This window comes from Orcinus orca, chromosome 19, assembly GCF_937001465.1.
Source record: "Orcinus orca chromosome 19, mOrcOrc1.1, whole genome shotgun sequence".
Classification (NCBI taxonomy): Eukaryota; Metazoa; Chordata; class Mammalia; order Artiodactyla; family Delphinidae; genus Orcinus; species Orcinus orca.
In genome coordinates this window covers 51,917,284-51,988,549 of record NC_064577.1, presented here as the reverse complement: position 1 = coordinate 51,988,549, position 71,266 = coordinate 51,917,284, and the positions used below count along the sequence as shown (strand labels likewise).

General features: G+C 46.7%; 2 protein-coding genes across 3 annotated transcripts; one reads left to right on the top strand and one right to left on the bottom strand.

Moving 5' to 3' along the window:
* Positions 1-12,627: 12,627 nt before the first annotated feature.
* On the bottom strand, positions 12,628-14,270 carry LOC101270382 (heterogeneous nuclear ribonucleoproteins A2/B1-like). Of its 2 annotated transcripts, XM_033431731.2 has the most exons (2): positions 13,498-14,269; positions 12,628-13,377 (listed from the first exon to the last, which is right to left on the bottom strand). In XM_033431731.2, the coding sequence occupies exons 1-2, from the start codon at positions 14,216-14,218 to the stop codon at positions 13,178-13,180; spliced, it is 921 nt and encodes a 306-aa protein (XP_033287622.1). In that variant the 5' UTR covers positions 14,219-14,269; the 3' UTR covers positions 12,628-13,177. The 2 variants fall into 2 exon arrangements, with proteins under 2 accessions (XP_033287622.1, XP_033287621.1); XM_033431730.2 differs by having other exon boundaries at positions 12,628-14,270.
* A 26,007-nt stretch (positions 14,271-40,277) lies between these two features.
* Positions 40,278-47,413, top strand: DYNLL2 (dynein light chain LC8-type 2). The gene is made up of 3 exons (XM_004271778.4): positions 40,278-40,422; positions 43,171-43,309; positions 45,400-47,413. The coding sequence occupies exons 2-3, from the start codon at positions 43,178-43,180 to the stop codon at positions 45,535-45,537; spliced, it is 270 nt and encodes an 89-aa protein (XP_004271826.1). The 5' UTR covers positions 40,278-40,422; positions 43,171-43,177; the 3' UTR covers positions 45,538-47,413.
* Positions 47,414-71,266: the final 23,853 nt, after the last annotated feature.

Here is a 71,266-nt window from a genome sequence, read left to right as displayed (position 1 = left end):
TCCTGGCTCCTCCTGCACCAGAGTCAGCTCACAATTCTCCATCCTTCCTGTCGCAGGAGAGCCGGCGGACACTCAGGGCATCCTCAGAACAGGCCGGTGGTGTCCCACCAGCTGCAGACCGTGCTCGGGGCGAACTTGGGTACCGGTTACCCCAGCTCGATCCTATAGAGGCAGGCAGCTCCTGGCCGGACACTCCCCTCAGGTCCCTTAGTGAGAGTGGAGGCTGCTCTCTCATTGGCTTCTCTCTCCCCAGTAGTCAGTCTGAGGAGTGGGTTCATTTATGAATGGCATCACTGTTTCTAGGTTTCTTAGGACAGCAATTTAACACATCAGTATTTTTTTAAATTGAAGTGTTGATTTACAATATTGTGTTAGTTTCAGGTGTACAGCAAAGTGATTCAGTTATACATACATATCTATCTTTTTTCAGATCGTTTTCCCTTATAGGTTATTACAAAATATTGAATATAGTTCCCAATCAGTATATTTTTTGAACAACTGTTACATTAAACAAGCACAACTCATGGGAAGTAATTATAAAGAAACTTAAGTTTTCTCTCTTGTTAAGCCTTTGAATTCGGTAGGGCTGCTGCGTCTACTGCACCTGAATAAAAATTCAGGCAGGCCCTGTGACTTCCTTGATCTTTCTTAGGAGGCTGTATTCACCTTAAGCCTGAATATAGACACAACTCAGTGTCTAAAATGTTCATATAATCATTAAAATTCCAAATATGATGTAAAATTAAGGCTTTTCCCCTCTCCTTCAGCTCAGACCGAACACTCACAGTCGACAACACGTCTGTCTCTCCTCTTCCATCCTTTTAACTGTGGTTTTTGATGCTTACAGTGTTGGAGTGGGAACAAGCAGGAAAGTCCCCCTTGACTGGTGCAGGGGTGGGAATCTGGCGTTGGTGTTTTCTGGGCTTGCAGGTGTTTAAAGCTGACTTTTGTGGATACTTTATATCCCCTCCTTAGTTCAGGCTGCTATAGCAAAATACCATAGACTGGGTGGTTTATAAAAACAGAATTTTATTTCTCACAGTTCTGGAGGTTGTAGTCTGAGATCTGGTGGCCAGCATGGGTGGGCTCTAGTGAGAGCTCTCTTCTGGCTTGCGGAATGCTGAACGGTCTCATTGTATCCTCCCGTGGCAGAAAGAGAGCAAGATAGCTCTTTGGCCTCTTCTTCTACAGACACTAAATCCCATTCAGAAGAGCTCCACCCTCATGACTAATTACCGCCCAGAGGTCCCACCTCCTAACACCATCACGTTGGGGTTAGGATTTCTACATATGAATTTGGGGGGGACACAGACATTCAGCCCATAACATATGCAGTCCTTTAGCCTGGGGGATGTACTTTCCTCAGGCTCATCCTTTACTCCTTCCTCCATCCCTAGGAATCCGGCCATACCTCCAGCTTGTCCTGGCTGAGTTCTCTTTGCCCCTCTAGGCTGTCCTCTTGGATAGGATCTTTGACTATCCTAGGCAGCCCTCTCTCTCTCCCACTCACAGCTCTCACCTTTGTCCCAACAACTCGGCTTGCGGGATCTCAGTTCCCCAAGCAGGGATTGAACCCAGACCACGTCAGTGAAAGTGCCGAATCCTAACCACCAGACCACAGGGGAACTCCCCTGGTTTCTCAGTCTGGACACCTCTGAGATAGGGGGTGGAGTGGAACTCATAACACAGCTTTCTCCAAAGAAATTCTCATCTAAAATCTTACTCTCAACTCTTTTGCCACTTACTTTGTAAATCCTGGCGTAGCACTTCACTTTGGAATTTGGTATTTATTGTGATTCAGCGGAAACTTCTATTTTAATATCTGCTTTCATTTGATTTAGGATACATCTTGAACAAAAATGCTTCTATTATCTGAATGCTGAGTGTTGATATGACATTTACCTCTATTTTTTAGCATAACATACTGTCTACCATTTGGATGTATTTTCGACACCCTGTCTTTATAGATCCAAATCTGGATTGTAGTGAGAGAGGAGGCTCTAATTAAAAAGAGAGAGAGGCAGCATTTCAAGTAAACTCTGTAAGGCCGTGGGGGCATCCTTGTGTGGTATTCTAACTCCGGAGGGGAGTTGCTGTCCCTCCCTGCTTTCCAGCATCTGCAGGGTGTGGTGTGAGGTTGTGGAGCAGTGACAAGGGCAGACTTCTTCAACGGCAGACTGGGGCATCGCTGGGGACTCCCTGCAGGAAGAGGCAAGAGTCAAAGAAATTGGGAAACTTGGGCAATACATGACCTTGAGCAATTTACTTCTCTGAGCCTTGGTTTCCACATCTGTAGAATGAGAGCAGGAATCCCTATGTTCCTCGCAGCTGAGAGCCTATGAAGTGCTTTCTAATTTGAGAAATGGGTCATGAGGGTCAGGAAGAGGGACTGGTCAGTAGACACACTATTTAGTCCCCCATCTTGGACTGTGTGGACCTTGACATCAGGGTCCGTGTCATGTTGTTCTTCTTCTGTCCCAATGTGAGTACAGTTTATTGGATGGAATGATGGTGCTGTCGGCCTGTGTCTCTTTGGAACGTTTGTGGTGTGGATTTACTTTGCGGAGCGGCCTATTTATTTCACACGTGCTCTCCATCAGCCTTAACCCGCAGAAAGTGAGCGAAGGACCAGTGCTTCTTCAACTTCATCACATCCCAGAAAACCCAAGCCAAAGCTCTTTAGCGATTTATGTGATTACTTCGGTTCATTTTCCAAGGGACTGAACCCAGTTCTCTTTGCTTCTACTTTTGCTGTGATGCCAATTCTCATTTCTAAAAGAGTTTTCTTGCTTTCTTCCTGATTCTTTCCATAAAGTTGATTTCATCTTCACTCGTCTCTGGGCTTTTGGTGTACCCTGTGAACCATATTCACTCGCTCAGACAGGGGTGTGGAGGAAGCCAGACCAGGAAACCCAACCACCTCCAGCTAATGCCTTTCTTTTTGTGATTACTACAATTGTTGCCTAGTGGAACAGGGAGCCGTTAGCTGGGTTTTCGCCCCCCTCTATTAGTATTACCCTGTAATTTAATCCCAATTAGACTCTCAGAAACATGGGCATAGGAAACAAGTAGGCAAAGGAGGTAGATGGCCGAAAGTAACAGCAGTCAGGGCTTTTCATCAGACACGCTGTTTTCCAAAGGTGCTGGGCCAAGGAAGAGCGAGGTCGGAGCTTGGAACAAAGTAACTGGGTAAATGATTAAAAGGACTTGAGTTTTACTTTCTGGCCTTGAGGTTGGGGTCTGTGAACATTGATCTCATGGGCTGGGCTGAGCCAATTGGTTTAACAGCAGTAGGGACTGAAAGAGGTCTTGAGAGATGACTCCCTGTCTGCTTCACCTTCTCTCCTTGGGATCTATGGGAGGAAGGTCTCAGAGGAGGTTTGTTTTTTTTTTTTTTAATCTCACCTGGTTTCCTCCCTTGGGTCCCTAAGCAAATCCTTATGTATATATTGGAATCAACCTCCTTTCCGAGGGACTCACCGAGGCCCAGACCTGGAGACGACCATTCCCGTTGACTATGTTTACTACTGGAAAGTGTAGATGCAGGCAGTGTATACAGCTAGGGATGGAAGTGGAGGATTGTGAGGTAGAGATGTCCTCGGGAGGAGGAGTGTCCTTAGATCCTTACAAGGGACTGTTGTCCTACTCAAGCTTCAGAATCCTAGGTTGCAGTGTAGAAGGGAGGAGTCCCAGCGTTCGAGGGCCCAAATGACAAGGAAACGATTATATCCCTCTCCTCCACGGGACTGATCCAAGAAGAGCCAAGTGTGAAAGTTCAGCCCAGCCTGGTCCTTCTTCATTCTTCAGTAACAACAGCCACTTTAGGCCAAAGTCAAGTTGTTAAGGGCAGAGATGGTTGAGAGAGCTGTGGGGATGCGGCACGCAGGAGGCGGAGCTTGGAGCAGGGCAGGGCGAGCGAGAAGCCGTGAGCCCAAGCAGCTGTAAGCAAAATCACGACACACTCCGGAAGTCTTCTACTTCCCTTTACTCTCTCTACTTCTCTTCTTCCCAATCAGGAGCCAGTTCTCCTATAAATCCACTCATGTATTTAATTACTGAGCACCCTCAAGGGTATTAGGAGAAGTTTCTGGTATTCCAGAAGGTTCTGGAAGCCCAAGGCTCCTTTCCTCCAACCAGAAGACAAGACCTAGGTGCATGGGAAGAAGGACTTCTCCCTTCTTCTGACTCTCTTGGCATCAAATTCTTCACTTCTTATAGTTACCTTGTGATCCTATGTTGGGGGTTTCCAGGACAGTTCCAGTTTTAAACATTTTATCCTATTGTCCTCATAAGTACCTGTGAGGCCACATGCCCTGAATTTGTTTTGGAAAAAAACTGTGAGTACAATCTTAGCTCAGAGTATTTCCTGTCCAGCTGAATCTATATAAACCTTGCCCTTCCCTGGCACCTAGGCATAGTGGCATTTGGAAGATTTGCTGGAATCCCAGCTAAGGAAAAGTTAGCTTGTGGTTTGGTGTAGGAGCAAAGGATAGGTGATCTCCTGTACTTTGAAGCTTGATTCTGAAGGCCCCAAAACTTACGCAAAAACCCATCCTCATAATGAAAGTGATTCAAACTTGCTTTTACCTTTAAGTCTCATATGTGGCTATGTGGCTTCAGCTTTTCAGAATTTTCTTTTCCACTAATTCCCCGATAAAAATCCGTTTAAGAGGGAACAGAATCTTTTGCTCTATAATGAGAAATGAGAGTTAACTGGCCTCTTCCACCTGGGGCACTGTTTTTCACACTAAAGGTCTCAACCCACCGTTGGGTCATGAAATCAATTTATCAAGAGAACATATCAGAATACATTACACTTGATTTGGATAAGTATTGTTTCATGAAACTTTTGTGTCTCCTGTTTTATCTACCTATATGTATGTGTGTCTTGGGTCACTATGTAAAATGTATTTTTTTTTTCCTGTGGGTCACAGGAATAAAAAGTTCAAGACTACCCTCCTAGGAGAGGTCACAGAGCTCACACTGAGACTGAAACTGCTAAGGCAGACCCTCCCCCAGAGCTGGTTCCTTAGGGAAGGAGAAAGAGTAGGCTGCAGGGGGTGGGAGTGGGGGAGGGGGGGATGGAGCCTGACCAAGGGCGTGAGGACGAAGTGCAGAAAGGAGGAAGGAGCCTGAGTAGAAGCCCACTTCCTATCCCCTCCACCACGGCAGCCACAACGCACTGAGGGCCAACAGCACACCAGGCACTCCGCTGAGTACCTTAAATGAGTTATCCCTTTCGAGTTTCACCACACCTCATAAGGAAGAAGAGTACTATTATTACTGTCCCATTTTATAGATGGGGAAGCTGCGGCTTGTCAACTACAAATTGGCACTTGCCACTGACACTTGCCATCTCCCTCTACAAGGATTAAATCATGTGCTGCTGCAGCTGCTGACTTTCAACACCCCCTGAAAGGAGTTCGGGTGGAGAGCAGAAATGAGGCACTCTGTGCTCTGGGAAAAACTGGCAGAACAGGTCTTCAGATAGATATTTTCAGGAGCTAATTTTATGAGCCCAATTCTTATATCTCCTCATATCTAGAAAAGCTAAAATCCTTCATGGTGACGTCTAAAATCCTTCATGGTGATGTCTGCTCCTCCTGAGTAGCACTAACCCACAAGAGACTAGCAGAAACCTTCTGTAAAAAAATATATGCTCGACTGCATGTACTCCCCCTTTACCAAAATCACATATATACTGAGCTTCTCCCCTGCCTCTGTGGAGCGATTTCTCAGAGCTATCTGGGATGCTGTCTCCCGGGTTGCAGTCCTCATTTTGCCCCAAATAAAACTTACCTCACGGGCTTCCCTGGTAGCACAGTGGTTAAGAATCCATCTGCCAATGCAGGGGACACGGGTTTGAGCCCTGGTCCGGAAAGATCCCACATGCCGTGGAGCAACTAAGCCCGCACACCACAACTACTGAGCCTGCGCTCTAGAGTCTGTGAGCCACAGCTACTGAGCCCGCGTGCCGCAACTACTGAAGCCCGTGCACCTTAGAGCCTGCGCTCTGCAACAAGAGAAGCCACCGCAATGAGAAGGCCACAGACTGCAACGAAGAGTAGCCCCCGCTCGCCACAACTAGAGAAAGCCTGCCCGCAGCAATGAAGACCCAACACAGCCAAACATAAGTAAATAAAATAAATAAATTTATTTTTTAAAAAAACCTTGCAACTCTCACGTTATGCATTTTTTTTTAAGTCTACAGGCTCAAGAGGTTAAATAAGCTGCCTGAGGTCACACAGCTTGTAGCTGCAGACAACTTGGTCTCACACTCAGGCGTGCCTGGTTTTTCAGCTCATGCTCTCATGCAGGCACAGTAAGGAGTTCCCCTTTGGCCTAAGAACAGGATTTGGTGTTGGCCCAGTATCAATGATCTACGTAGGCCAGCCATGGGCCTTGCCCCTGGGTGCAGGGCAGGCAGGGCCAGGAAGCAAAGGGGTCCAGGTTTCGGAGCCCAGGGCCAAAGCTGGTGGCTGCGAGGGTGGCAGCCCTCCCCCAGCCCTGTTCCTGCTTGATGTAGGCTGCAGCTTTGCCATCGCAGAATATGCAGCTAATTATAACCAAACAATGAGCAATCGCAGCCTGCTGGTGGTTTAGCTCTCATTAGAGGCCTGGCAGGCTTTTCGTCAGGACTTCCCTGCCTCTTGAAGGCAGTGGCAGGAGCTCTGGGCTCCAGCTCCCTCCCCGCTTTCTGCTCCCTCCTCTTTGAGCTAGGTGAGCTAGGTCGGTCTAATTCGGTGAGTGTTTCCTTAGCTTCTGAGGCGTGCAGGCTGTGTTCAGTGCTGCAGGGCGGGTATCTGAAGCAGAACTTTGTCCCTGCCTTCAGTGAGCTCACCATTCTCCCAGCAGTCTATTGATCAGAATCAGAAAAACCAGACCCATTTGAGCCTGGCAGAGAGCAGGGAGGTTTTGGACAGCTTTGTGTCCTCGGCTGCTTCCCTCTGAGGCCCTTTCTTGGGCATGGTGAGAATTTATTTCTGACCTTTAATAATGTGGGGTACAAAAGCGCTTGCTCTGTATAAATGATCTCGAATGGTGCTCATTTTTACAGGATGTCACAGGGAGAGGAACTCTTTCCAAATCTTGGGACATGTAAACCTGGGCCAACAAGAGAGACGCATAAAGTCACTATAAACCTTGGAACCCAGGAGAGTTTCCCAAATGCCTCTTTTTTTTTTTTGGCTGCTTGCATAGCTTGCAGGATCCTAGCTCCCCGACCAGGGATTGAACCCCTGTCCTTGGCAGTGAGGAGTCCTAACCACCAGGGAATTCCCTCAAATGCCTATTTTAAGGGCTTTGGGAAGGGTATCAGGAAATAGTCTCAGATTGTAGAGAATCTGCTTCTGAGAAAAGGTACACTGGTTACTGTTCCTGGGCCAAACTTCAGAGTCCTTCAGGTTTATCTTTTGCCTCTTCAGCCCTCTTCACCCTTCCTGACATCTAACTTCCTTCAAGTGTACTCTGGGGACCATTCTTCCTGCTTCCATATTAGGGCTTCCTTATCTGCTATCAACCAATCACATTAAGGTCTTAGTTGAAAATCTGTCAAGATGGTATCCCTCCAGGAACCATCATAAACATGAGGGATACTTGGTCTGGATCACTGAGGAATCCCTAATGCCTCCCTGGCAGAATGCCTGCTCAGAGGAGTAGAACATGGTCCATAGCTGCAGGGTGAATGAGTGAGAAGCTGGGAGGGACAAGAAAGGGCATCTGGTCTTCATTTTCCAGGTGAAGGCCTAAGGCCCAGAGGTAGAGTGACAAACTGTCTCAGTTTGCCCAGGAATGAGGGATTTCCATGACATGGGACTTTCAGTTTTAAAACCAGACAGGTGGATCACCCTATAAGGAGTGGTGATGAGTAAACCCATGTGGACAAAGTAGGAAGGAAAGAGGACTTGGTCAGATTTTGTTCAGCAGAAAGATGGGAAGCATCCAGAGGCCTGCAGGAAGGCAATTCTTAAAAGAAGAAATAGATATGGCCAATAAACACATTTAAACAGTTTGAAATTACTGGTAATATCAAAATACAAACTAAAGCAATTTTCACCTATTTGTCAAAGATTTAAAACTATATAGGGAATTCCCTGGCGGTCCAGTGGTTAGGACTCTGCGCTTTCACTGTGGAGGGCTCAGGTTCAATTCCTGGTCGGGGAACTAAGATCCTGCAAGCTGCGCAGCGTGGCCAAAAAAACCCCACACACCCACACACACTCACACACACACACACACACACACTGAGAAGCCAAGACTCATTCACTGTTGGTGGAAATATAAACTGTTTCATTTGTTCTGGAGGGCAATTTGTTAAAAAATGTTTTTAAGATATCCATGCCCTTAGACCAAGTAATTGCATTTCTTAGAATCTGGTCTTAAGGAAATAATCAGAGATATGATCAAGGTTTGAGTACTTATGTGTTCATGACAGCTTCATAACAAAGTCAGGTTGAAGACAACCTAAAATTTCTCCTTGGGAGGCCAAATGAAAAAAACAAATTCTTTTTGATTTTTATGTATTTATATTTTAATATTTATTTATTTGGTTGCTTCGGGTCTTAGTTGTGGCAGGCGGGCTCCTCAGTTGCGACTCACTAGCTCCTTAGTTGCAGCATGCATGTGGGATCTAGCTTCCGGACCAGGGATCGAACCCGGGCCCCCTGCATGGGGAGCGTGTAGTCTTAACCACTGCGACGCCAGGGAAGTCCCTCCTTTTTATTTTTAAGCAAAGCAATTCAACTCTCCTTTCGTTCTGCCCTCTACTTTCAGATTATGCCTAAAAGCCTATATTTTAGACTCAAACAATTCCTTCCAAGGAGGAATTTTGCCATTGGCCCTTTAAATATTGTTTCCAGCCACTCTTGGCTTTCACTGGTCACATAGTCTACCCCAGAACGTTTTCAGTTCTAAATAACAGAAACCAACTCATATTGTCTCAAGAAGGAGAAGAAAAGAATGGTAGCAGATATTGTTAGATGTGGGGGACCCAGGCAAAACTGACCAATGGAGCCTCAGGGAGGGTTCACTTAAGACCTTCTGAGATCGGCTCTTTCTCTCATTTAACATGACTCTGAGTCTGAGTCCCTCACCCTGGCTCTTACTAGCTGTGTGACCATAAGCAAGTTACTTAACCTCTCTGTACCTCAGTGGCTTCATCTATAACAAGGAATTATTAATACCTTACATAGCACTTATTATGAGGCAGGCTGTGGTATAATAAAATATATTTGGTCTTTGTCCTTGGTTCTGGCACAGAGCTCCTAAAACTCATGGAATTTCCGGAGTGATAGTAGTGTCTTTTGTTATCCATAATGAGCTCTTTTGGACCACACCAGAGTTTATGCTAATGAGATGACTCAGGGTGAAGCCCCTAGATAGCTTCAGGATGGAGGAGGTTGGCCGCAAGAAAGACCTAACAGGTAAATTTAGAGGATGGGAACTTTCAATCCCATCCCCCAATTTCTGGAGAAAGAGGAGGTCCCAAGACTGTTCAACATAAAAACTCTTGAACTGCAAGATTCGAAGAGCTTCTGGGTTGGTGAATAACACATGCACACGCAGGAAGGGTGAGGCATCCCAACTCCACAGGACAGAGGTTCTTGCATCAGGACCCTTCCTGACCTACCCTGTGTACCTCTTCATCCAGCTGTTCATTTGTGTTCTTTGCTCAATAAGTGTAAGTACAGTGTTATCCTGAGTTCTGTGAGTCACTCTAGCATCCATACACTTGGCATCATTCCTGCACCCTTCAATGCCTATTAGATGATCTACCTTTCCATTAATTAATCTCCTCCCACCTCAGTCACCTACTTCTGTCATCTTATCCTAGATCTTGTCACCAGCACCAACTGTGCCAAGTCCAAAAAATCTTCATTTCAAGCCGCTCTCTCTGGCCACTACCTCATATCTGTTCAATTTGTTTCCCGCTCCGAGATTCTTCCACCCCTTCAGTGACCTCTCTTCCATTCAGTGATTCTCTAGTTCATTCATTCATCCCTCTAGACCATCAGTTCTCTCCCTTCTCAGCTTAGAGTTCATGGTCCATCACAAGAAACTCACTTGCATATATCTTTGTCCTTTGTAATGACATTAAAATATGTCTGCAAGTTCTTTGACACTTGTGTTAGTCTCCTTGGGCTGCCATAACAAAATATCATAGAGTGAGTGGCTTAAACAACAGAAATTAATTTATTCACTATTTTGGAGGCTAGAAGTCTAAGATCAAAGTTCTGGTCAATTCAGTTTCTGGTAAGGGCTCTCTTCTCGGCTTGAAGCAGCAGCGAGCTGAGTCTCTTCTTTTTTCTAATCACTAAGAAAATGTTAAATCTTTTTTTTTTTCATTGTTAATTTAGTTCTAAATATATTTCTTTTTAAAAAAATTTTTATTTTATACTGGAGTATAGTTGATTAACAATGTTGTGTTAGTTTCAGGTGTACAGCAGAGTGATTTAGTTATACGTATATGTGTATCTACTCTTTTTCAAATTCTTTTCCCATTTAGGTTATTATAGAGTATTGAGCAGCTGTGTCTCTTCTTATAAAGACATAATCCTATCAGATCACAGTCCCATCTTCATGATCTCATATAACCTTAATAACTTCCTTCAAGGCCCATCTCCTAATATAGCTATACTGGAAGTTTAAAGCTTCAACATACAAATTTTGGGGTGACACAAATATTCAGTTCATAACAACACTTCTCCCTTCATAAGGTGGAGTCTAATTCCCCTCCCCTTGAACATGGGCTGAACTTGGTGACTTGCTTCTAACAAATAGAATGTGGCCAAGCAATCCATTGTGACCTGAGTCTAGGTCAGAAAAAGATAGCTTCATCTTAGTTCTCCCTCTTGGATTGCTATCTCTGTGAGAAGTCGTATGTCACGTTGTGAGGACGCACGAACACCCTGTGCAGAAGCTCACATGAAGAGGAACTGAATCCGTTTGCCAACAACCACCTCTGGTTTGCCAGTCACGTACGTGAGCCATGGTGGAAGCAGAGTCTCCAGCCCCAGTCAAGCTTTCAGATGACCGTCGCCCTGATAACATTTTGACTGCATCCTCATGACAGACCCCAGAACTGCCCAGCCATGATGCTTCCAAATTCTAAGTTCTATCTCTCAAAAACTGTGAGATAATAAATGTCTATGTTTTAAACCACTAAGTGTTGGGAACATTTTTTTAACAGCAATTGATAACTAATACAACCACCTTGACCTTCTTCCCTCCCAACCTGTGGGCCTAGCAAAGCCCCAACACTAGTCAAATCTAACTTTCATCTATCCCGCGCTTGTACTCCAGCTGCCGAAAGTGGCTGGAGGAAAACACATGACTGTGCTGAACGGTCTCCCTTTAAAATCATGGCCTTTAACCTCAGGAGGACCATATTGTTGCCCAGCAATCCTACAATCTCTCCCCAGGCAAGTCACTCTCCTACTTTTTGTGATAACTGTATCACACTCCTCCCTTCCCAGGCCTTCACACAACTATCCCTGTTTCTCACTTTCAGCCAATGATAGCATTTTTTTTCCCCACTGAGAAAATAGAAGAAATCAGAAAAAAACAAAACAAAACCTTACCATCCCACCACCAAAAATACCAACCTCCAGTATCCAGGTCCTTTTACTCTGCCTCCATCCTCTTATGATGAATGGACCATCCATGCATCTATCTGAGGCCAGGTCCCCCCCCCCCCCCCATTGTGTACTGGATCCCTTCCCTTCCTGCTTATTCAAAGGTATCACTCCAGCAATTATCTGCTCTCTCATATGCATTGTCAAATTTTCTCTCTCTAGTGCACCATATCCATTAGCATACTAAATGGGATATAACTCTCATCTTTAAAAAAAGAATCCTAGACCCTACTTTCCCCTCCAGTTACCTCACCATTTGCCTGCTAATCATTCAGAGCAAAATTTAAAAACATTATCTGGACTGTTTCTATTTCCTCACCTCCTATTCTTTGTCACACACCCTCCAATCAGGCTTGTGTCCCTATCATGACAGTAAAACCACATTTATCAAGGGACTTCTATGATGACAGATTCAATGGTCAATTCTCCATTCTTATTTGACCCATCCGCAACAGTTTAAGTCGTCTGGTCACTCACTTCTTGAAACAATTTCTCAGTTGCTTCCAAACACCTGAGTTTTCCGATCTTCCGCCTACGTCACCAGCTGTTCCTTTTCCATGTTCTTTCCTGGATTCACTTTTTCCCCCTTTCACAAGCTCTAAGATTGGAGCGTCCCTGGGCTCAGTTCTTGTCTATCCTCACCCCTCCTCTCTTTCCTGCCCTGTTCTCTTCTCTGCTCAGTCCTTCCTCCTGGGTGTCTTATCTAGCCCATGGCTTTCAGCACCATCCATAATGCTGCAGACTCCCTGTTTATATCTCTAATCCAGAGCCTCTCCCCTGAGCCCAGGATGAATAAAGGCAACGTGTGTCTTCAACTTCCTCCCCTTTTGCCATGTTTCTCCCCACCTCTGTGGTTTCACTTTCTTCTCATATTCAGTTTATTCCTACTCCAGGGTAACTGGTAGGATTAAAGCATTAACTAGTGTTCAGCAGTGCCTTGCACATAATGGAAATATTCTTCAAATGTAACTCAATGTCTCCCTTCAGGGCAATATTTTTTCCTTTAGAATTATTTTATTAAATCATAAATGTACAACAGCTTCTTAACTCTACACACGCACTTAAATTTTTTTTAAAGGAAAAACGTTACGTCTTATTACACCAGCTTTTCAAAACTTTGAGAAAAATCTTAAAAAAGGTTTCACATGTCACTTGAAACTTACAAATTTAACATTATCAAAGAAGGAATGCTTCTACACGCTTACAAAGACCACTAGAAAGAAACAACAATTAAAAAAGCTAAGAAACTGTCTCAAAGGCATTTTTTTTTTTTTACAATCCTTCCTCCACAGTAAGGTAATGTTATTAAATAATGTTAAATAATTAAACATTATTAAATTAAATAATGTTATTAAATAAATTAAATTCACAAAATGGCTCTCTGCATCTGCTCTGGTGTCTTCTGCCGTATCACTGCATATTTAGGCATGACTGAGATAAGAGTTTCCTTAACATTGTTATTTCGATAACCTGAAGCTGTTCTGTTACCTCTGGGCTCTCATCCTCTCCCATTTATACAGTGAAGCCCATGGTAAATAGGAAGATCAATATCGTCTTCTCCCTCCATACCCCCCACTTCCTCCACCTGGACCATAGTTTCCTCCACCTGGACCATAGTTTCCTTCACCATACGGTCCTCCCATGTTTCTGCTACCACCAAAGTGTCCACTCTTCATTGGACCGTAGTTAGAAGGTTGCTGGTTATAATTTCCAAAATCATTATAATTTCCACTTCCATAATTTCCTCCTCCATACTTGTCATAACCACCTCTGCAGCCCCCACCCTGGTTGCCATATCCAGGTCCTCCACCACCATATCTTCCTCTTCCTCCTCCATAACCAGGGCTACCTCCAAAATTGCCACCTCCAGGTCCTCCTCCATACCCATTATAGCCAACTCCAAATCCACGACCACTTCCATATCCATCAGATCCTCCTCTGAAGTTACTTCCTGGTCCTGGTCCAAAATTTCCACCACCACCACGAGAATCTCCAAAACCAAAGTTGCCTCCTCTTCCACTTCTAGAACTTTGGACTTCCTGCATTTCTTGTCTAGATAAAGCCTTCTTTACTTTTGCATTATGACCATTGATAGGATGGTATTTCTGCAACACAAGCTTATCCACAGGATCATGGTCATCAAAAGTAACAAACCCAAAGCCTCTTTTCTTTCCAGACTGCCTATCGGTAATTATCTCAACGGCATAAATTTTTCCATATTCCTCAAAGTAATCTCTAAGATGATGTTCCTCAGTATCTTCTTTAATTCCACATACAAACAGCTTCTTCACAGTGACATGAGCCCCTGGCTTTCCAGATTCCTCTCTTGCAACAGCACGTTTTGGCTCAACCACTTTCCCATCAATTGAATGAGGTCTTGCAGCCATGGCGGCATCCACCTCAGCCATGGATGAAAAAGTTACAAAACCAAATCCTCTAGATCTTTTGCTTGCAGGATCCCTCATTACCACACAATCTGTAAGTTTTCCCCACTGCTTGTAGTAGTTCCTCAAACTTTCTTCTGTAGTTTCAAAGCTCAAGCTACCAATAAAGAGTTTACGGAATTGCTCCTCTTCTCTCTCCATCGCGGACTCAGTCGCTTCAGCCCGATTTCCCGCAGCCGAGCGAGATGAGATCTCCGCGGACGCACACGAACCGGACTCGTCCTGGCGCTGTAGTGAGAACTGCCGCTGGTCCTGGCGCTGTAGTGAGAACTGCCGCTGGTCGAGAAACGACACCGCTAGGAGCACCTCCACTCTGGACTCGGCGCTGCTGCTGCTGCCGCTAGAACCGCTGCCGCCGCTTTTCTAGAACTTTCCCCCGACTAACGCCTCCTCCCCTACGTCAGGTCGTTGCGTAAACGGCCTAACCGCAGCCAATAGCGGGAACGCCCTACGACCTCCTTGCGCCAAGTACGTGCCCCTCCCCCTTGCGGCCAGTCCAGGGCAATATTTACATTTGGCCTAAAGGTGAAGTTATACCTCTTTACTGATGAAATTTCAGATACGGGCAGACGTGGTTTCATCCTAATCAGGCCTGGGATGGAAGTGGGGGATGTGTGTGGATTTTTTGGAGTGAGAGGCTTTTTCAGAGTAGCTCAGATCATGTTGATCGCTGACTCAGTCTTTCTGTGATATGTACTTGGCATTCTTCTATCTTTTTTGGTCTTCTTGTGGTCAGGATAAGGTAAACTGGCTGGGGAGTGCAGCAAAGTTCCACCTGAATTTTAGTGGTTCCTGTCTGGTTAGGGTAGTCCCATAGTTAGATCACGATAGTGACAAGCTGTGGATTCATTTTCCACTGAGCTTTTCAGAGAGACACTGTTCTTCAGCCACTGACTAAATCCTTAACTTGGCCAAAAATGGTAGATATTCCAGACCAAAGATGCAAGTTAGACCTTGACATTTGGCTGAATTATTATTATTATTATTTTTTCTTTCTTCCCTGTATGCGGGCCTCTCACTGTTGTGGCCTCTCCCGTTGCGGAGCACAGCCTCCGGTCACGCAGGCTCAGCGGCCATGGCTCACGGGCCCAGCCGCTCCACGGCCTGTGGGATCTTCCCGGACCGGGGCACGAACCCATGTCCCCTGCATCGGCAGGCGGACTCTCAACCACTGCGCCACCAGGGAAGCCCTGGCTGAATTATTGTTGAAAGTTTTACATGTCAGAACCTCCATAAATAAGAATGTAATGCTTCCTCCCTCCCCTCTCCACTTCACAACGATAAGGTGAGACTCCAGGAGGTAACAAGTCTGTGAAAGTCAGGGGCACTGAATCAGTCCACATCCTGTCACTCCAGGCAGTGAGGATAGCTGGATGAAGGAGCTGTTTACAGGGTTCAGACAAGTGACAAGGGTGAGGATGCCAGGGAAGGTGGTAACGAGTCCCAGGGACCAACAGCTACAGGGACTCGCTACTGCCTCCAGGCTGAAGGGGAAAGTGGGAGTAGTGACCAGAGCCCAGGGGCAGCTGCAGCTAGGAGAGGGCCTGGGATGGGAGTCAAAGCCAGCCGTCAGCCCAGCAGCGGGGGATCTGGCAGAATAAACATCCCAACCTCCTGCTTCCCATCTCTTGTCAATACCTCCCATTGGCCAAACCCAACCAGGAGCCAGACAGCCAGGGAGCCTCTAGGTATAGACCACACAGGTCGGCCTCCTGGATCTCAGAGCAGGGTCGAGAAGGCTGGAGAGTGGAGCTGGAGGAGCCAGTGGAGAATATCCTGCGGACTTGTTCCGAGTAACAACCACAGGAGTAGAAGATATGAGAAGGCAATGTTCTCCAGGTGGACGGTTCATGACCGCCACCCCCCCATCCCCAACAGCCAAAACCACTAAAGCTGATGTCCTACTTCCAGATGGGGTATGTGATGTTGATTTTATGTGTCAACTTGACTGGGCTAAGGGATGCCCAGATAGCCAGTAAAACATTATTTCTGGGTGTGTCTGTGAGGATGTTTCTGGAAGAGATTAGTATTTAGAATCAGTAGACTGAGTAAAGAAGATCTGCCCTCATCAGTGTGGGTGGGCATCATGCAGCCCAAGGAGGGCCCGAATAAAGCAAAAAGGTGGAGGAAAGTTGAATTCCCCACTCTGTTCTTGAGCTGGGATGTCCAACTTCTCCTGCCCTCAGACATAGGAATTCCTGGCTCTTGGGTCTTCGGACTCCAGGACTTATACCAGTGGCTCCCTGGATTCTCTGGCCTTTGGACTTGGACTGACAGCATCTAGCCTTCCTGGTTTTTGAGCTTGCAGACGGCAGATCATGCAAATTCTTGGCCTCCATAACCATGTGAGCCAATTCCTACAATAAATCTCATATATATATATATGTAAATCTCATATATATATATATCTCATATATATATTATATATATATGAGATATATATATATCATATATATATATGGTATATATATATATATCCTAATATATATATATATATAAGGATTTATATATATATATATATATATAAATCCTAATAAACCCTATGGGCTCTTTCCCTGGAATACATCGCACTAGAATAATTTATATGTATATGAGACTGGAAGTCTGTTTCCCCAATGATGCTTATGTGACAGGGACAAGGTTTATTGAAGTGTGTGAGTACTCTAAGAAGAGTTCTGGCTCAACTTTGATAAAGATCTTTTGGGATGTAGAACTTCGAGAATGAGTGGGAAGAGAGCCCAGAGGAAATGGAACAGGACCTAACACAAGAGATTAAATCACCCTCCATAATAAAAAGCTCCAGGGACTTCCCTGGTGGTGCAGTGTTTAAGAATCTGCCTGCCAGTGCCAGGGACACAGGTTCGAGCCCTGGTCCAGGAAGATCCCACATGCCGCGGAGCAACTAAGCCCGTGCGCCACAACTACTGAGCCTGCGCTCTAGAGCCCGCGAGCCGCAACTACTGAAGCCCGTGCGCCTAGAGCCCGTGCTCCGCAGCAGGAGAAGCCACCGCAATGAGAAGCCCGTGCACTGCAACGAAGCGTAGCCCCCACTCCGGCCGCAACCAGAGAAAGCCAGCCCACAGCAATGAAGACCCAATGCAGCCAAAAATAAATAAATAAATAAGTAAAAATCAATTAAAACAAAATAATAAAGAGATCCAAAAGAGGGGAGACATTTGGGTGCTGGAGAGAGCATGGGAGCTTTTGACATACAAAATTCTCTTGAGTAGCTAGGGATGTGACAGAATTAGGGAGGAGAAAAGGGGGCTTTAGAAAAACTTTGCAAAGTGTTTATATCTCTTCAAAAGATTTAAATAAATAATTGGATTTTTTTTTAAAAAACATCACTTTCAGTTGCTGAGCCATGTTTCTTTATATGAGCTCCAAACAGTGCCAGAGCCACATGGGACCTGAAGTTTTGGAGTTACACTAACAGACCTTCTGGATGGTTCTGGCAATAGAGGACTGGCCCAAAACCACTCCACATACCACATTCTCCATCCTCTGTGATGTAGCACAGAATCCTGGGAACTTCTGAGGACTCAGCTTCATTCCAAGCTGTCGTACCTTACACAGGATCACTGGAAAAGTGAAGGGATGACCATTTCACTCTTTTTGTAGAGAGGCCAGAGAGGATAAACACGTCGTTCATGATCATCCAAGCTTTCTAAGGAGGAAAGAGGCATAACCCCAGCTCCCTGACTCCCTGTGTGGCCCTCATTCCACTCAGCTGACTGGCTGCAGATTCCGTTGCCTTACCTTTCTAGACAGTGAAAATCCATCTCCTCTTTCCTTCCTGAGAAGACCCAGGCTTTTGCCCAGGGTCTGTGTGGGACAAAACCAGAGCCTGAGCTTTTATAAAATCATTTCTTTTGAGTCCTTCATTCCTTTCTTAAAAGCAGTTTAAATGGCAGAGGAGGCTAAGCCCAAGGGCTTGGAGGTCTGAGCACTGAGGCAAGCCATCTGTACCATGTTCTGAATTTCCCAGCCAGGCAGCACTCCAAGGACAGAGGCTCTGATCAGGATGGGATGTTTCCCAACGTGGGCTAATGAGATGTGGGGACACATTGACTGAGGGGTTCTGGAAAGAAGCTTCCACTTTCATTCATGGGAACTATCAAAAAAGCAGCTTACTCTCTCTCCCGAGAATGAATGAAGGTGCATAGAGCTTTGGTGGCTGCTGGCGACCGTGTTGCAACCTTGAAGGCTGTGAGTCTTAGGATGAAGTTGACACCGTGGAGGAGGGTGGAGAGACCAAAGGAAACAAGATAGAGCAAATGAATCAGACTTTGCATAAAGCCCAGCCACCTCAAACTTTTTTTTACTGTCACGGACTGGTAGATTCCTTTTATTGTTTAAGTCAGTCTGAGCTGTCTTCTGTTACTGCGATAAAGGTCATCCATCCTCCTGATACCTAACGGCAGCTCAGACTTTGTACTGCAGGCTCAGGAATGGAGAGGCACAGTCTGGTGTGAGATCCTGTCCTGACACAGTGATGTGTCACTGCGTCACTGGGTTTTGACCCTCTTTCTTGGGGAGGGAGGGAAGGTCAGGCAAGTTAATCTTGCAGCTCGGGGCGAGAGGGTAATGTGTTAGTCATTCAGCAAAGACGCAGCTGAAAGGAAGCCTCATGTGCTTGAACGTGACCCTCTGGAAGCTCAGAGGGCAGATCCAGGTGGGGCAGATGTTCTTTGCCTGGGGTTACTGGACTCCTAGGAAAGGCGCCAGAAAGTCCATGAAACCCTGAAACTGTATGGGAAATTTTGTGTGTGTACGTATTCACCAGGTTTTCAAAAGGAAAGTATCACTGCTCTATGTTTAAATGGTATAAAGCCCTCTAACGGCCCCCTGCCTGGGTTTCCCCTTGTTGTAAAGCAGGAGTGACTACTTCTCTTCCTTCTTACTCTCCAGGAGGGATCGTAGATGATAGATAAACCTATTAGATAGAAATTTAAAAAAAAAAACAATCAGGGACTGTGCCATGCTATTGGGAGAGGAGAGCAGGGGGCAAGTCCTGAAGAGAGAAACTCTATTCAGATGTGAAGACAGCCACGAGCTTAGGTGAAGGAGGGCAATGAAGATCAGTCCTGCCTTCTCTATAGGAAATCCAGGTACACAGATATACGTGACACGTACCCACGCAAGCCACACACCACGTGTGTGTATGTGATAACAGCATTTGCATTGTCTGATGGCTTTCAACGGGCATTTCCGTAACACTTGCCTCAGACAGATCATGGCACCTAGGTCTCACACACATGTTTCCCCCGGGGTTTAGAGAGTGCAGTGCCCAGGGTTCTTCAATAAATGGTAATGCTGCAACCCAAATTCAGGTGTTCTCTTTCCTCTCCTGGGGCTCTGTCCTCTACAGCAGTGGTTTCTAAACCTGACCGATCAGCAACAGCACCTGGATGCTACCCTACCATGTCCAATGTCTTGGGCTCGGCTCCAGCCCTAGAAACTTTGATTCAGTATGAATGGGGCAGGGCCTGTGTACCTGCATTTTTGGAAGCATCCCAGGTATATCTGAACATGACTTAGGTTTTTGGACCAATTGCTCTCTATAAAGAGCACTGTGTGTGTGCATGTGTGCATGCAGGTATGTGTGTGTATGTGTGTACACGCATGTGTCCTCTCACAAGCAGGCCTTGCAAACCTGTAAAGTAGGTAATATGTCTTGTATGCCTCTCATCTCCTCTTTCAGGGCTCTTCTACCAACCCTTCGGTCATCCTCCCCGATGTCTCACGGTTCTTTTGCTAACCCCTCATCCGATGGTAACTTAGTCCCTTTTAGGGGTTGGCACATTGTCACAGTAGACTCTTAGGGATGGATAATCACTCAAGTTCAAAAGTGGTAAATCTCTAGTGGTGGCATTTCAGGCTTTGGGACGGGCCAATGGATGTGGGAGATGTTTTAGGAGGAGAGATGTCTTATCACGCTGTGCGGTGGTTGCGTATTTGCCACGACAGCTCTCCACCACAGAACTCCCATGTGTATATCATACGCTTGCATGTATACTGTACAAATGTAGTACTCACAAAACTCTCAAAATAAAAAGCAAACACATATAACAAGCAGGTGGATTTTTAGAACATGCAACCTGTTTTAGGGAAAAAAAATTATGAAGGCATTTTCAGTGTTGAGTCTCGTCATAAGGCGTCCTCTCAGAGCTGGAAGAGAGGCATGCAGAAACACGAGTTTGTCATGGCAACGCCGACAGGGCTTCAGCAGAAGGATGCTCACAGGTGCAGCTTGGAATGGCACAGCCTCTCATGGCTTATTTACAACCCTGCACACGGAATGAATTCTCTTTCCCTGGTTCCTGGTCCCTGGAAAGTCAGCTGGCCTCCAGGGGCCTGGGGGCTTCTTACCAGAAAGGTGGCTGTGTTTTTCTGGGTGGTGGTATTCAGACCTCTGGAGCAGGGAATTGAGGGGGTCTTAGGATCAGGTTCACATCTGGGAGAAGGGCTCCTGGAGGGAGTAGAGAAAGGAAGGAGGGGAGGAAGGAGGGAAGGGAAACATACTGATTCTAAATGCTAAGCACTTCTAGTCTCAGAAGCTTCTAGCATCATCTTCATGTCTTTATCACCACCAGCTGTAACCCAGTCAGTTATGAAATGTTATTTCCATGTAACAGGGAAGGAAACAGAGTGGGAGCTTACACCTGCATCCTTGGGGAGACTAGGTGGCCGGGTGGTGTAAGGATTAAGAAGCTGACCCTGAACCCACCACTTCTGTTGATGCCAAAGCCCTCGAGCAGGGCACAAAGGCCTTCCCTTGACAGCAGAGAGAAAGCTGGGAAGGCAGTTCCTCCTGGGAGAGGCTGTGTAGCAACCATCCTTGGGTCTGTCAAGGGGTAGATGACTGACCACAGACCCTGTGCTGTGGGCACTGGGTCCCTGAAGATATGGGCTCTTTCTTCTTTTAGGCTGGGCCCCAGGAGTCCTGGCAGGAGCCAGAGAAAGCCATCAGCTGCTTTAGGGAGCCCATGGGCAGGACCTGAGAGGCTGTGGTGAGGACGGTTGGGAAAGGGAAAAGGTGGCTTCTGCCTAGAGGAAGTTTCCATTCGGTGGGGAAAGTGTTCCTTAGGGGCTCCCAATCCAATACAACAAGAGCTCTGCACACGAGGAGTCCAAGGGAGACAGAGGAAAGAAGGCACAGCCCATGCATTCCAAGGGCTCACAGTCTGGAGAGAGAGACCAGTTTCTTCCATCCTGGCCACAGCCTGTCCCACCCTGGACCGCGGCAAGAGCTGGGGTGAGATAGAGCCCCCCAGCCCTCTCCTGCACACCTGCACGGCCTCAAAGCATCCTCCTGCAGCCCTTTCTGTCAGAGCTGCCGCTCCCCACGCCCCCAAGCCCCCAGGCCTGCAGCTTTGGCCAGGCCCAGCAGCTCTGCTGGGAGGCTGGTTTGCAATCAGGGCTGCTCCGATCGGCCCACCTTTCCTTCCCCACCAGGAGCCTTGGGAGCTTGGGAGACATTCCAGCGCTGGCTCTGACATGAATTTGCTGCTCCGTGCGCCAGGCAATCAGAGCTGAGTCCTCTCCCTTTTCCCTTGGAGGTGTTGATAGTAACAGCAGAGCCGAGCTGCCAAGTTGGCAGGAGAGCAGAGCGACTGTGCACTGCGGATCGAGGGGGCGGGGAGCGGCAAGCCGGCGGAGGGCTGGGCCAGAGAGACAGTTTGTTTATCCTGAGATCGAAAGGGGTCCCTCCTGTCTGGCAGCCAGCACCTTGCACGAGGAGGGGAGACTACAGAAGAAGGTGGAGGCCCCAGGGGAGGCCTGGGACGGTGGTACGGGGTGAGCCATCTGGGAGGCTCCCAGGAGTGGGTGCTGCCACAGTCTGTGGGAGGGACCTTCTGGCTGGGCCCGAAGCCACCAGCCAGCCTGGTCCCCAGAGGGAGGATAGAGATCCACCTTTGTTTCTGCTGTGATGAAGCAGCTGTGGAGTTTCCAAACAGAAATGGACCTGGGGTGGGGAGCTGGGGAGCTGAAGCTGCTTCCCACCAAAGAGTACCTTAGGAGGGTACCCGTGCTGTCAATCAAACGGACCTGGGGCAAGTCATCTGACTTCTCTGAGCCTCAGAGCTGAGTATCTATATACTTCAGAGCTTTGTGTGAGGCTTCAACACAGCAGTAATAGCAATAACTTACCTACAGCTTACTGTACGGCAGACACTGTTTGAAGAGCTGTATGTCTGCGAATGTACTTAATCTTCCAATGACTTCATCAGGTGGGTGCTATTATTATTCCCATTTTATCAGTGAAGTAACTGAGGCCCAGAGAGGTTAAGTGACTTGCCCAAGGTCACAGAGCTGGTGAGTATCAAAGTTGGGCTTCAGCCCAGTCTTGTGTCACTTAGGCCATGTTCCCAGCCCTTACACAAAACTGCCTTCATAATGCAACGGAGTTCTCAGCGCGGTGCCTGGCACAGAGCAAGTGTTTGTAAATGTGATCTCTCACTGTGACTCCCCAAGAGCAGCTCCAGACAGGGGATCCAGGCTCCTGACACCCTCCACAGGGACTCCATGGGGCCCTAGGTCTGTCTTCCCTTCCATCTTTGGTCCGTACTACCTCGCCTATCCTAGGGGGGAAGATTCCTCCTTCGGCGTGAGAGCCGCTGGCCTTCCCTCTCCCCTCGTCCTGCCTGCCTGCCGCCTGCCCACCCGAGGCTGAGCAGAGCGGAGCGGAGCGGAGCAGAGGAATTCTCAGCTCCCTCTAGGTACCCTCAGCCTGCAAAGAAAACATAGTCTGCTGTGTCTGCTGCCAGCTCGTCTCTGGTGACAGCCATAACCCATTTGCTCAGCTCCAGCCCCAGCCTGTGTTGTGAGTAGAGCCGGGAGCTGGACCTCAGTCTCCTGCAGGAGATCCTGGGCCAATCACTTCAAGGCTCGGCCTTGGGGGCTGGTCAAAGGGAAAGGCAGACCAAAAGATTTCTTGAGGCCCTCTTGGCTCTAAGAGCTATCTATGCCTGAAGGTTGGTGTGCTGCGTTCACAGCCTGTTCCTAGGGTAGGAAGTCCATTGTGTAAACATGTTTCCCATACTTGACTGCCGTGGGGGAGGAGGGTCATTAGCGCCGCCTTGCAAATTAGTAACCAGCTTTCCAAGACAACTAAACTGTGATACCGGCCACCTCTTAGGAGATACCAGGGAATGAATCCTTTGCTACTTTCTGGGCAGCCAAATCTGCCTCCAGTCAGTCAGCTGTGACGTAGTCAAACCAGAGCCAAGAGCCTGGACTACTGACTGCTTCCCAGGCCTGAGTTCCCCCCTGGAACAATTAAACCGCAGCCATCATGGGGGAAAAGAACTGCAGAGCAGATGTCTCAAAACAACACTCTTCTGCTTATGTGCGCTGGGAAGCGTTGTGGGTACGTTCGCTACAGATTCACATCCTAACTGTTTCTTTCACGTAATGACTGCTGACAGGAGGAGACCAGGTGGGGTTGGGAAGCTGGGGCTGAAATTTTGCCATGGATAATTCAGGAGAAAATGAAATAGTCTACATTTTATACTTAGAACAGAGAAAGCAGGGATATGATGTCTGCTAGTTGGAAACCTTTAATTAAAGGAATGTTCAGTCCCCAGGGATCAGCTGGAGCACCGTGGCCAAGAATTATGAACAGAGAGGCTGTCACAACCCTATAATTCCCTTCTCTGCACTAACTGCTCCAGCAGCCCTTAGGCATCTTTAGGCCTGGGCCAGGGAGCTGGAGGGGAGACCAAGGCTCCGAAGCAGTAGACCGGTCCTGAGGTGTTGCAAGGTGCACCCAGAAGGCAGTCGCCCATCATCACACAGGGCTGACCACTGTCTTGGTTTCTGGGGTCCAAAATATCGAACTTGCTTTATTGGAGATTTGCTTCTTCCTAGGAGAAGAATATTCTTCTGTTGTAACAAAAGTCAGAGAGAGAAAGGGCTGCCTTGCAGTCAGCTTGCTGACATACATCGGTTCTGTAAAGTTACAAAGGTCTTTATCCATTGCTTCCAGAGATGCGTTTACTCTGTCCGACCCTGAGGGGCTCATATACAGTGGATGACAAAGAGTCTGGCGGGGCGCGGTATAGAGGGGAGACCCCAGAGGAGTGGGGAGCCACTCCCTTCCTCTTGCTGCTGATTCCATTTGGTGACAAGCAGTAGGTCAGGAGGACAGTAGGAAGTCAGGAGAGGTGAGAAGCAAAGAGCTGGAGCTGAAAGAGAGGGAGAGTTTACTGGGGGTGAGAGAATGAAGGTAAGAGCCCCAGGGAACAGGGAGGAGGGAGACTACGGCCAGCAGAGGGAGGGCCTCCCCGGTGGGGATGGAGGCAGAGGGCACAGGCCCCAGCCCTGACCTTCTTGGATGGGGTACGTGGCAGGCCAGCCTGGAGGCAGGGAGATGCCCACGATGGCCTGTAAGGTTTCCTTCCCTCTGGAGGCCTCTGTAGAAATCCAGAATGGGTGAGCAGAAGCGGGTTGAGGTTCGATTTTCCTGAGGAAGCCCTGAGCTGGAGACAGGACGCGTTGACTCTTTATTTATTTACGAGGCTATCGATTCGAATGCAGCTTTCCCACAGGATCCCGAGGTCGCTGGAGTTGGGAGAAGAAACCTCTCACCAGTTAGCTTCCTTTGCCCTCTAGATACCAGGCGCTCAGATAAGCTGTCCCCACACTCCCTTCATTCCTCCTCCTTTCTTCACCCCTTCTGCCCTTCACCCCTGGCACCCTGAGGGTTGGGGGCTCCAGACAGCCCCTCTAATTTCCTCTCTTTCTCAGGCCTGGCCGTTCTGGGTTCCTTCCAATTTTTAGGGCACACTCCAGCACCCCAAATCCTAACAGCAGGACATTGCTTCACTCAAGCATAGATGTTAAATTTCCAAACTGTAAAAGACCTCTGAGATCCTCCCAGCAAAAACCTTTGGTTTTCCTGAGAAGGAACAGAGGCCAAGGGGAAGTCATTTCCCCAAAGTTGCGCAAAGACAGTGGCACACCCTGGACAAGAACGAGGCCAGGCCTCCTGATTCCCCTGACGAGAACCCTTTGAGCTGTGCCACGTTGCCTCCCAGTCTGGCCCTTCAACCCAGAGGTAGGGATGCCCCTGAGCTGGGACTCACTCTCTGAGACCTTTGCCCCCTTTTGCAGTCTCCCAGCAGGGCCTCTCCTAAGTTTGTTTTGACCTGATGAATCTTTGCTCTCCATCTGCCCCACTCCGAAATAGGATTGAAAAAGTTCTATATAACCACAGAGGAAAGTGGAGTCTGCTGATAATGACTAGGAGTCTGCTCAGCTTCACCTGGCCTTAAACGCCCTGCGTTCCCACCTCCCTCCCTACTGGCCATCTTTCATGAGGCCTCTCCCAGCCTTTGTAACCCAACATCAGACTTCAGGTGGGCCGAGATGCCCTCGTCTACTCAGCCTTGTGAAAGAAGATGGCTCTTCTCCCTCAGCCTTGATTCCAGAGCTCAGTCTGCCAGACAGGCAGAAATAAGCCTTTCTAGGTGGGTAGAATACAGGAGACAGGCCAACACTGCACCAGGCCCCAGGGGCTGCCTCCTCATCTTTGGACGCCCTGAAGTTTGGCCCAACTGAACATAGCTCTAAAGATGAGCACCCATTGTAAAGCAATTATACCCCAATAAAGATGTTAAAAAAAAAAAAAAAAAAAGATGAGCTCCAGGGCTTCCCTGGTGGCACAGTGGTTAAGAATCTGCCTGCCAGTGCAGGGGACATGGGTTTGAGCCCTGGTCCGGGAAGCAACTAAGCCCATGTGCCACAACTACTGAGCCTGCGAGCCACAACTACTGAGCCCACATGCCACAACTACTGAAGCCCAGGAGCCTAGAGCCTGTGCTCCGCAATAAGAGAAGACACTGCAATGAGAAGCCCGCGCACCACAACGAAAGGTAGCCCCCGCTCGCCACAACTAGAGAAAGCCGACGCGCAGCGACAAAGACCCAACGCAGCCAAAAATAAATAAATAAATAAAATACATTTTAACAATAAATAAATAAATAAAGATGAGGACCCTTGCTCGAGGCAAGGTGGGCACTCTGCCTTCTTAATGTTGTCTATGTTATTGTACTTTTCCTTGGGTTCATTTTGGCATTCAGTGTTCCAAGGTTTAACCCCAACACGATATACTGGCTTCATCTCTTCTTTCTTTCCTTCTCACAGGCTGCAGCTAAAAGGAATTCCATACAAGCACCACATTTTCTTCCTGTGGCCTGACTGTTCTGGAATGCCCTACCCTCCTGCTCCACACGTGCAGAAAACCCGTGTCCTAAGCCACTTTCCCTGATTCTAGCAGCTGACATCCATTGAGCTCTACCAGGTGCTGGACCCTGCACTTTATCTTCGCAATAACCTCAAAATTCTCCCCATTTCTCCATAAGTTACACAGCAAGAGGCAAAGTCAGGATCTGAACCCAGGCCTGTGGTCTCCAGGGTCTATACTTTCAGCCACTACACTTTATTACCTCTCAGGAAATAGTGACCCTTTCCAAAACTATCTTTCTCTTAACTAGGATTTTATCTGCATTTTCCTTTTCTCACATCGCTTTTTTTTTTTTGCGGTACGTGGGCCTCTCACTGTTGTGGCCTCTCCCGTTGCCGAGCACAGGCTCTGGACGCGCAGGCTCAGCAGCCATGGTTCACGGGCCCAGCCGCTCTGCGGCATGAGGGATCTTCCCGGACTGGGGCACGAACCCATGTCCTCTGCATCGGCAGGCGGACTCTCAACCACTGCACCACCAGGGAAGCCCTCGCATCGCTTTTTGATTTTTGACTGCAACTACTTAGATCATATGCTTTCAGTCTCTCACTAGACTGTGAGTCTTCAAAAGTAGGGCCTGGGTCACATTTGGTGTGTCCCCAGCATCGGGCTCAGTGCTAGCACATGGCAGGAGGCCATGAAATCTGTTTCCAATGAAAGAATGAATAAACGACCAAATGGATTTGAATCATAGTGAGGGCTAATGTCTGTCCATGGTGGAGCAGGGCGTTGGAACTAACTTTTCTAAAGGCCTCAGCTTCACATTTCCTTTTTAAAGGCACCATGGGAAATGAAGGGAACGGAAGCGTTTCATAGATGAGAGAGAACAGGAACGCAAACCCCTGCATGTCTGTAATCACAGAGCCTCTTCATGCCGGCTGCCGCTGGCAGCATGCTGGGGAACGTGTTTTCAGTTAGTTCTCCAGGTTGGGAACTGCAGGTACTACCAATTGCTTTGTGTGAGCTGACGGCTGTGAAAGGAAAAGAGAGAAGAGGATAATAAAACCTGGGAGCGACGGCCTTGCCAGGTGCAGGGTCTGACCCGAGAGAAAGGGCCTCCAGCGTGCATCCCACCTTCAAGACCCACTGCGCAGGGCGGAGGGGACTCTAGTCACCCTTTCTATGCCAGACTCTTTTGCGATCAGGGACTCCACACGGAACAGCCCAGGGCAGGGTGGTCTCTGGCTGGGTTAAGGGCAGGGTCAATCCGCTGGGAGTCCTTCTGAGTTGAGAAGGAGTAACTAGAGGCTCTTGGGTGCAAGGCACTGGGCAGAGAACCTGGAGTGTGGGCATCACCTACACAGGGTGTGTGTTTATGTGTGCCTGTGTGCTCATACTCTCCTGAGTGTGTCAGAAGCAGTGAGGGAACCCAAAATCGGACTGGGCTTCTTTCAGGCCCCAAGGTTAGGGAACCACCTGGGCAAACCTTCTCCAAGGTTCTGCTCAGGACTCAGCTTTTCTGGTCCAAGTTTAGAACGGGCAGAGCAGGCTGCTGGGCCATGGCTTGGGAGGGTGGTTTCCACTCTGCCTTCGTGTAAACCCACTTTTGTCTTAAGCTCTGGGTCCCCATCCCCCATCTCCTTCACCTCTCCTCTCCTGAGAGGCTCACACTTCATTAGCAACATGCGCATGGATTCTCCTGGTGCTGGGTAAACAGACACCCTCCTCAGCGCCTCCCCCTATTCCTACCTACCTCACCCCCACCCAGGAGGAAGCTCACCTCTGTGAGAATCCTCAGCATAGCTCTTTCTGAAAATGCTGGGGACACGCCAGCGAGCTTTCCTGGGAGGAGAGTCAGTGCTGTTTGCCCTTGCGGGGAAGGAGGACGGGACAATGGTGGCCTGGGTCTCCACAAATGGGCCTGTGCAGGCCTGGAACAGACCAGGCCACATGTTACAAGTTTCCCTTTGCCTCACCTCCCAAACTGGGAGCTTAATGGTCACTGGGTGGCGAGACTTAGAAGGCATCTAGTCTGGCCCTACCCTGAAACTTTGTTTATCTGGCTTTGGAGGGAGTCATTCATTGATGCAGCACACACTTGTTGCCTACTGACCACGTGCCAGCTCTAGGTGCCAGGGATGCTACAGTGAACACGACAGGCACATTTCTGGTCAGTCTGGAAAAGGACACAGTTAGCAGGCATAGTCATTTGCGGGTGGGCGGGGTGAGGTCAGGATAGAGAAGTAATGGGAGCTCAGAGAATCAGGGTAGCTGGGAAGAGATGCATCTAAGCCAAGGCTGGAGTGATGGGTGGAGTGTTAAGCCACCCAAGAGGGGAGAGAGCATAACAGACACAGGGCCCAGAGGCTAGAGAGCACCTGGTACGTTTACGAAACTGAAAGGAGTGCGAGGGGAAGGTGGAGGGAAGGAGGAGGTGGTGAAAGATGAGGCTGGAGGGCAAGGCAGGGGCTGGGCTGTGGAGGGCTTGAAAGCCATAGTGAGTGGAAGGAGATTTAGCCTAAAGACAATGAAAGGTTTTCAGAAGATGTGTGATGTGTTCAGATTTGTGTTTCAGAAAGATGCTTTTTGCTTTTGTGTGGAGCATTGCTATTTGATAGATATATAAGGAGAGCAACAAATGTAGTTTTATTTTTTTAATGAAATTTATTTATTTTTGGCTGTGTTGGGTCTTTGTTGCTGCGCATGGGCTGTCTCTAGTTGCGGCGAGCAGGGTCTACTCTTTGTTGCGGTGCGCAGGCTTCTCATTGCGGTGGCTTCTCTGGCCTCAGTAGTTGTGGCTTGCGGGCTCAGTTGCTCCGTGGCATGTGGGATCTTCCCGGACCAGGGACTGAACCCATGTCCCCTGCCTTGGCAGGTGGATTCTTAACCACTGTGCCACCAGGGAAGTCCCACAAACGTAGTTTAAAATTTTCTAGTAGCCACATTAAAAATGTGAAAAGACAGGTGAAATTAATTTTAAATAATATATTTTATTTAATCCTATATATCAAAGCTATTATCATTTAACAGAAAACTTAAGATACTTTACATTTTTTTCATATTAAGCCTTTGAAATCCAGTGTGTACTTTGCACTTACAGTGCACCTCAGTTTGGACTAGCCACCTTTTGAGTACTCAGTGGCCACATGTGTTTGGTGGCTAACATGTCGGACAGTGTAGATGCAGAGAATGCATTTGAGAGGAGCAGGAATGGGGAAGCTGTTGCAGGTGACCAGGAGGAGGATGGTGGCCTGGGGATAGAGACAAAGTGACAGATTTCAGAGATATGAGCCCCAGGTTGTCATCCCGGGCTTGGACTTAATACCTCTGAACTCCTTTTATCTGAACGAGAAATCTTGTTTGGGCCATTTTACTTGGGGTTTCCCCTCTACTCACGGCTGGACCTAATTTTAATGAAAATAGCACCTAAATGGAGACGTCCAATGGACAGTTGGATCTGATAGGTCTAAGTAAGCAGAGAGGTCTGAGAAAGCCACCTAGAGATCTGGGAGTTCCCAATCCATATTTGGTCCTTGAAGCCATGGCAACATATGAGATCTCCAAAGGAGAATGTTCTAGTGAGGAGAGGAAGGATCTAGAACAGAACTCGGAGGAACAGCAACACTGAAGATGGGCAGAGGAAGAGGAGCCTGCTGAGGAGACTGCAAAGGAGCAGCCAGAGAGGTAGGAAGGAAATCAGGGAAGTGCTGCACCACGGAAGCATAGGGAGGAGAGCGTCTCAGGGACGTGGTGATCAACCGGGGTAAAGACGGCTGTCTCTGCTTGCTTCTAAGCATGAGGAGGCCACCAGGGAGGCTGAATAAATCAACCTAGGCTTCTGTTGTGGCCCCAAACTCCAGCAAAGGCTGGTCATGTCATCCTCCAGCTCAGTGCCTTCAGTGGACTCCAAGTGTTTTAAGGACAGAGTTCTAGTTCCTTAGCACATCCTTTAGGCTCCTCCAAAGCCTGGCCCTAGCTTTTCTGTCCAGCCTGTCCTTTCCCCAGCACACTCTGTCCCTGCCAGGCCCGGCTTCCTACCATTCCCTGCCTTGGCTTGTGTGCTTCTCTCTGATTGAAGAACCTTCCCTCCTTCCCTTTTTCTCCCCCAATCCTGCCATGCTTCAAGACTTACTTCAAATGCCAGCTCTTCTGTTCCCTGATTCTTCCAGACAGAAGACCCCCCAACCCCAGCCCCCCACGAGCATTTTTCTCAATCACAGCCCTCATTATAGTCCAGCCTGTGTTAAAGTTGGCTGTGTACGTGTGTGCCTCCCAGCTAGACGGTGAGGCTGCACAGTCTGAGGCGGCTTCTCGCTACTCAGCCCTGTCCTCGGTGCCTTCCACATAGCTTGTAACAGATGTTTAAGAAATGTTTATGGATTTAATGGAACTGTTGTCCCTCACAGCCTCCAAGTAACAATGTGGTCTCTGTCTTTTTTGTCATATTACTCCGGGGGGATGAGGGAGACACTGAAATAGAGAGAACCCTGTTTTAGAGGGAAATAGACAAGGAGATGAGTTTGAATCTAGCTGCTCAAAGGAATAGTCCCAGTCCGAGCTTCCTCTGACCTAAGCAGCTTGTATCATCTGGGTGCTCAAGAAACACCTTATTAACAGAAAGGCAATAGAAAACAGTGAGTGAAATTAAAAGTTGGTTCTTGGAAGAGATGAACAGAATTGACAAATCTTTTAGCTAGACAGACTAAGAAAAAAGAGAAGACTCAAGTTACTAAAATCAGGAATGAAAGAAGAGATCTTAAAGAAATAAAAAGGATTATACAGGAATACTATGAACAAGTATATGCTACGAAATTAGAAAACCTAGATAAAATGGACAAATTCTCAGAAAGACACAAACTACTGAAACTACTTCAATAGATAATCTGAATAGACCTAAAAGAAGTAAAGAGATTGCACTAGTATTTTCAAAACCTCCCACAAAGAAAAATCCAGGCTTAGATGGTTTCACTGGTGAATTATACCAAATGTTTAAAGAATTAATGTCAATCCTTCACACGCTTCCAAAAAATAGATTAGGAGGGAACACTTCCAACTCATTCCATGAGTCCAATATTACTCAGACAAAGACACCACAAGAAAACTATATATCAATATCACTTACGAATATAGATACAAAAATCCTCATATCCCAGGAATGAAATATTGGTTTAATATTTGAAAACCAATGTAATGCACCATATTGATAGGTTAAAGAAACCAAGCCATATGATCCTCTCAATAGATGCAGAACAAGTATTTGAAAAAACTCAATACCTTTTCATGATAAAAACGCTCAACAACCTAGGAATAGAAGTGAACTTCCTCAACTTGATAAAGAGCATCTACGAAAACTCCACATCTAACATTAGACTTAATGGTGAAAGACTGAAAGCTTCCCCCCTGAGATCAGTAACAAGACAAGGATGTCTGCTCTCACCAATTCTATTCAACACTGTACTGAAAGTTCTAGCTAAGACAATTGTCAAGAAAAAGGAAAAACAGGCACTCAGGTTGGACAGAAAGAAGTAATACTATCTAGGCTTCCCCGGTGGCGCAGTGGTTGAGAGTCCGCCTGCCGATGCAGGGGACATGGGTTCGTGTCCCGGTCCGGGAAGATCTCACATGCCGCCGAGCGGCTGGGCCATGGCCGCTGAGCCTGCGCGTCCGGAGCCTGTGCTCCGCAACGGGAGAGGCCACAACAGTGAGAGGCCCGCGTAAGAAGTAATACTATCTTAGATAGTAATACTATCTAAGATAATATGGTCTTGCATATAGAAAATTCTAAAGAATACACACACACACACACACACACACACACACAAACTATTAGGGGTTAATGAATGAGATCAGCAAGGTTGCAGAATACAAAATATAATATACAGAAATCAATTGTATTTCTATACACGTGTAGCAATGAAAAACCTGAACATGAAATTAAGAGAATAATTCAATTTACAATAACAGCAAAAAGAATGAAATACTTAACAATATATTTACAAAAAGAAGTGCAAGACATGTACACTGAAAATTATTTCACATTATTGAAAGAAACTAAAGAAGACCTAATAAATGGAAAGAAATTCCATGTTCATGGACCAGAAAACTTAATACTGTTAAGATAGCAATACTTCCCAAATTGATCTATGATGTAACATAATCTCTATCAAAATCCCAGCTGATTTTTTTTTTTAACAGAAATTGGTAATCTGGTCCTAAAAATCATATGGAAATGGAAGGGACCCAGATTAGACAAAGAATCTTGAAAAAGACAAACTTGGAAGACTCACACTTCCAGATTTCACAACTTACTGCTAAGCTACAGTAATGAAGACAGTGTGGTACTGGCATAAGGATATATAGACCAGTGGAAAAGAATTGACAGTCCAGAAATAAGCTCTCCTATTTATGGTCAACTGATCTTTGACCATTTAGTGATGAAAAAATAGTCTTTTCAACAAAAGACGTAGGACAATTGGATATCTACTTGCAAAACAATGAAGTCAGACCCAAACACAAAAATTAACACAAAATGGATCATTTAGCAAGAGCTAAAACTCTTAGAAGAAAACATAGGGTTTCTTGGGTTAGGCAATGATTTCTTGGATGTGACATCACAAGCACAAGGGACAAAAGGAAAAATAGGCAAATTGGTCTTCATCAAAATCGAAAACTTTAGTGCTTCAAAGGTCACTGTCAAGAAAGTGAAAATACAATCCATAATGTGGAAGAAAATACTTCTGAACCATGCCTCTGATGAGGGTCTGTTATCCAGAATATATAAAGAACTCTTACAACTCAATAATAAAAAGACAACTTAATTTTAAAAATGAAAAGATCTGAATAGACATTTCTCCAAAGAAAATACACAAATTGGGACTTCCCTGGTGGTCCAGTGTTAAAGAATCCGCCTTCCAATGCAGGTGACGTGGGTTCGATCCCTGGTCATGGAACTAAGATCCCACATGCCACAGGGCAACTAAGCCAGAGTGCCACAACTACTGAGCCCATGTGCTGCAAACTACAGAGCCCACGCGCTCTGGAGCCCGTGCGCCACAACTAGAGAGAGAAAACCCACACGCCGCAACTAGAGAGAGGCCCGCGTGCCACAATGAAGAGCCGCCGCAACGAAAGATCCCACACGCCTCAACAAAGACCACGTGTGCCACAACTAAGACCTGACGCAGCCAAAAAAATAAAATAAATAAATATTAAAAAAAAGAAAATACACAAATTGCCAATAAACACATGAAAATATGCTCAACATCATTAGCTACCAAGGAAATACAAATGAAAACCACAGTGAGATACCACTTCACACACACTAGGCTGGCTGTAATCAAAAAGACAGATAATAACAGGTGTCGGTGAACATGCGGAGAAATCGCAGCCCTCATGCACTGCTGACAGGAATGTAGAATGGTGCAGCTGCTTTGGAAAACAGTCTGACCGTTCCTCAAAAAGTTAAGCATAGAGTTACCATAAATCCCAGCAATTCCACACCTAGGTGTATATCTAAGATAATTGAAAGAATATATCCATACAAAACTTGTACGTGAATGTTTATAGAGGCATTATCCATTAACAGCTAAAAAGTGGAAACAACCCAAATGTTCACCAGCTGATGAATGGCTAAACAAAATATGGTATGCTCATACAATGAAATATTAACCAGCCATATAAAGGAGTGAAGTACAGAGTCATGCTACACCATGGATGAATCTTGAAAATATTATACGTAGTGCAATAAGGCAGTTGCAAAAGACCATAACCATATATTTTATGATTCCATATATATGAAATGTCCAGAATAGGCAAATACTTAGAGACAGAAAGTAAATTAGTGAGGTTTGGGGGGAAATGGAAAAATGACTGACAATGAGTATGGAGTTTATTTTGGGGATGGTGAAAATGCTCTAAAAGTAGAGGGTGGTGATGGTTGCACAGCTCTGTGAATATACTAAAACCCACTAAATTGTGAACTTTAAAAAGGTGAAATTTATATGTGAACAGTATCTCAATAAAGTAGTTATATACGTGTATAAATATATATGATTATGTTGAAATGTAAGGTGGGCCTCCATTTCCTAGTGGGAAGATAATTTTTTTTTTTTTTTTTTTGCCAACTGGAGTATATCACAATATACCTGACAAGGCAAGGTTTTCCTCCAAAATTTTCCTCTGAAAGGACAGCAAAGTTGTGCAGACCTCATTTTTTAGAGCTCCTCTCATCATTTCCCACCTCACCCTAAGGGACTGAGGGTGAGAAAGCAGAGTGTTTTTATGACTGTGGGGATGACGATCTCCCTCATAAATAATGTTGGCTCCCACTCTTGAGGCTCTCCAAGGTAGATCTCTGTGGTTTCTGCCCGCCCAGTACCCACTCTCTTGCTTCTTGTAACTGCATGTAGATTTTCCTTCTGTCAGCTATCCCCCCCTCCATCTCAGAAGGTCTACCAGTCTGGCTGCCCTTTATTTCCATGGCCAAAACGTGGACTTAAGACCCAGTTTGTCCAATCAGATGCCCTTCTTTGGGAATTTGAATTGAGAGTCGGGTGACTCAAAGAAAAAGCCCGTGATGTGCCACTCTGGGATGCCCTGTGGAAACTGTTCCATGGCTCCTGCTGCCTGGAGTCAGGGGAGCTATTCAGGTCCTGTTTTCTTCTTCAGGTGTTTCTTGCACCCAAGAACCTAACTTCATCTTTTGGATATTCAAGGGCTGACCCATTCCACGTCATTGTCTTGGTTCTCCCGCAGCAGGGGCAGGGTTCCTCAGAACTGTCCATACAACGAAGGAGGAAGACTCCTAAATCCTAAGGAGTCATGACCTAGAAACCACGAGCTCCATTGGAACATCTTTTCTTTGGCTCCTTCTTGGTGACCATTTGCTTTATAAATTTAGGTATTTATTTATTTTGGGCTGCACTGGGTCTTCGTTGCTGCACGCGGGCTTTCTCTAGTTGCGCTGAGCGGGGGTTACTCTTCACTGTGGTGCGCGGGCTTCTCATGGCGGTGGCTTCTCTTGTTGCTGAGCACGGGCTCTAGGCGCGTGGGCTTCAGTAGTTGTGGCGCGTGGGCTCAGTAGTTGTGGCGCGTGGGCTCAGTTGTTGTGGCTCACGGGCTCTAGGGCGCAGGCTCAGGAGTTGTGGCGCACGGGCTTAGTTGCTCCGAGGCATGTGGGATCTTCCTGGACTAGGGCTGGAACCCACGTCCCCTGCACTGGCAGGCGGATTCTTAACCACTGTACCACCAGGAAGTCCCATGACCATTTGCTTTAATATTTTAATTGAAGCTCTAAACATTAATTGAATCTTAACTATGTCAAGTTGCTTTGTTAGTTGAGGGAGTAAAAGATGAACAGAATTACCTCCCAACTTTGGTGGGTGGTGGGAGTGTAGAGAAATGCTCTTTGAATTCTGACCGCAGGGACAGACAGAAAGAACAGAAAAGGGGCATTTAAAGTTGGCCTGAGGTAGAGGCTCCTAGCCTGAGGAATTTCTCCCATCCACATGGAATGTGCCCTTTGGGATGGGGTATTGAAATAAGAGAATCATAGACTTTGGGGCTGACAGGGACCTTATAGACATGACTTAACTAGAGCCAGATTGGGTTTAAGACTTCTCCTTTGACTCCCAGTCCAGGGCTCACTTCACTAGCTCCCAGTCATGTGGTTGACTTGGCTGGCTCCTCTAAGTTTCAGGGGATTGGAGAGGAGGAGGGGCAATGTTTGGGGCTTGGTAAATGGTTGCCTAGGGAAGTATGTCTTGCAAGGCCACCCAAGAAATCAGCAATGAACTGGAGCACATTCCAGTAGTTCTAGTCACACTGTTTCTTCCTTAAGTTTTCCCAGTGGGGACTTGGCAGAAGGGACTGATAGCAGGGTTTGCACTGCAGTGTGTCAGTGTGTGTGTTCCCACCCTTTTCCATCCTCCTGGAGCTCTTGAAGCAAGTCAATAGCAAAAGGTCTTGGTGAAATGACCTCTGTTACTGCTATGGTCTCTTTTCTGTAGGTGCCCTAGTCAGCTGGGGTGGGAGAGCCTTGCTAGTTTTTACCTGTAAGGTGTAAGGATATCAGGCAAATAACCAGAGAGTGTGAGAAGGAAATCAATTCAGAAATCAGGCCTGGACTTTCCCCAGGGCTGACAGTGTTTTACCTTAATTAGCAACTTGCACTGGGCAGGAAGGGCCCAGTGTAAATAGTGTGCATTGCTGGTTCTAGGGAAAGAGACAGAAGAGCCTAGACAAGGTTCTTTGGGTGGAGAAGAGATGAAGTGTGTCCTTCCAAAATGTATTTTTCAGCCATTAATGGGCATGATCGGTTTAACTAATACTTACAGAGAATTTCCCATGTTCCAAGAACTGTGTCAGGTTCTGCAGCCCACATGTAAATAAGATGTGATCCCTGTATGCAAGGAACTACAGACAAACATAAGACCAACAAGTTTAATAAAATGTGGTGGGTGATAAGCCCTGGATGTTACCAAAACATAGAGGAGGGGTATGCTTCCCACCTGGGATTCAGGGAAGGCTTCCTAGAGGACAAAGAGCTGGGAAAGAAAGCCACCAGCCTCACAGGCAAGAGAACCACATAAACAAAGGTGTGGAATCTGGGTCCGTGGGGGGAAACCACAGGCAACAGCTGATGGTGTTACTAGAGCCTGAAGAGGGAGATGGGAAGCGTGGGGAGATAAGGCAGAGAGGCTGGGGTGTGTGTGGCTGGGAGGGGAAGTAAATTATGGGAAGGAGCATGGGTCTTTTTTCAGAGCAGGGAAGAGGGAAGGGCCTGGGAGACTTGCATTTTAGACAGATCACAGCAGCGTGGATTTGGGGAGGAGGAGTTAAGAAAGGGGGCAGGGAGCCTACTGGAAGTGATGATGAGTACTAGATGCAAGGTATTCACAATGAGAATGAGGCACTCCTTATGAAAGGGGCATGGACTGGAGACACAGCCAGGAGGTGAGTGATGATAGAAATGTGGTGGGGAAGGGAGAGACACAAATCCAGAGGGGACCGCAGGTTTCTGACTTGGTACCTGGGTGGATAATGGGGCGAGGAACTGAGGTAAGAAATGCAGGAAAGGGGGGCTTCCCTGGTGGCACAGTGGTTAAGAATCCACCTGCCAATACAGGGGACACGGGTTCGAGCCCTGGTCCAGGAACATCCCACATGCTGCGGTGCAGCTGAGCCCGTGTGCCACAACTACTGAGCCTGCACTCTAGAGCCCGTGAGCCACAAATACTGAGCCTGTGTGCCACAACTACTGAAGCCCGTGCACCTAGAGCCCGTGCTCCGCAACAAGAGAAGCCACTGCAATGAGAAGCCTGCCTGCGCACAGCAACGAAGACCCAATGCAGCCAAAAATAAATAAAAACAAACAAGCAAACAAAAAAACCCCCAATGCATTAAAAAAAAAAAAAAGAAATGCAGGAAAGGGAAATAAGTTTGGAAGAGAGATGTTGATGATAGCTAACATTTATTAATCACTTATATGGACCACACATTGTGCCAAGAGTTTTTCGTGCATTTTTCTCATAACTCTATAAAGTAGATATTATTAGTCTCAATTTATAGATGAGGAAAATGAAACTTTGAGATGTTGAATAGGTTGGCCAGATCTGCACAGCTGGTTGAGTGGTGGAAAGAGGTTAAAATCCAGGCATTCTGGCTCCCGGGCCAATGCTCTTAATGACCAGGCAGGATATAGGTGTATGTGAAGAGTCCAAAGAGCCTGTGGGACACCCACAGTGGAGGTCTGGAATTTAGGGAGGTCATCAAGGCTCAGATCATGGTATAAACTACCTAAGTTGACCAGTGCCCTGGGGAACCCCTAAGTTAAAGAAGTAGCCAGTGGGTAAGGGGCTCACAGATGAGACAAAAACAAAAGTCCCATCTGATTTTTAAATCTGAAGACATGGCTCTGCTATCCCGGCAACAGAAAACCGGACGATCAACATGTAGTGGCATCAAATAGAAATGTCCACCAAGTTAAGCAGACGTATTAATTATAACAGTTACTATGTTGCATAGTAATTATCCTAAACAGTAAGCAGTTTACATAAATAGTAGTAATTAGCATAGCACAAGTTTCCCCAACTGTGTCCTGTGGAATAGTAGCTCCTGGAGATGTTAATAAATGCTTGGATAAAAAAGGTCTTTGGAGTCAGATAAGCTTAGGAAATGCTGGTATAATTTAGATAGGGCACCCAACACCTAGTTTACAGTTTTATCTTTTTTCTGTCAGGAGGATAGTGGAAAGGCTAAAAGTGTAGGCACTGGGAATTAAATACTGCTGCTTACAAGCTGGGGAATTTTGGGCAAGTTACTGAAATTCTCTAAGAGGTAGTTTCCTCCTCCCCACATGTGCCCCACCCCCCCATTCATTCACACTGAAGCTGACATCAGAATACCCTTGGTGTGAGGGGATACCACAGGCCTCGCCTATTTCTTTCACATCTCCTCATTGAGGTTGAAGATGATAGAGCAGGTTGGGAAAGCGTAAGTGAGAGGGGATGATTTTCTAGGTTTCCCCTGACTCATAATGAACACTAAATTATGATGCCCCAAATCAGAGCAGGTCAGGGCCAGAACGAGCCTGACTTCCTGACCATGGTTTGGGGCAATGACGGGTTAAGGTTAGGGTTATAGGATGAATGCAAGCTTCTTAATCCTTACTGTGTGGCCCAAATGCTTGGCTTTCCATAAAGACCCTCACCACCCCTTTAGGTAGACACTTCCTTTGGAAAGAAAAGAGCAGCTGCTTCCTGTTCTCCTTAGGAGGTGGGTGGTGTGGCATGGAGGGCAGGCACTCCCCCAGTGTGCACAGGCATTTACACACACACCCACAGACCCCAGGGGGACTGCTGCCTAGAAGCACCACTTTTCAGCCTAGAAGCCAGGTCCAGGCCTGACCTGTGGTGGTCTGGCAAGGGCTCCCCCCTGCTCTGTCCCTTGTTTCTCTCCTTTATAAGGTGAGGAATATGGATGGGGTGAATTTTAAGGCTCCTGGCTGTACAGACATGCTTTGGTTTGTACCTCTAGGGGATTCTATTCACGCCCCCTCTAGTCCTGTCTAACCAAGCGGGTAGACTGACTGGAAATGGCTTACTCTCATCTCTCTTCCAGGGGTCTGTGTATCAAAGACAAAACTCCCCTCTCACAATCGTGCTTAGGGTTTGCCTCCATTGCTCTTGAAGATAAACAGCATCTGGGGCCCCAGCTTGGAGTTTAGGTCCTGTGGCCTTGAGACTCGGGAACAAAGGCAGAGCAGGAAGGGGAAGGGGCCTTCCCAGAAAGTGAGAGGAGGGGAGACCTGCGGCTGTTCATGACTTTACCTCTCCATAGGGCTGGCTGTCCTCTCCTTCCCACAGTTTTGGGGGGACGGAAGGGGTCCTGTCTTTTCCTCTAAAACTGATGACTTCACCTCCTTCCCCTTCCTCTTTCTAAGGTTAGGATCTCTACCCCTTCCCCATGGGCTCCCAGGGTCTGAAATCTCCATCCCACTCTCTTCCTTTATTCTTCTTCGAATTAGGGTCTTTACGCCCCTCCCTCTTTTTCTCTCTCATTGAACCCGGCCTCTTTATTCCTTTTTAGGCCTGGCCTCTCCAGCCCTGGTTAGTGGGGTCTGTATACTTCTTTTTTCTCTTCTGAAGGCCACGTCTCCCTCCCCCAACCTTTTCCAGCTCCCCCTCCCCACCCCCTCCCTCCGCCCCGAGGCATTGTGGGAGGAAACAAGATGTGGGGCGAGAGCGGCGCGGGGAGAAGCCCGCAGTGCGGGGCCGAACGGGCCCAGCCAATGGGGAGCGCGGACGGCGGCGCGCGCGCCGGTGGGGGGAGCGGGGCGGGGCGCTATTTCAGAGGGGGGTCGTGCGTCCGCCAAGCTCGAGGCCGAGCGGAGCAGAGCTGCGAGGTGCCAGCGCGGAGCTGGCTAGCTGGCAGGCAGGCGGGCCGGCGGGCGCAAGGCGGAGCGCGGGCGGCGGGAGAAGCTCGAGGGCGGAGGGCGGCGGCGCTTGTGCTCGGCCCGGGCCTGCGGGAGCCGGAGACCGCGGCGGCGCCGGCGGCGGCGGCTGCTGCCAGAGGAGCCGAGGGGACACCGCCCTGCCCGCGCTCTGCCTCAGGCCATCCCTGCTCCCCCGGGACCCCGCGCGGACTCGCCTCCGTAAAGGTAAGCGGTGGGTGGAGGCTGCCCCGGGGCGGCGGCCCGACGCGCGGAGTTCGGCCCCGAGGCCCGGAGCAGTGCTGGCCTCGGCGTGACGCCCCCGGCGCCTCTCCTGCCCAGGGCTGCGCCACCCTGTGCCCTCCCGACCCCGGGGCCCCCGGCTGCAGAGGTGAGGCCTCCCGCCCCCCCCACCCGGGATTTCTCTGCGGGCTCGGAGGCCCTTGCTGTTTGGGCCGTGACGCGGTTCGTCCCGCCGTCGCCACCCTCTGGGGCGTCCTTCCTGCAGCGAGGACGCCCAGTCACTACGGCGCTGCTCTAGGCCGGACGGGGGAGGGCGGCCGGCCGGGCGGAGGTGCGGGGGGAGGAGGCTTTCTCCCGGCCCAGGTGCCGGCCTTCGGGATCGCAGCCACTGGAGGATGGGGTGGTGGAGGGAGACGGCCCCTTGGGGTCCGAAGGGAGGAAATACAAGCGTTTGTGCGTGTTGGGGGCCGGGGAGGGCGGGTCGTGTCGTTCGGAGGCTTGGTCTTTTTGTCGCAGGGCCGGGGATAGAGGAGAGTGAGCTGTCCTGGAGTGCCCTCTTAGCTTTTCAGAGGAGCCCCTGGCTCGTGACTAAGGCAGCTGGCCTGGGGCCCTGTGGTCATCCTTCAATCTGGAGGCCCAGGTCCCTTGCTTTTTTTTTTTCCCTCTTCCCCGGGGGGGAGGGACTACGTTGGCCCCTCCCTTTCCTTTTCTCATTGGCACCTTGGACAGGGGAGACTGGGGCTAGGCCTCACCTCTCAGACGCCTGGGGGGTCAGGGGTGAAGAATCGTGGCATTGTAGTCACAAGACCAACGTTATGTAACTGCAGGCTCTCCTGGAGGGTAAGGTGGTTTTAATTACTGTGACAAAGTTGTTTCTTTGGACTTTGGGAATGAGGCAGTGGGGCAGGTGAGCTTGCTGGGAAAACGGGTGCTGATTTCATCCTTTAATCAGGCCCCACCCCACCCTTGGATTTGTAAACAGTGCCCCCTTCTGAGTGGTAACCTGGGATAGGCCGCCCGGTGACACTAGTTTTCTTCCCTGTACTGCTGCTGTCGTACCTTTGCGCAAACCCATTGAAGTTGCCACATTTATCTTATTTCAGCCATTGTTTTCTAAAAAGATGTTGGTTTGCCCCAGGTCATATAGACAGCCAGGCCTTGAACAGGGTTCGCCTGACCTTTTCCTCAGCCCCAGCTGGTGCTCACAGACTCCTCTCGAGGCTCTGACTTTCCCTCTCGGGCGTATGGGAGCAGAGGGTACTGGGGCAATAATCCTTTGCTCTGCCAGCCTTTGCAAAAGTGGAACCAGCCCTGCTTAATTTGCCAGTGTGAGACAGAGGTGCCCCGGATGCAGTAAAGGGCTGCCTGACTAGCAGCTGGCACGCATGCATTCTTTGCATCTAGTGCAGGCTGAAGAAGTAGTCATGAATTCTGCTTCCCTTTTCAGCCCACCCAGCCCACAGGCTAGTGTGGACTCAGATCCGGGTGGCCCGGAATGATACCAGGGATCTCTCCTTGAGCAGTCAGGTCCCTGTGTAGCTTTGTATCGGACAGGGCTGCAACGACAACATCTTTTATCCACTGGGCAGGCCACAGAGTGGCGCTTTGGGGGAGTAGCACATGGGATGGGGGGTGGATTGTTACTGCCCTCTGTGATGGGACTTGGTCAAGGACAGAGGATAGGATTTTGCAGCTCATCCCCTTTCCTGCAAAGCACCTCACATGCCATAGACTTCTAGGCAGGCCGTGGCCAGCCCTCCTGGAATTCCTGTCATCCTAGGAGGGGACCATGCAAGGTGAGCTCTGCAACTCTGGTTGCTATAGGATGAATGCAATGTCTTAGATAGCATGGATATGAAAGAGTGCTATTAAAATAATAATTCTTTTGTTGTCTTTTTGTTGTCTCTGTCACCACTGGGCATTGGTAGCTTAGGGCTTGGCAGTCTTTTTCTGTGAAGGACCAGATAGTAAATATTTTAGGCTTTACAGGCCATCTAGTTTCTTACAACTATTCAACTCTGCCATTGTAGTGTGTTCCTATGAAACTGTTTACAAAAGCAGGTGGTGGGCTGAATCTGGCTAATGGGTGAGACCACTGTATAGACTGTCCTTGTTTGCAGTGTTCTCATATAACCTTAATTAATCCTTACAACAGCTCTTGATAGATATCCTCATTGCTAAAATAGAGGTAATCGAATGCAGAAAGGCTAAGTAACTTGTCCACAGACCAGAAGTCAGGCCTAATTCATCTTTCCACTTTGATACCAATGATATAATAATGGTCATTAAATCAAGGGCCTATTATGTTCAGGTGTTATACCACCAGGTTTACCCTGAGGTTAACTCAAGTCCGCATTTTAAGATGATGAATGAGAGCACAAAGTTTAATCAGCTTGCCCAAGGACACAGCTGGTAGATGGTGTATTGTAATATCTTGGCTATTGGTGCTATTCAAAATATTGGAAATAGATACGTTTAGAGTTGGAAAAGCCTCATTTTACATGTGATAACAACTGATGGCTTATTATGTTTTTTTAATTATTTACCTTGTGTTTCCCAGACTTGGCAACCATGTGTCTGCTAAAATCTTAGGAGCTCCCTTTTCTAATGCCTCATATCTGTGTTTTCTATTGCCCTCATCTTCTGTGCTCCTCTCCCAGCCCCACACCCAGCTGTTAGTGTTCACTGCCCAGAGCATGGGATTGCAGCCTCACCTCTCTGCTTCTTCTGCAGTGTCACGATGTCTGACCGGAAGGCAGTGATCAAGAACGCAGACATGTCTGAGGACATGCAACAAGATGCCGTTGACTGCGCCACGCAGGCTATGGAGAAGTACAACATAGAGAAGGACATTGCTGCCTATATCAAGAAGGTGTGCTGGGAGAGCTGTGGTTGGTCAGGGATAGGGATGGATAGCTGAGTTATGCCCCAGGGAGGGCTGGAGTGGGGGCATAGGAAAGTAGGTATATTCCATGCAAACAGAACCCTACGAACTTGCAAAGGAGATAAGTTAGGGGATGATTCTTATTTATTAAAGCATTTACCTTAAGAGTTTTTAATAGGAACTCTGCTGGGGTTGTGTGTATGTTTACAGATAGTTATGTGACTGCAAAAGCAATGGGGAGTGAAGCTTCAGGACTAGATATAACTGTCCCAATTCAGAACTATTCAAAATGAAGACCAAGGATGTTTGATTGGATAACATAAGATCCTATACAAATTTTCAGGGAGCTGCATCATTTAAAGTGGGATAGCCCTATAAGTGATTCTCATTACGTAGGACGTTTCCTTTTCTTTAAAAGGACTCAGGTGGGGAGTTCCCTGGCCGTCCAGTGGTTAAGACTCGGTGCTTTCACTGCCATGGCCCGGGTTCAATCCCTGGCAGGGAACTAAGATCCCGCAAGCCAAGCTGCGCGGCCAAAGAAAAAGGGACTCACGCACTAAATCGTCCCCTTCTCCCTGCCTCCTTGAGGAAAGGGTGGGCTTGAATATATATAGATATATAGATATATAGATATTTTTTAATAGATGAGCATTATTGGGGCAATAGGTTTAGTCCCTGAAGAATTCCTGGGTGAATGGACATAGTTAACATATATATAGTGAGGAAGCTGCTGAGCTAGAGGTGAAAGGTGGTACCCAGGGTCCCTGATTCCCAGTCAGGATCCATGTCCATTGGTGGCAGAGCCCCAGTCTTTGATATTCTTAATTCTGGTATCCCAAGGATGCCTAAGAGCCATGGCATTCTGGTCCATACAGGCGGTAGAGTATCCTTGAGTTTCACAGAACTCTTTCCTGTGTGTCTGGGTGGTATGAGAAGAGGAAACTGGGGTCCTGAGAGACTTTTTCTTTCTGTGTGTGTAGCCAGGGGGTGCAGAGCTGGCAAGGCTGCTAGGCGTGCTGGTTCCTTGTTGAGTGATGGTTTTTCTGTTCTATTCAGGGAGAGAATGTAGAACCATGGACTCCTAGGGCCAGAAGAATCGCTTTCTCGTTTTGCTGATGGGGAAAATGGGGAAGCAACTATGGCTCTCCTATGTTACACAGGGTCTTCAGTCAGGAATAAAGCTGAGTGTGGTGACCCATGCCCTTTCCGCCGTCTCCTAATACCTTCTGGAGTTACGTGGTATGGGGGCTGTGAGGACGCTAAACAAGTTGCAGGTTGAGCCCCTAGGGGCCAGAGCCCCAAGGTTGGCTGCATTGCTGGGCCCGTGGTGGAGGGCTGCTGTCCTTTCACAGCCACGGCAGGATGCAGCTAGAACTGAGCCATCTGTTTCCTGCTGGGTCCACGGAGTGGGAAGGTCTGTCTGATAAGGTCGTGAGGATTTCCTAGCTGGCTTTGGTGCTGAACTTGTACTAGCCCTGAGAGAAGTGAGGGAACTGCCTTGATCTCATGGTTGAGGTCCTTTCTCTGGTGTTTACAGCCCACGTAGTGCCTGCCACACTGGAGTGTCTTTAATGTTGGCTTACACAGAATCGCTTCCTGGTTCTCCTGCAGGTACTCCTGGTACTTTCGTTCCCCGTTTTGCTTTAGCGTCTTGGCTTTTGGCGTTTGGAAATGCTGGTTTAGTAATGTGAGAGGTGGCAAGGGGCACGCCAGGGAGGCTTGCTCCTCTTCTACTCAGTGCTGTGTGACCCTGGAGTGGTCCTTTATTCCACTGGCTTTTCTGATTCCCTTGCTGAAGGATTGCGGGGTGGGCTTTTGAAAAGCAGGGTAGCTAGAGGAACGAGAGATGAACGGGCTGTAAAGTGCTAGAGAGAAATAATGGAGCCTTTGTGGTGTTACATTATTAATGAAGGAGTGTCCTAGCCAACCTTAGAACCTGAGCTCCTGAGGTTCAGAGAACCGAGGCCTAGGACTGGGGGTGGGGTGGGGGTGACAGCTAAACTAATCAGACTCTCATTCTGATTTCTCATCCTCCAGCTGTCCTAATCACCTTTTTTCTCTTTTTATTCTTCTTTTAGGAATTTGACAAGAAATATAACCCTACCTGGCATTGTATTGTGGGCCGAAATTTTGGCAGCTACGTTACACACGAGACAAAGCACTTCATCTATTTTTACTTGGGTCAAGTTGCAATCCTCCTCTTCAAGTCAGGCTAGGTGGCCGCAGTGAAGGTGTTAGTGGTGGCGGCAGTGATGGCAAGCAGGCGGTGTTGCTGGGACTGTTTTGCACTGGGGCCAGCATCAGGATGTCCTCTCCAATGGCTGTGCTACTGCATGGACTGTATACTCGATTTCATGTGTATGTCGCAGTAAACAAAACCAAACTTCTTTCTGTTTAGTTGCCTGGGGAAGAAGGCTGCTTTACGTTTATTTTTCAAGACTTAAATTTTTGTTGTTGTTGTTGTTGTTGTTGTTGTATTGCACTAGGAAATCTCTCCCACCCCTCTCTTTTCTCTTTCTCTCCCTATACAAATAAAAAGCCCTCAACAAAGCCTGTACGACTAGGAGGGCTGGGGAAAAGAAATAGGTTTCTGGAGGTGGAACTAAAACTGTGCAGCTGCCTCTTCTGGTGGTGGATGCTGCTTTGGGAGGGCCAGGGAGGCTGCAGGGGGGACAGCGTTAGGATTGACAAGGAGAGAGGGATAGGAAGGAGGGTAGGGAGATTGATCTAGTACCAGGGAGAATATTCCACTGAACTGTGATTCCACGGCTTGGGGCAGAGGGTGGGGCAGGGGCTGGATTCTTTAAGGGGCCTTGAGACGTGTTTGTCTGTGGTGTGTGGGAGTGGGGAGCAGACTTATCTTGCTGTCTTTGTCAGAAGAGTTTCTAAGTGAGGGCTGTGTCTTTTATTCTTTCATTCTTCCTGCCAGAGCTCATGCTAGGAGGATGTTGAGGGTGGGATTAGCTTGATTTTTTTTTTTCTTTTCATTCTTCTCTCCTTCTGTCTGCTCCCTGCTTAGCTCTCTGTTTTCTCATTCCTCCAGAGTTCTCTTAGAGCAGCCCCTGGTAGTTGGCTGGCAAGGGAATTTCTGGTGACTAGTTCTTAGCTAGGTCTTAGCAATCAAACCAAATTAATGTGTCCCTTGTTTTTCCTCTGTATATGTGTGTGAATGTGTGTATATCTTGGTTTAGGGTAGAGGGGAGGGAGGGGCAGGACTGTGGAATCTCTAAGGTGTATCGGTAGACAAGTGGGCCTTTATGTTAAAAACCTCTGGGGGCCTCTGTTTTGGGGGTGAAGATGGGTATCACCCTACCCGCCCTCAGCCATCTGGCCTAGACGCTGCTTGCCCTATGGCTGTCTGCTCCCGGGAAGGCTTTAGGAGGATAGTCCGGGATGAGCTGGGTCTCAGTGGAGAGGGAAAGGGACTTTGTGAGTGGTGGCAGCCTCTTGTGGGAGGCAGGGGTGGAAGTGTGATAAAGGCTGTTGAGGGGCTTTGGGGGAACTTTGGAGGTCAGTCTTGCAGTGGTGAAGCCAGGAATTAGGGGATGGAGCAGGACTGCTAGTGGGAGGAGATTCCAAGGGGAGTGCTCGGGAAATCTTGTCTGTGGATCAAACAGTGATGGGGTGGGGAATGGGGTGGGGGGAGTCATTACTGATTGAGCTGTTGATTCTTGTAAATCGCATTAAAAACTCTCACGTGTAGGGTTGATGCTGTGGAGGGGGTTTGGGATCCAGCTCATTCTCTTTTTTTTTTTCCGATTCCATCCTCAAGGTTGGTGGGGAGGCAGGAGAATGCCCCCTTCTCAAGCCTTTAGTGTGTGCTGAGCTTTCTTTGATGCTGACAGGGGAGGGTGGGGACCGGGATGGTGAGTGAGTTCCCTGTAAAACCCTTTGGTGGGCGCAAGACTGAGTGCTTGAGTTGAGGTTTATTTTTTTATGAGTGTCCAGATCTGTCTCCCCCTGCCCTCCCAGACTTGTGCGGCCAGTTGGAAATGTCTGGTGTGTGTCCATCTCTCCCTCGTTTCTGGAGCATCTCCTGTGCTCTGCATCCACGCCTCTGCCTCTTTTGGACATTAAAGGTCGATTGATGCACTTCTGAGCTGCTTGGGTTTCTTTGGGGGTAAAGGGGATGGCCTGGTGGCGGTGGTACCACACGTGGGAGGGGTGGGCATCTAGGGTGGAGTAGAACGGGGTCCAAAGAGATGCTGAATCAGGTCTCAGAGGGCCTAGGCTTGGGCCCCTTAAGTGGAGGAAAATAACCAGCGGCGCTCACCCACAGGAGTTCTTGGGTCGTTGGTGGAGGTGGTCTGGTGAGCCTCATTTTGAGTCTTCCATATAGTCGATGCTGAGACCTGGAGACTGTTTCTGTTAGCTCTAGCCACTCAGGAACGGAGAAGCTGAGGATCTTCAGAAAGGTGGAACCTGAGTGGTCTCTGACTCTTGGGTTATCCTGGTTGTCCCACTTGGGGCTCCTGCCCACACACACCTGGAGAAGTCAGCAGTACCGAGACGCTTCTGAGAGTATCTGCCCACCCCTGTGACTCTAAGCCACTGGTGTCTGGGCTTATGGCTACAATTCTTGTGGAGGGTGTTTGGGAGCAGAGATGGCTTTATACTCATTTCTGTTGTCAGTTATTCACTGAAAAATGTTTCTGAGTTTTATACTTAGGCCAAGGATGCTGTTCACATAGGAGAACAGGACAGGGAAGTTCTCTTCTTTCATGGCATGTACATTGTAGTGCACAGAGCAGACGTACACATTAAAAAGCCAGTAGTGATAAATACTATCAAGGAAATAAACTGGGCAATGAGCTATTGGTGTTGGAGGTAGGTGGATCCGTTTCTTCCACAAAGTTGAAAGTTGGTGGGCTGGATCCTGGGGAGAAAAACCTCCAGGGCAGCGAGGTCCCAAGGGAGTAAGACGAGGGGCTCTAGAACCTCAACTTCTGTTCCCACCTTTGCTGGTATGAACGATTTGACAGAGCTGGAGCTTTGGAGGAGGAGAGGAGGCCATGGTCCACATTTTATCTGCGATAGGTGCCTCTAGGGTCAAAACTCATCCTGTCCTGATGGGAGAGGCAGTCCAGGTAGCATCTATGGACAGCACACTCCTGCACAGGTAGGTACATGGTGCTCATCTAGAAGGTTAATCCTGCAAGGCTTCCTGATGAGCCCCCACCCCATGGGGCCCAGGAGGGGCAACACTGGAGGATCGACTACAGAAGGGGCTGTGGAAGGCAGATGGGAACTGTGGCAGAGGAATGCAGCCACTGTCGGAACTGTGGCCAGGCAGAGGAAGCAGGAGCTTCAGTATCCCACCTCTCTTTCATCCTGTTCTCCAGTTTTCTGGGGACCTCCTTTTGGCCGAACCTAACAAAAGTCAGGCAGAGGACAAGGCTGACCCAGGGATACAGTCTGTAGGGGTCAACCCCCCCTCCCCCCAAGGAACGTAGCAGGAGAATGAATCTAAGAGGGGCAAACCAAGCCAGCATGGTAGGAAATTCTCTGTTGCTGTGGACAACGTGTCTGTCTCTCCCCAGAACTCGTGTCCTCTAGCCTAGACAGAAGGTGTGGCTGCCTCCTAAACTATCCCCTTACTTCCTTCAGGTCTTTCCTCAAACATCCTCTTATCAGAGGGGCCTGCTTACATCCTACAGAAAATAGTACCACTCCCCCATCACTGTTAACCTTACCCAATTTAATTCAGCATAGCACCTGCCAATGCTTGACATTCGTTTACTTATTGATCTTTCACAAGTAGAACATAAGCTTGAGAGCAGAGCCATTTTCTCTTTTCTTCACTGCTTTATCTTCAAGCCCCCAGAACAGCATCTGTGCTGTAGGGGATGCTTGATAAATGTTGATTGGCCAAATGCAAAAAAGAGTGCAAACAAGCATGGGCAACCCGGCTTTTCCTGAAGACACTTTTGCTTTTGGCTTGACTCCCCCTTGCTGGCCAAGCCCTGGAAAGGCATCAATGGGTCATTCCCCAAGTGTGTTCATGCCTCAGCCCTTCTTCCTTATCAGCTGTGGGAGAATGAAAGAGTGCGTTCTTAAAGTACATTTTGTTTTTAAAGCATTTCTGTTTATGTCCCTGAAACCTCCAAGCACCCCTCTGAGCTAGACCCCAGGCAGTCATTAGCCATATCTTTGGATAAGCAAACTGAATCAGAGAGGGTGGGTGACTTGCCAAAGCACACGTAGCTGGTAGCGTTACTAGTGCCCAGGCACTGTGACTTACAAGGGCTGACCTGGGTTTGACAGCAGTGTTCTCACTGATACTCCTTGAGATTTAGGCCCAGCTCTCTGAGCTTGGGAGTGAATGCCCTGTTCACTGATGTTCCCCTTCCTGGGCTCGCTTCAGCAAAGGCAATGAGGATAATTTCCAGGCCTTCTCTTCTCCTCACTACTCTTGTCTACCAAGCATTGAGGAAGTGCCCCTTCCTTCTTGAAGCTTCATGAAAGGGGTAATGAGTCTTCTGGATTTAGGAGAGAGCAGACTCCCAGAGTTCTGGCTCAGGACTCCCCTGAACTAAAGGCATAGCTTCCCCACCACTCTGGTAACAAGGAGTGACCTCTCATCTGTTGAGGTCATGTGTACCGGTATGTATATCTTTGTGACACCGTGAGCTTGGTGTCCACACCAGTGTACATGCATACTCCTATGCACAGACTGCTGCTGTACCAGTATAGAAGGGTTCATAAGAAAAGGTCAAGGAGGACCCAAGTCCTTGTGCCTCTCCTCCCTTGCTTTGTCCAAACAAAGATGTGTTTATAGTGAGGCTGCTGGACATTGCTGTCTTGGGCTTTAGAGAGAGGCCAAACATGCAAAAACAGTGTGGTGTTGTGGACAGACCTGGGGTTGAGTCCCAGCTCCTACACTTAACCACTTTATGAACTTGGGTAAGTCATTTGATTCTGAGGTTTAATTTCTTCATCTGTAATATGGGGATAATACATATCTACCCAAAAGAGTGGTTATGAGGATCAAATGACATCATGTATGTGAAAGTGCTTTCAAATTGGAACATCATGATGGTGATGAAGATGCTGGTTATTAGGGTCAGTGATGATAAATCTTGGGGAAAGAATAAAGGATTCTGGGAAGTCAGGGCCCCCTGAATCTCCCCTCGTGTCTCGTACTGGCCTTCTCCTGCATTGTCCAATTGTATCATATTATAGAGAAGGAAGTTGAGAACCAGACAGGGAAACAAACTTACCTAAGATCTCATGGATGTTTGGGTTAATTGGGATGTAGAACTTGGTCTCCTAACTCCCTGGCTGGTCTGATCCTGAGGTGGTAGAGGGGACTAACTTATCACTTGGTGCTAAGCCCCCTACTGAACTCTGAAATGCCGTGTACTTGGTGATGGTGTAGAATTCAGTGGTTTTTAGTATATTCAAAGAGTTGTGCAACCATCACCACTATCTAATTCCAGAACATTGTCATCACTCCTCAAAGAAACCTTGCACCCATTTGCAGTCACTCCTCATTCTTCCTTCTCTCTAGCCCCTGTAAACCACTGATGTATTTTCTATCACTGTGAATTTGCCTGGACATTTCATGTAAACGGAATCCTACAATATGTGGCCTTTTGTGTCTGGCTTCTTTCACTTAGCGTAACGTTTTCAAGGTTCATCTGTGTTGTAACATTTATCAGTACTTCGTTCCTTTTTCTGGCCAAGTAATGTTCCACTGTGTGGCTATATCATATTTTGTCATTTTGTTTATGTATCAGTTGAGTGATTTTGGGTTGGTTCCACTTTTTGCCTATTGTGACTAGTGCTGCTATGGACATTGATATATAAGTTTTTGTGTGGACAGATGTTTTCAATTCTCTTGGGTCATTTTTTCTTTAAATGTCAGTTTACTTTTCTATTTGAAAAAAATCTAGATTGATATCGGAAAATTTTTTCTGTATAGGGTCTGATAGTAAGTATTTTAGGCTTTGTGGGCCGTATGACATTGTGTATGTTGTGTATGTAGTTGTTCCGATTACTGAACTCTGCCATTGCAGCTTGAAAGCAGCCACAGCCAGTATGTAAACAAATAAGCATGAATGTGTTCCAGTAAAACTTTAAACAGGCAGTGGGTTAGATTTGGCCTGTGGATTACAGTTTGCCAATCCCTAATTTAGATGATAGACTCACATAATCCAACATTCCAAAAGTACAAACAGTGAAAATCCTCCCTCCCACTTCTGTCCCAGAGCCCAGGGGCTCCCCTCCTTAGAAGCAATTAATATTATGAGATTTTGTATCCCCTTTCAGGGGCAGTTGATAAAGAGCATATTTTTTAAAATTATTTATTTATTTATTTATTTTTGGCTGCATTGGATCTTTGCTGATGTGCACGGCTCTCTCAGTTGTGGCGAGCGGGGGCCACTCCTTGTGGTGCACGGGCCTCTCATTGCGGTGGCTTCTCTTGTTGTGGAGCTTGGGCTCTATGCACACGGGCTTCAGTACTTGTGGCACGCGGGCTCAGTAGTTGTGGCTCTCGGGCTCTAGAGCGCAGGCTCAGTAGTTGTGGCGCATAGGCCCAGTTGCTCCTTGGCATGTGGGATCTTCCCGGACCAGGGCTCGAACCCATGTCCCCTGAATTGGCAGGTGGATTCTTAACCACTGCACCACCAGGGAAGCCCTATAAAGAGCGTATTTTTAAGTGGCCATGTAGCGTTCCACTGCGTTACAGATAGTTTAATAAATATGAAAGGACTAACATATCCGAAGGCATGCCCTGGAAGACAGAACACTATTCTAGGAGTGTCACCCTGACCTGCCCAATTGATTCCTCCATTAGAATAATCCTTTGAACTCCTGGGATTTGCCCAGGAGCTTTGGGGGCCATGCCTGATGAATATGTTGAGTGATCCCTTTTGGATCAAAAACAAGCTCTGACTCTCAAGGGATGCAAGATTTTCTTAGGTGGTTTTTGTGGCAGTCAGTTCCACCGCAGAGATAGAGAGATACAAGCTGTGGATATCTATCCTACCTATTCTATCTATCCATCCATCCTCTATCTTTCAATTATCTATCAATCAATTTATTATATCTATCTATATCTATCTATCCATCTATATTTGTTGCAAGGAATTGGCTTTTGTAACTGTAGGGATCAGGTAGGCAGGTCTGGAGTCTAGTGCATGCCATGAGGAAGGTCAGGCTGGAAACTCTTAGGCAGGTGCTGACGCTGCAATACACAGGTGGAATTTCTTGAGGGAAACCTCAGGCCTTTCAATTGGTTGGATCAGGTCCACCCAGATTATCCAAGAAATTTCCTTTACGTAAAGTTAACTGATTGTAGGTGTTATCACATTTACAAAATACTTTCACAGCAACACCTAGGTTAGTGTTTGATTGAATATCTAGGTACTAGAGCCTAGCCAACCTGACACATAAAACTGATCAGCACAGACCACATCTGGTCAACCTGGCACCAATACACATCTCCTAAACCATACTTAATCTCCAAATAAAGACAATAACAAAGTCATACTTCCACCTAACATGATACAATGATCCTGTGTACAACTGAAAATGTGCTAACCCTTTCCCCAGAAGAGGAGGCAAAGCCTTTGGATGAAGTTCACTTCTTTCCTTGATAATCCTATAACTTCAATAATGTAAACTTAGTTTTTATTGATACATTTTATGTTAGATGACAAGGGGATAAGAGAGGGAAGAAAAAATACACAAATAAACATTCTCACAATAAAATAAGGAATAAATACTCATAATAATACAGCCTTCAGTTCTGAAATTGGTCAGGTGGTCGTAGCTGGTATTTATAACTACCTTCTTCTACTACCCATTCCATATTTCCTTTACCCTCAGCAAGCACCTCAGTGCTGGTTGTGGTTCTTTTCCTGGTGGGATGCCCCCAAACGTCCATTCTTGAAGGGTCTGTGCCATTAGAAGTCTTGCCTGAATTGTGTTGTTATGGTATTTCATTGGCGTTAGTCACGGGCTATGAGAGTACTAAGAGATGCCCTAAGGGATCTCCTGTATTCCAGACATACTTCTCCTTACCTCCGTTATGTAGTAGCAGCCCGCTTTCCCCTTGGCAGTCAGAATCAATCACCCCAGCCAGTACAGTCACTCCCATCTTTGTATATTTAGAAGGATGAGGACTCTAAAATGGAGGTAGCAGTCTTAACTTCCAGTTCAATGGAATCATTGTTGTGTTTCCAGGTGGAAGCGTTCCTCCCTTTGGAATGAAGATGTCTATATCAGCAAGCATAAGGTTGCAGACAGGAAGCAAAATTTTTCTTATGAATCACTAGGGTTAATATTGAATGCTGCCATGCCATTTCCACTCCTTGATTCCTGGAACCATGAATCCTAGCTGTGGGAGAAATAACACCATACATGGAATGCTGATTTGAGTACGGACAGTCTCCTGAAGGACGTTGCCCCAGCCCTGCAAGGTGTTGCCACCTAGCTAGTTCTGTAACTGGATCTTCAAAAGGCCATTCAGGGCTTCCCTGGTGGCGCAGTGGTTGGGAGTCCACCTGCCGATGCAGGGGACACGGGTTCGTGCCCCGGTCTGGGAAGGTCCCACATGCCGCGGAGCCCCGTGAGCCATGGCCGCTGAGCCTGCGCGTCCGGAGCCTGTGCTCCGCAACGGGAGAGGCCACAACAGTGAGAGGCCCGCGTACCGCAAAAAAAAAAAAAGGCCATTCAACCTTTCTATCAAGCCAGCTACTTCAGGATGGCAGGCAATATAGTGAGACCAGGAGAATCCACGAACGTGAGCCCATTACTGCACTTCATTTGCTGTGAAGTGAGTCCCTTGACTAGAAGCAGTGCTCTGTGGAATACCGTGATGGTGGGTAAGGCATTCTGGGAGTCCACAGCTGGCAGCTTTTGCAGAAGCATTACATGCAGGGAAAGCAAATCACATCCAGAGTAGGAACAAAGCACTATCCCTTCCACGATGGAAGCAATCCAATGTAATCGATCTGCCACGAGGCAGCGGGCTGATCACCCCAGGGAATGGTGCCGGGTCTCAGGGTTGGTCTTCGCTGCTGGCAGACTGGGCACTCAGCACTGGCTGTAGCCAGCTAGGCCTTGGTGAGTGGACGCCCACATGGCTGAGCCCATGCATAGCCTCCATCCCTGCCATCTGGCTACTTTGCTTATAAGCCAATGGACAATGATGGGGTGGCTGGTCACCCTATCCACCTGATTACTAAAATCCTCCTCTGTGGAGGTCACCCTTTGGTGAGCATTCACATGGGACATAAATATCTCCACATTCCTTGCGCATTCAGAGAGGCCTATGACCTAGATTCCTTGTCACCAATTTTCCAATCACATTCCTTCCAAGTCCCTGGCTATCTAGTCAAACCATTAGCCACAGCTCATGAACCAAACTTATGCCTCTGGCCATTTCTTTTCAAAATGAACAACCAGGTGCCCTGATCAGAGTTCTGCCCACTGGGAAGATTTACTTTCACCACTGTCCTACAGGATGCACTAGAAAGGGCTGCAGTGCTGTAGCTGTCCATTTTGGGGGGATGCCTACATATCGTGCAGAACCATCTGTGAACCAGTCCTGAGTTTTCTCTTCCTCAGTCAGCTGGTTGTAGGGAACTCCCCATGAGGCCATAGAGGCAGGCTGGGAGAGAAAAGGCAATGTGGCAGGAGTAGGGACTATGGGTGTTTGGGCCACTTGGTACCAAAGAAAAGGAACTGAGATATAGATGTTTATATATATGTGTATATACCCCCAAACCATATATAATATACATTCATACATATATTATACTATTGATAATATATGAGCAATAAGATAATATCAGTATATGATTCTAATAGGTGTGTTAGGATATATAATATATTAATATATGATATATTCTCTCTGTGTAAAGAGATTTACTGTAAGTACTTAGCTTATGTGTTTGTGGAGGCTGGCTAGGCAAATTTGAAATCTGTAGGCTGGCAGGCTGGGACTCTGATAGGAGCTGAAGCTCCAGTCCACAAGCAGAATTTCTTCTACCTCAGGGAAACCTCAATTATGTTCTTATTTATTTATTTATTTGGCTGCGTTGGGTCTTCGTTGCTGCGCGTGGGCTTTTCTCTGGTTGCAGAGAGTGGGAGCCACTCTTCATTGCAGTGCGCAGGCTTCTCACTGCGGTGGCTTCTCTTGTTGTAGAGCACAGGCTCTAGACACGCGGGCTTCAGTAGTTGTGGCATATGGACTCAGTAGTTGTGTCTTGTGGGCTCAAGAGCACAGGCTCAGTAGTTGCGGTGCATGGGCTTAGTTGTTCCATAGCATGTGGGACCTTCCTAGACCAGGGATGGAACCTGTGTCCCCTGCATTGGCAGGCGGATTCTTAACCACTGCGCCACCAGGGAAGCCCTCAATTCTGTTCTTAATGCCTTTCAACTGAGTGGATCAGGCCCACCCATATTATCCAGGATAATCTCCTTTCCTTCTTTCTTTCAACTGATTGTAGATATTAATCTCATCTATAAAACACCTTCACAGAAACACCTAGATTAGTATTTGATTAAATAATTGGGTACCATAGCCTAGCCAAATTGACACATAAAAAAACTGACAGAATTTGTAAACTGAGAAAGTTGTAACTTCTCATAGAGGAACCCAAACATGTTCAAAGAGACAGGTCATTTTTAAAAGCAGTTTTATTGTAGTGTAATTGACATACAATAAATTGCATGGATTTAAAGTGTACGATTTAATAAGTTTTGACACATGTATATACCGTTAAAACTATCACCACAATTAAGATAGGAAACATTCCCATCACACCTAAAAGTCTCCTCTTAAGCCCTTGTAATCCCGCCCTCTCCCTTCCTTGCCTCCCTTGCAGCCCCTGTCACCAGACAACCACTGATCTACTTTTTGTCCCTATAGATTAGTTTGCATTTTCCAGAATTTTATAAAAATGGAATCATACAGGGCTTCCCTGGTGGCGCAGTGGTTGAGAGTCTGCCTGCCGATGCAGGGGACACGGGTTCGTGCCCCGGTCCGGGAAGATCCCACATGCCGCGGAGCGGCTGGGCCCGTGAGCCATGGCCGCTGAGCCTGCGCGTCTGGAGCCTGTGCTCTGCAACGGGAGAGGCCACAACAGTGAGAGGCCTGCGTACCGCAAAAAAAAAAAAAAAAAAAAAAAAATGGAATCATACAATGTGTACTCTTTTTGGGTCTGGTTTCTTTCACTCAGCATAATTATTTTGAGATTCATCCATGTTGTTCTTCTGTGTATCATAGTTTATTCTTTTTTGTTGGTGAGTAGTAGTCCAGTGTATGGATATATAAGATGTATTAATCCATTCCCCAACTGAAGGACACTTGGGTTTCTGTTTTGGTGATTATGAATAAAGTTGCTATAAACATTTGTGTATAAGTTTTATATTAATGTCGGTTTTTATTTCATTTGGATAAATAAGAGTGGGATTGCTGGATTTTATGGTAAGTGTTTGTTTACGTTAAAAGAAACGGCCAAACTATTTTCCAGAGTGGCCACACCATTGCACATTCCCACCAGCAACGTATGAGAGTTTCATCGGCTTCCATCTTGTTAACACTAGCTATTGTCAGTTTTTCTTTTTTAATTTTAACTTTCCAAATAGGTATATAGTGATATCTCATTGTGGTTTTGATTTACATTTCCCAGATGACAAATGATGTTGAGCATCTTTTCATGTGCTTATTTACTACCTGTATATCTTTGCTCATCTTTTTATTGTGCTGTTTGTTTTCTCATTGTTGAGTTTTCAAAATTTCTTATATGTTCTGGAAAGAAGTCCATCATCAAATATAAGATTTGCAAATATTTTCTCTTGATCTGTGACTTGTCTTTTCATTCTCTTAATTGTCTTTTACAGAGAAAACGTTTAAAGCATTTTGATAAGTCTAATTTTTTTTTCTTTTTTCCATAGTGCTTTTGGTATATCTAAGGACACTTTGCATAACCGGAGGTAACAAAGGTTTTCTCCTATTTTTTTTTTCTAAAAGTTTTAGAGTTTTACATATAGATCTATAATCCATTTGGAATTAACTTTGTGTATGGTATGAGGTATAGATCGTGGTTTATTTCTCTTCTCATCTCTTCCTCCCTCCCTTCCTCCCCTCCCTTTGCATATTGTTTCCCTTCCAATGGTTTCATCATCATTTTTTGAAAAGACTCTCCGTTCTCCATTAAATTGCCTTTGCACCTTTGTAAAGATTCAATTGGCCATATCTTTATTTCTGGACTTTGTGTTCTGTCCCATCCATCTACTTGTCTATCTGTCTGCCAACATTGTACTGTAGTTTTATAGTAAGTCTTGAACTTGGGTAATGTAAATCTTCCTAGGTTATTCTTTTTCAAAATTAATTTGGGTATTCTAGTCTCTTTGCCTTTGCATATAAATTTACAAATCATGCGATCAATATTTGCAAAATATCTTTCTGGGATTTTTGTTTGGATTGCACTGAATTTATAGATCAATTTGGAGACAACTGACATCTTAACACTATTGAGTTTTCTGATCCACGAACCTGGTATTTCTCTTTGTTTTTGGTCTTCTGATTGTTTCCCATCACTGTTCTGTAATTTTCAGTGTACAGATTCTGCACCTATTTTATTAGTTTATATCTATGTGTTTCCTTTTTCTGTGCTATTGTAATAGTACTGTTTTTTTATGGAAATAATGTAGAATTTTTATTCTGTTGTATTTATATATTTAATGTATCAACATTATTATCATAGATTTAAAAAAATGTTTTATTATCTAGTAGAGATAGTTACCTGCCATTATCCTTTTTAAGAATATTTTTAGGTGTTTTGCTTGTTTAAATTTTTTTCTTTTTCTTTTTTTAAATTTAATTTTTATTTTATATTGGGGTATAGTTTACTTACAATGTTGTGTTAGTTTCAGGTGTACAGCAAAGTGGTTCAGTTATACATATACACATATCCATCCTTTTTCAGATTCTTTTCCCATATAGGTTATTACAGAATATTGAGTAGAGTTCCCTGTGCTGTACAGTAGGTCCTTGTTGTTTATCTATTTTATATATAGTAGTGTGTATATGTTAATCCCAAACTACTAATTTATCCCTCTCCTCCACCTTTCCCCTTTGGTAACCATAAGTTTGTTTTCTCTGTCTGTGAGTCTGTTTCTGTTTTTTAAATAAGTTCATTTGTATCATTTTTTTAGATTCCACATATAAGTGATATTATATGATATTTGTCTTTGTCTGACTTACTTCACTTAGTATGATAATCTCTAAGGCAACTTTAAAAGAATGTCCATTAACTGATGTATAGACGAAGGAAAGTGGTATATTCATACCATGGAATTTTTTGGACCATGAAGAGGAATGGAGTGTGGATTCATGTATATAACGTGAATGAACCTTGAAAATGTTAATGCTAAGCGAAAGAAGTCGGACACAAAAGGCCACATAAAACCTGTGAGATAACAGAAGTTTATTGTTTTAGGCCACTAAATTTTGGGATAATCTGTTACATAGCAATAGATAATGAATTCAGTGGGTTTGTAAGGATTAGTGTGAATAAGGGAATATATGTGAGATGTTTAACATAAAGAAGTCCACCATGGACTTCCCTAGTGGCACGGTGGTTAAGAATCCACCTGCCAATGTAGGGGACACTGGTTCAATCCCTGGTCCGGGAAGATCCCACATGCCGCGGAACAACTAAGCCCGTGCGTCACAACTACTGAAGCCTGGCTGCCCTAGAGCCCATGCACTGTAACTACTGAACCCTGCGTGCTCTAGGGCCCACGTGCTGCAACTACTGAGCCTGCGTGATGCAACTACTGAAGCCCACGTGCCTAGAGCTCGTGCTCTGCAACAAGAAAAGCCACTGCAATGAGAAGCCTGCGCCCCGCAACGAAGAGTAGCCCCCGATCGCCGCAACTAGAGGAAAGCCTGTGCGCAGCAACAAAGACCCAACACAGCCAAAAAAAAAAGAAAAGAAAAGAAAGAGGCCACCATGATGAATGGTGGTTAGTACGAGTGGGAAAAATGTCATCCAGTTCCAGAGGTTGTCTCTTGTGGGCAACCAGGGATGAGGAGAAGGGTGGGCCCAGGGGCAGGGCCTCCTCAGGTCACTCTCTGCCTGCCCTGGAGGAAAAGGACATGGATACACATACACTCCTTCACCCCTTAATCTATGTCTACCTCCCTTAGGGTGCTATCACTTCGTCTGTTGAAAAGAGTTCTATAAATACTAGTTATATACTATGTAACTAGCATACAACTAATAATTACCTATATAACTAATATATACCAGCTATGTAAATAATCTTTAGTATTTATGTGACTGAGGGCAAAGCCTTGCCTCATTTACTTCTGCACATCTAACACAGTGCTCTGCACACAGCAGACACTCAGTGCAGATCTGTGAAAAGAACGCATGAATAATAACGCGGGGAATAGCCATTGAACTAAAACAGAATGACCCACATATATTGACCTCAGTCACTTCTAGGATCCATTAGAAAGGGGTGTGAGGAAGGAAGCCATATGTTCAAGGATGGGTATTGCAGCCTTGCTTGAAATGGTCAGGAAGGAAAACTTGGAAACAACCTGACTGTCCATCCTTAGGAGAGTGGGTGAGTAAATTGTGTCCCATCCGTATTCTGCAATGTCATGCAGCTCTTCAGAAAGAATGAGTTGAGGGTCTACCCATTGACCTGAAAAGTTAAGATGATGTTAGTTGAGATAAGCAAGTGGAATTATCCTCTGTTGTCAAGGGATGACCAAAGCACCCTCTAAATAGGATGTGTGTGTTTGGACACGGCTGTGTGAGTATGGAGACGTGGGTAGAGAGTCACATCCGAGCAGCTAATATTGAGGGGGTGGGGAAGAGATTAATCACATTCCTTTTTGGGGGGTATTATACATACATCTGTCTCACTGGAAGCAATAAACGTAAGTTATTTTTGTGATTTTTGAATAGTTTAGTAAAATTCTAAAGGAAACCAATGGCAAGATCTTGGACCTAACTGTTGCCACTCTCATTTGCCTGGAGGTGGATCCCGGATGTTCTATTAATGAGTCAGGTGAGAGGAAAATGGATCCACTTCACCCTCAATTTTAAGGTGCACCACCCTCTTGCCTTCCTGACTGAACCAGGCGAGAGCTGCCCATCTTCCATAGGGAACCTACTCTTAGCCTCAAAACAAACTCTCCCTGTCCCTGCCCCCAACGGCCAGGCGAGACTGGGGATGAGGGAAGGGATTGCCTCCCCACGGCCCTGCACCTGGCCTGGGAGTGAACTCTTCCCTGTTCTCTAGAGAGAGAGTTCCTTCCCAGCCAGAGAAAAAAATATCTGTGGCTACAGCCTCTTCTTTGAGGGAAGGAAGTATGGTCAGGTTAGGAAGTGTTTCTCTAACCTGACTGTGTGCACAGTCCTTTTAAAGGGAAAGACATTCCCAGGGTCTCTCGGTGTTGACAAATTAATTTCATTATAATATTAAGTATGTAGAAGCATAAAACTAGGTATACATGTATGCTTATAGCTCTTATGTGACTATGAAACCAGAAACAAATTTGCAAATTAAATACAAGCAAAATTACAAATTTTCTAAAATTCAAATGAATGACATTAATGCTATTTTTTCTTTCTATATCTAAGTCACACTTCCCGCCGGGAACGAGTGCCCACCAGCCACAGCACAGGTTTGCCTGGCATGCTGCCCTGGGTGTGCCAAGTAGATCACTCACTTCTCCTCCTTGATTTAAACCCCTGTAAATCTTCCCTTCTAACAACGCATCTTGGGGTCATTTGACTTTCACGTGGTATGAGTGCATCATTTAGGTATTAGGTCTAACTCTCATTGGCGCTGAATAATTAAAGTAGCCGAAGCTACCAGAAAATACAAAAGAGGACACTGAAATTGGGAGGCAGCTGTTAGTTTTAAGGCAGCCATTCATTAAAAAAAAAAAAAAGTTATCATTTTGACAACTTTTATGAATAGCCCTTGAGGGCATTGTGCTAAGTGAAATGTCAGACTGAGAAAAACAAATACTTTATGAGCTCACTTAGGTGTGGAATCTAAAAACACTGAACTCATGGAAACAGTGAGTAGGATGAAGGTGGCCAGGGGCTTGGGGGGTGGGGGAAATGGGGAGATGTTGGTCAGAGGGTACAAACTTCCAGTTATAAGATGAGTAAGTTCTGGGGTCTAAGGTACAGCTTAGTGACTACAGTTGACAACACTGTGTTTTATACTTGAAAGTTGCTATGACGGTAAAGGATTAATGTTCTTACCATAACAACAACAACAACAAACTTGTAACTATGAGAGGTGGAGGATGTGGTAACTAACCTTACTGTGGTAAACGTTTCACAATATATACTGGTGTCAAATCATCACATTGTGCACCTTAAACTCACACAATGTTATGTGTCAATGATATCTCAGTAAAGCTGGGGGAAAAGGGAACAATGAAAACACAAAGTGAAAAATTATTCTAGTGAGTTCTTGTACCCCCATAAACACTCGAGTTAAAAATGCACTGGTGTAGGGGATGAGGGGCAGACTCAGAGGCTCGGGACCTCATCTTCATATCTGCCCCTCAGCAGTTGTGTGTACTTGGGCAGACAACCTTGCTAAGCCTCAGTTTCCCCATCTGCAAAATAGAAATAGTAACACATACTCTTCACGGTTCCTATGAGGATTAAAATAAATGAAAGAGTGCATATGAAAGTGCTTGACAACTTATCAAGATCAATAGAAATAGCTTACAAACATTATTGTTAGGGGCAGGGCTCAATGTGCTTCGAAGTCACCTTGTGACTTCGCCAGGTCCCTTGTGACAGCCTCAGTTTTTCCATCTGTAAAGTGGGGATAAAAACTATTGCCTTATGGAGTAAGGGATGATGTGGGCAAAAGCACTTCACCTACTAATTCAGCAGATGTTTGGTGAGAACCTGCTTTGTGCCAGGCACATAGTTTTCTTTCTGTTTCTCTCTGGCCTTCATTTTATCTAGAAATTGTAGTTTTGGACTGAATACTCTCTTTGGTCCTGCTACACTAGCTCAGCCTTTGGTTTTCTATCTGCAGTTACAAATCAATCAGTCAATCAATACTCATTGATCATCAGTCAAATGCCCTATGCTATGAAGGCTACAAAGATGGGGAAATCAAATCAACATTTACTAAGCATCTACTTCTTCCTTTTATCATCTCTGAGCATTAGCGGACCTGGTTTTTAAAAGAAGGGTTGTAAAGTAGCTGGCACAGTACCTGGCACGTTCCGGTAATATTTAGTTTCTTTCCAGAAAAGTCCCAATTCCCTTCTAATTTCGAATTGTCCTTGGTGCTTGTGATTCGAGTGTTCTGGAAAGGAAGGGACACACCGTTACCCTCTGCACTCGCTCTGTGCCCAGCTCGGCTTGTGCACATTATAAATGCGGTTGAACGCACACGGAGAAGCAACACCACCTTCTGGCCCAAGGTGGTAATGCTGCACTAGGGCTGGTGAGGGAGAGCTAGTTCTATGTGCAAGAAACCTTTGGAGAGAGGCTCAACAAGAGGCTCCGAGAGCGCGCACGCCTGTGTGTGTGTGTGTGCGCGCGTGCGCGTGTGCGTGCATTCCAACTGTGGTAGATACCACTCTGCTTTTCCAACTCTGCCATCTGTCACATCAGAATATTAGCCAAAGTATGATTGAGGCATCCTGGCTTCTGGAATGAGAGGGTTGCTTTGAGGAATCACCTCCTCCCCCTATCACAGGTGGGTGAATCAGGATCAGAGAGGTGAAGGCTGGCTCAAGGTCACCTGGAAAGATAGTGGCAGTACCCAGACTGGAACTAGCACTCCTAACTCTTCATTCAGGACTTTCCCCAGGACCCCAGCCAGAGAACACTTTCCTCCTGAAGTCTGGAGTATTTGGGTTTTAAAAGCCATAATTTCTTTGAAGTACATGTGCAATTTGGGAAAAAACATTTGGTTGCTCGTGGCTGCAGGCAGGGAGTGAGGGGGAGGAGTTAAGAGAAATAGCATTTATTGTACATGCCAGCACTTTATATGTGTCATCTTAGACTTTGCCATCTGTACAATGGGGATAAAAACCTATTTGAAAGGGTTTTAATAAAGTAATAGCAATGTAGTAATATATGTAAAATGTTTACGTATATGTAAAGTTGCTGGAACATAATAAACACTCCTTAAGTTTTAGGTTTCGTATCAGTTAGATTTTCTAAGATGCAGTGAAGTTACTTAGACACAGTCTGATCATTTGAGATCTTGTTTTTATTAGGCAGGTCTGGAGGAGTGTTCTGTTTAGGACTAGTTATCCCTCCAGTACTGAAGCGTGACCTTCCTGAGTATTCCACTCAATGCCCTGTAGATTGAGTTTTTACAGTCTGGCTGGAGACAGCAGCCTCCATTTCTGGCTCTGGGTGAGTGTGGGGCACTGTTCTCTCATCCTTTCAAACGGGTCTTTCCCTGGCCTCAGGTAGTTTGCTGACATGCATGTGCTAAGTACCCTGCTGAGTACTCAAGGCGGGGACTTGCAGGTCTCCAGGGTTCTCTCTGGGAGCAGCTCTCTCCTCTCCAGCACTCTGTCCTGAGAACAGCACCCACCTTGGTCTCCCCAGGCTCTCAGCTATGTCTTCTCAGCTCAGACTCCATCGGGGTCCCCTCATCTGCACTGAAGCCTGGACAGTAAGCGGGGGTGATCTTAGGGCTCACATCATTTGTTTTCCCGTCTTTTGGGGATCACCACCCTTCAGTACCCACCCAATGTCCAGAGTCTTGCTTGAGTATTTTGTTTTTTTCAGGCAGGAAGATAAATCTGACCCCTGTTACTTCCTCTTGGGCAGGAGCATAAGTCTATCAATTAGATTTTACTGCATAACAAACCACCCAAGACATAGTGGCTTAAAACAAGCATTCATTTGCTCATGATTTGGCAGTTTGGGTTGGGCAGTTCTGCTGTCTTGGCTGGGCTAACCCATGGGCGTGCAGTCAGCTGTGAGTCAGCCAGGTGACTCTCTTTCCTGGGCATTTGCCGGCTGTTGACTGGAGTGATGGGGCCAATGGGCCACGTGTCTCATCAGCCAGCCGGCTAGCCTGGCCTCCTTCGCATGGTCTCTCGGTTCTAAGAGCATGAGAAAGCAAGGCTCCATGATTCAAGTCTATTCCAGCATCACTTTTGCTATCGTCCCTTTGGCCAAAGCAAGTCACGAACTCAGATTCACGGGCTTAAGAAATAGACTCCACCTCTTGTTGAGAGGAGCTACGAGATCACGTTGCAAGGGCACAAATACAGGAGGGCGAGAATGTGTATGATTTTTTAGGATGAGTCTATCAATAGCCATCATTACTTCGCTTTAATCCTCACAGCAAGCCAGGAGGTGGATCTTACCATTGACGTTTCACAGATGAGAAGAAAACTGAGGCTCAGAGACATTTAGAGTTGCATACGATCTCACAGCTAGCAAAAGGCAGAGCCAGGACTTGAACCAGGGTCTGCTTGACTCTGAGCTCTTCCTGTAGTCACTGCCTCATATGCTGGGTGTGGCGTGTGTGCACGCGTGTGTGATTCCGATTAGGTGCATCTGTGTTCAGCACCATCAGTTGTTCATCCCCTACCCTGGTCCCTGCTGCCCTGTGGAGCTGCCCATGCTCTGGATCTTTCCTGATACTCCCACCCTCCCTCCCCAGACAGAAGGCCCTGGCCTGGGACCCTCCTCTCAGGCCCTCTGGGCTGATGGATGCTTGGAAGGGACAGCTGTGTGTCGGTGTCTGTGTGCAGGAGCTCGAAGGTGCCCTTGACCTCTCTTCCCACCCAGCTTGCTTCTCAGTTGGTTGGTCCTTTCTCTCCGTGCTGCTTCGAAGCCTCCTTACCTCCATGGTCTCCTTTGTCCCCATCTTTCCCTCAGGCCAAAGACAGATGGGCTCATGTCTGATCCCACCACTCTACTGTCATCAGACCTTCGGTGTCTTCTGACTTTTTTTTCCTAGATGAAAGCTATATTTATCTTCCTGGCATCCAAGCCCTCCATGATCTCATCCTAACCTATTTATCCAGCCTGTTTCTCACTGATCAGGTTCACTGCCTCCATAATTTAGCCAAGGGCACCGTGGCTTTGCCCCCGCTGGGTCTGGCCCCTGGATTGTCCTCCATTTCTGCATGGCCAATGCCTCCTCCCTTGTGACACCTCCTTGCTCTAGTTTATGTGTCATGTCTGATCATTCCATTCAGGCTGTAACTTCCTGAGGGAACAGACCTTGTCTCATTTGTGTTTGACTAGTTGCAGAGCTTTCTGTGGTGCCTGGTACCGAACTGGTGTTCAGTGAGGTGCCCCAGAGGAAGACAATCTGAGAGACACACTGCCTCACTCTCCACCCCGGGAGGCCCCACTGTCGAGTTCTGTGAGACTGACCTGTGTCCTCACAGTAAATTTCCCCTCTCTGCCCAAAATAGTTTAGATGAGTTCCTGTTACTGGAAATCAAGAGAATCTTGGTCAGGATAGGAAGAATGTGTGGTGTTTTAGCTTTCCTGGATAATATTTATTGGAATCTTGGAAGCCTTAAACACAAAGATGCTCTTTAGTGGTGGAAACCTCAGGGAGTAGAGGCAGTTAAGAAGAGAAGGTATTGTATCTGGGGATTAGAAGGGTGTGCTTTGCTGTTCCTCAGGGGACAGCTTCTCGGACTGTATGTATAGCTCGTTCAGGGACAGGAGAGGGGAGGTGTCTCCGAGGGTAGTTGTGACAGAGGCCTCAGGAGACCACCAGTCGGCTCCCCACTTGGTAGATTCCTGGCTCTTCCTTGAATTACACTCTGAGGGACATTGCTTCTGTGACCACTTGTCTACAGCCTTGGTTTCCAGTTTGGACCTAAGCTCTGCCTTATTGTGACAAAAGCAGCTAGTGCTGCAGGAGAAAGCCCAGGCCCTGGGAGGGGATCGGGAGAATTCTCTGTCTTTGTGTGGTGCTTTCAGCCCAGAGACAGGCACAGAGAGCCTTTCCCAGGATCCCCCGCAATTCCAGCCCAAGACTGAGGCCCTGACAAAGCAAGTGGAGCTCCAGTGGCTGAATAAAATCTTGTGGGCTCTAGAGCAGGGTCAAGTGCACCTCATGACCTTGGGGGAGGGGAAGAGAGTACAAAAGAGGCTGTGTGAATGCACCAGTGGGGTGGCAGAGAAGTGGGCAGGCTAGGGGGCAGTGCCACTGGCTGGGATACCCACAGTGCTGGCCAGCAGACACTTCTCTTCTCTCCTCAGGCACGCTTTGAGGTAGGTAGACCATGAGACTTGCTGAGGCTAATGAAATGTGAGTGAAAGTGACATATGTCCCTTCCAGGTGGAAGCTTTTTCAAAAAAATCACGTTGAAAAAAAAAATCACGTTGAGTATTTATTTTGGGCTGCGTTGGGTCTTCATTGCTGCGCGTGGGCTTTCTCTAGTTGCGGCGAGCAGGGGCTACTCTTCGTTGTGGTGCGCGGGCTTCTCATTGCAGTGGCTTCTCTTGTTGCGGAGCACGGGCTCTAGGCACTCGGGCTTCAGTAGTTGTGGCTTGCGGGCTTCAGTAGTTGTGGCTCGCGGGCTCTAGAGCACAGGCTCAGTAGTTGTGGCGCACGGGCTTAGTTGCTCCGCGGCCTGTGGGATCTTCCCGGACCAGGGCTCGAACCAGTGTCTCCTGCATTGGCAGGTGGATTCTTAACCACTGTACCACCAGTTAAGTCCCAAGGTGGAAGCTTTAAAAGCCAGTGTTTGAGTTGCCACATCCCCTTTCCCATGGGCTGTAGTGAAGGTGGATGAAGTCTCATTAGCCTGGTTTCCTGAGTAATGATGATGAGCAGATCTGCCCACCCTCCCATGCTGACCATGAGATTTGGGGGTTATTTGTTACAGCAGCATAACCTAAACTGTCCTGAAGATACAACAGAGGAGTGAGGATTTTAGATGTTTAAGGAAGGTGGAGAGACAGCTTCAGTTTGTTTCCTGGCATGTGTGTCAGCCTCAGAGAAGTCCTGCAGGGGAGGGGTCTAAGAAGACAGAGACCACTTTTAGGGGCTCTGCCTCTCTCCAGCTGACCCTGGTTCCCTGGATTTTGGGGATGGTGACACACTGACTATTCCCCCAGAATTCAAACCTGCTGTATCTCCACAGACCTGGATTAGAATCTTGGCTCAGGTACTCACTAGCTTTGGCAACTCACTTTACCTCTTGTGAATTTCAGTTTCTTTATTTGTAAAATGGAGTGAAGAGTACCTACCCTGAGGATTAAGGTAACACACATAAAGCACACCTCTTGTCATGTAGTAGACAGTCATTTAATGGCTGCTGATTTTTTTTTCTTTTCCTCCATCTTCTATCCCTGGAGGTGGTGGATGGGTAGGGGAGAGGATGGCCCACAACCATTTCAGACTACCCTCCCTATCCACCTCAAAATTCTACTTCGCTTTGCTCAGCTGCCTCTGCTAGTGATGTTGGCCAAATGCAATCATGAAATATGGACCATCTCAAGACGGATGTTGTATTGTAATAAAGATCCCTAGATCTGCCTGAGTGTGTGTGCGTGTGCATGCATGCATACACATGCATGCACAGGAAAGGAGAGATCAGAGGAAGTGATAACCTGAAATCGGCAAAAAACAATTGTTTCTGGAAAAACTTGCACCAGCTGCTGGGGAGCCTGAAGGCAAAGGTAGGCACAGGCCAATTCAGAGAGCAACAGTCCTAAATCAGGTGAGAGTAATGACAGTGATGGTGGTGATGATGGTGATGAGGATGGTGGTGGTGGTGGTGGTGGTGATGATGGTGGTGGTGGTGGTGATGATGGTGGTGGTGGTGGTGATGATGGTGGTGATGATGATGGTGGTGGTGATGATGGTGGTGGTGGTGGTGATGATGGTGACGGGGAGGAGGATAACAGCTACATTTGTTGAGCACCAGCAGATGGAAGTAATGGTTCAGAACAGGGCTCTGATGTTGGGAAACCCTGAGTTTGAATCCTGTTCTGCTTATAGCTGAGTTGAGGGGCATATTGGTTAACCTCTCTGTTATTCTTTGGTAAATGTGGAAACAGTGGTCTCTACCTTTTAGGGTTGATATGAGGATGGAAAGAGATAATATGTGAATTCTCAGCAGAGTGTAGTTCATATTAAGTACTCAATACTTGGTGACTATTGTTAGTATTATTACTCTCTTGGGCCAGGTATTGTGTTAAGCACTTTACGTACATTTTCTCCTTTGACCCTTCCCAAAAGGATGTCATGATAGTATTATTATCCTCATTTTGCAGGTGAGGAAAGAGAGGCACAGGGAGCCCAAATAGCTGGCGCAAAGTCACTTGGCTTGTAAATAAAAGCATAATTTAAACCTTGGTTGAACTTACTCTGAGCCTTGGCCTTATGTCTAGAGGCTGTGATGGTTTTTATTACATCAAAAGATTGAAAATATAAACATCCACTGGTTGGAAATTGGTTAAACAAGTTACAGGACATCCTCTCAATATACGTAGCCATAAGCAAAGTATTTAGGAAGATCTTCAGATATAAAATTAAGGGAACAGGGCACAGTAAAGAACAATGTATAGCACATTACCTTTCTGTAACAGGAGGAAATTATTACATGAATGTATGCATTTACTTATATATGCACAGGATATGCAAGAAACCAATGACATTAGTTTCCTATTAGGAAGGGAACTGAGTGACTGGAGGACATGGGTGAGGAAGACTTGGCTGTATATACCTTTTTACACTCTTTGCATTTTCCCATGTGGTTCAGAGCTGGTCTATAAATTAACATGTAAATGATCAACATGGCTTCACTGACTTAATTTCCCAGCATGCTCTTCCACTCTCAGCTGCCACAGCTACACCGGGCTCTTGTTGTTCCTCAAATACTATATGATATCTTGCTCAGGAGGGTTTTCTAAGCCTGACTTGGAAGAAGAGCATGAATTTGACCTGCTAAGAGCATGAATTTGACCCATTGCCAGCCTTGACTGGTCTCCTTGGAGGAACTTGCAGGGTGAGGGTTGGGAGCTTGTTTGGGCATCTGTGGCTGCATGTTACTGTCCGTGGTTCTGAATATCATCATTGCTCTTTAGGATGCAACTGATTCTTCTAACCCAGGGACACTAATGACTCCTGTGGAACACCTCTCAGAGATCTGGAAATAGGTAAGGAATAAGAAGGTGGAGGAAAATAGAAGAAGTTGAGGGCGAGAGCAAATATAGAGGCTGTTAGAAAGGCACAGTCCCAAAAGAGTGCCAAAGAGTTTTGGTTTTGAAATATTTGTTTCCACCATGAAAGAAATCACCTTAGACTTGCACAATGTCCAAAATACTGAAAAGCTGAAGAATATGGAGAAATTCGTACACCAGCTTAAGCAAATGTGGGTGAGTATGGATAAGATTGGGAGAGCAATATCAAGATGGTTCAAGTGAAATGATATCAGTTATTATACTAAAGAGCCCATAGTTTTTATTTATTTATTTATTTATTTATTTATTTATTTATTTTTTGCGGTATGCGGGCCTCTCACTGTTGTGGCCTCTCCCGTTGCGGAGCACAGGCTCCGGACGCGCAGGCTCAGAGGCCATGGCTCACGGGCCCAGCCACTCCGCAGCATGTAGAATCTTCCCGGACCGGGGCACGAACCCGTGTCCCCTGCATCAGCAGGTGGACCCTCAACCACTGTGCCACCAGGGAAGCCCGAGCCCATAGTTTTTATTTTCTTATCACGTACTCATTATAAAATCAAGCCATATGAAAATTTACATCTTCATTGCATATTATTATGTATTTTTTCTATTTATAATATGAAATATTATATATGTTTAATACATACTATATAATATATTAAAATTTATAATGTATAATATACATAAAATATATTATAAATGATATGTAATTAAGATATATAATATTACATGTAATATGTAATATTCCTTATTATATATTCATTATAAAGTTAAGCCATATAGAAAAAATTTAAAGATGAAAGCAACAAACCATCCAGTTATATCACTCAGAAATACCATATTTCATCGAATCCATGTTTTGATTCTGACAAATCATTTTTTGTATCATATAAAAATGCTGCCAATTAAACCATGGCACAATACTTTTTATCACTTAGAATTTTTATTGAAAAACTCTTTTAGACTTATTTAAACATATGTTTTACATTGTTTTTTTGTTTTGTTTTTTTGGCTGCACTGGGCCTTCATTGCTGCGCGCGGGCTTTCTCTAGTTGCAGCGAGCAGGGGCTACTCTTCCTTGTGGTGTGCAGGCTTCTCATTGCAGTGGCTTCTCTTGTTGTGGAGCATGGGCTCTAGGCACATGGGCTTCAGTAGTTGCAGCACGCAGGCCCCAGAGCACGCGGGCTTCAGTATTTGCGGCGCGCGGGGTCTAGGGCATGTGGGCTCAGTAGTTGTGGTGCACGGGCTTAGTTGCTCCAAGGCATCTGGGATCTTCCCAGACCAGGGATCGAGCCCGTGTCCCCTATATTGGCAGGTGGATACTTAACCACTGAGCCAGCGGGGAAGTCCCTTATATTATTCTTATGCAAACATGAAAATGAAAATATATGTGAAATAAATTGAGCAATATATTCCTAAACCATCTTCACATTTCCCCCCCATTTGGCCACGCCGTGTGGCTCGCGGGATCTTAGTTCCCAGACTAGGGATTGAACCCAAGCCCCTGCAGTGAAAGCACAGAGTCTTAATCCCTGGACCACCAGGGAAGTCCCCATCTTCACATTTAGAGTTCAACTTTTCTGAATCACTTTTTGACTCCAAGTCGTGTGTGTATGTGTGTGTGTGTGGGGGGGGGTTTACCCTTTGTGCTTAAAGAATATGGGGGATGCAGCGTTTCTTGAAAGAGTGGTCACGAATCGTCTCTGGACTTTTCTTCCAAAGCACTGATACAGTTATGCATTTTGATGCTGACACTGTCTTCATCTTGCCAGAAGGTGGCACCAATGTC

Coding starts and splice junctions, on each gene's coding strand:
- DYNLL2 (XM_004271778.4), top strand. CDS start 43,178: ATGTCTGACCGGAAGGCAGTGATCAAGAACGCAGACATGTCTGAGGAC. Junction 43,310..45,399: donor TTGCTGCCTATATCAAGAAG/GTGTGCTGGGAG, acceptor TTCTTCTTTTAG/GAATTTGACAAGAAATATAA.
- LOC101270382 (XM_033431730.2), bottom strand. CDS start 14,218: ATGGAGAGAGAAGAGGAGCAATTCCGTAAACTCTTTATTGGTAGCTTG.